General features: G+C 39.1%; 1 protein-coding gene and 1 pseudogene across 2 annotated transcripts; both read left to right on the top strand.

Moving 5' to 3' along the window:
• The first annotated feature begins 10,916 nt into the window (after positions 1-10,916).
• LOC308649306 (RAD9, HUS1, RAD1-interacting nuclear orphan protein 1-like) lies at positions 10,917-12,182 on the top strand (annotated as a pseudogene). Its single transcript has 2 exons — positions 10,917-11,006; positions 11,366-12,182. The product of its transcript is annotated as an RAD9, HUS1, RAD1-interacting nuclear orphan protein 1-like (transcript).
• Positions 12,183-51,486: 39,304 nt separating this feature from the next.
• On the top strand, positions 51,487-68,732 carry TRIM27 (tripartite motif containing 27). The gene is made up of 8 exons (XM_081296104.1): positions 51,487-52,300; positions 53,497-53,592; positions 56,010-56,240; positions 61,769-61,791; positions 63,651-63,766; positions 64,009-64,041; positions 65,517-65,543; positions 67,948-68,732. Exons 1-8 carry the CDS (start codon positions 51,881-51,883, stop codon positions 68,541-68,543), a joined length of 1,542 nt encoding a protein of 513 aa, XP_081152230.1. The 5' UTR covers positions 51,487-51,880; the 3' UTR covers positions 68,544-68,732.
• Positions 68,733-72,089: the final 3,357 nt, after the last annotated feature.

Below are 72,089 nucleotides of genomic sequence, written 5' to 3'. Positions count from 1 at the left end.
CTCTTGTATATAGAATTATACCTGTTGGGACTTTTAACTTTTAGAAACCTTGTTTTTGTGATAACACAAAGTAATTTTAAACTCCTTTTTAATTTACCAATTTATGAACATACAAATAATGTTTAAGTATTTTACCTTATGGAGTTTAAGGAGTTAAGAGTACTTGATATTATATTTAACAGGTAACATTTAAATTTTGTAAACCAATCAGATGTCTCTAACGAACACATCCATGATTAATTTCATACATGTCAGATCTAATTTACTTATTTAAAAAAATAATAATAACAAGATGTCAGACAAGTGCATTGAACAGCATTAGTCATTTTTTTTCTGTTGAAGAAAAATCCTAGAGACAATGGATATTAGACTTTTTGTAGACATTAACAACTGCTTGACCTCCTAGAAACAAAACTGTACATTAGTAACTTTAAAGGCATTTTTACTGTTATTTATTTATCCAATTTTTAAATTGAACTTTTTAAATCAAATGAGCCAAAAGTATTTGGATCCATTTTTTAAAATTTTCATTGATGACCTCATATGTCAATTTTTGGTACCAAATATATGTAGACATAGCAATACATGTAGACGGATAGTACACCAGTGCACCTACACAAAACAAACAGACAAACAAAAGCCTTGTAGGTTATTTTTTTAAAACCTATTAGATTGAGAGTTAACCCTTGTAAATTGGCCTTAGAACAAAGCAGAGTATAATCAGAAAAACATATTAACCTATGTCAGATCAAAATTGTGAATTTAACAATTATCGAATTTTAAAAGCCTTCCTGGCCTTCTTCTTGAGGTGGTCCTGTTCATCAAAGCTAAAAAGAGTTAAGGGAACATAGATAAATGACTGGGCCTTATTCCTCCCTGAAGGAACTTTCCAAAGAGGCGGCTCCATTGGTGTCCTTGGGAGAGTCCCCCCAGGACTCTAAACTGGTTTTTCCGGTTTCTTGGATAGTGTCCACTAAATTGTAGCGTGACATTGAAAAATCTTTGGACCAATGTTAATAGTTAGGAGTTATTCATGCTTGCAAATACTAATAAAAGCCAAATTTCCTAGACGAAATTGTGCTTTTTGTTATACAATTTAGAAATAATAATTTTATAAAATACTTTAGTCCTAATCTGCCTTCTATAGGAACTGACATGGTCTACCCCCTTGGCCATCTGGCCCAGTTCCTAAATAAAGGCAATCTCTAGAATGCTTCTTTTACCTTTAGCTTTTACTTTTGACATTTTTTTTTTTTAGTCCTGTTGGAGCCATTTACATTTTAATGCAAGCTTTAGTGAGCACAGTTAAAACCTTTTTAACCATTTTTTAATATTAGAAACAAACTGACATAGAAATTAACACAAAACACAAAGAGGACAAACAATAACAAACAACAATCAAGACAAGACAAAAACACAAGACAGACAATAAAACACACAACAGGTAAGGCACCAAAGACAAATTCAACTGACATAAAACCAGACTCGGACCAGAGGCCTGAGTAAAAACAAGAATCAGATCAGAGGACTGAGTAAAAACCAGATCAGAGGACTAAGCAATGTCTTGCTAGACATGGATCCGGGGAAATAATGCTGTGTCCAGGTTTCCCTCGAGCCTCTTCAGACGCAGATCTGCACAGATCAGACTTACCTTTTCCGGGGAAACACAGATGACTCTTGGTAGTTTTAGGTGGGTGGGAATTGATAGAGGGATGGCCCAGGACTGAGGAATGTCTCTTAGAGACCTTCTCCAAGGCGATCTCTCCACCACTGCACCTCCCTGGGTGGTCCTGAGCAATCTCTGAGATGAGAGAAAAGTAGATCCCGCTGGGGGCCTCCAAATGTCATAGGCCAGGTCACTCAGAAAACACACCAAGTCCCAGTTTTGTCCAAATTGAAGAGTCTTTATTCAGCTGGCCAGCTGGCTGTCTCTGCAAGGAACAGCCCCAAGCCTGAGCATTTTAGGATACTTAAAGACAAAAACTACATCTGGATTGATGTAGCTGTAAGCAAGCAGATACAGATTGGATTGGATACAGATACAGCTGGATACAGATACAGCTGGATTGGGCAGTTAGTAGGACAATGCAATGGGTACATTGGTATTTCCCATGAGAAACTGATGTGACTCCATTTTTGAGAAACCAGCTTCTACCTCAAAGCCTGTCCTAAGGAAGGGGGCGTGACCATTGTCCTGGGAAAAACCCACAGAGCACTCCTAAGCACATACCCACCCTGCTGAGTTGTTTGTCTACAAATAACAGGAAAGTTGAACAACCAATAAAAAATAAATTTAAAAAAAAACACAAATAACAGGAAAGATCTGTGGCACCAGGTGTCCCTGACTCAGTTAGGCTAGATGAGGACCCATAGCAACCCCGTAGCAACCACCAATCAGCATGAGACAGGGAAAATATCTGGGATGCCAGATGACCCCTCAGTAGTTTATGGTGGTTAATAACATGTTGGGAAACCATGTAGCTTAGCACTACACCCCTCATGGCTTAAACCAATCAGTTCAAAGGAATCCTCCTCTTGTACTAACCAATCACCCCTACCCAACTTGTTCCCGCCAGTGAATGTGCTAATCAATGTTAAAAGTTGTTGCTTGATTTTCCCGTGGTAGGGAATGATTTGCTGTGTGATATTGTGACACATAGAGTATCCTCCCAAAACCTATAAAATCTCACTGAACAAAGGACCGGGACTCACTCCCTGGGAGTGCTGCATCAGAAATGGTTGTGAGTCCAGGCTCGAGCTTGCAATAAAGACTCTTGGGTGATTGCATCGGATTCAGCTCCTGGAAGTCTACTGGGGTCCCACGAATCTGGCATTACACCCACAAGACTTTCCAGATTGGCATAGCAGCAAGCAAGCAGAAGGGAAGTGGGTCAAAATGACCCTAGTTGAGTACAAGTTAGTGAATGGTTACCAACATCTAGACAATTAATCTCTGACAAGGTACATTGCCCAAGAAAAATGGAAAGCAAAGAGAATAATTTTACATTGTATAAGAATTACTATTTTGTGTTGCCAAGTATGTTATGCAGGTAAATATTAATGGGTACAGAGGTGGGGCTCTCCCACGGGAGAAGTGTTTCTTACATGATATGGAGTCTCAGGGTAAAATGGAGTCTGTTTGGTCATTGCCCATATAGCCTGGCCCATAACATAAGTGATACAACTTTTCTTAAACAACAACATCTGTGGGGAGCCATTCTGACACGTGATTGGGTGACTCCCGTTAAGGGCCTGAGGCGCTCTGGCTGTGTCGGAGCTATCCCGACCCTTTCCTGATGAGAGAGCCCATCCGTGTGGGGGTGTGCGTGACCACTGACCCTGGAGACCCAATCACTGACCCTGACCTTGGAGTGCAGCCCCCCCTCAACCTTCATTGGATGGAATTCTCCCCTCAATCTCTTGTCCCCCAAATAAAAGGCTACTCCCCGGCATGTTCACTCTCTCTCTCCTGCTAGCCCAGAGTAATCCTCGCTGCCCTGCTGGGCGGCTAGAGGCGGGAACCAGGGAGGCGAGCCTTCTCGGACCTAGCAATGTAAAATAAGGTACTGTCTGTGTGTTTTATTTTGATCTCTTCTAACTAACTTAATGCCTAGAACCTCATTAATGAAACCACTGCGCAGGCCGCGTGGTAGAATTGGCGCCCACGAGGGGGGCATTCTGAATTAGTTAGATTGAGTGGGAGCGCGCGCTAAAAAGATAAGGGAAAGAATAAAAAGGAAAATAAGGAATAAAGATAAAGGAAGAGGTGACATTTGGGTCACAAAAATACCGGGAGATATTGAAGGAAAGAGACGTTAAATTACTTAAAATGGGAAATTCTACTTCTTCGGATAAGGAAATGTATCTGACTATTTTAGACAGTATAATTAATCAGAAAGGAAAACAGATAAAGAAAACTCAGTTATTACAATTCTTAAAGATTGTAGGTGAATATTGTCCTTGGTTTTGTGACCAAGAGTCTCCAAATTTACTTACTTGGGAGAAATTAGAAAAGAAAAAAGTTTGTCTTTTTAAAAATATGGGCCAGAGTTCACAGCCCCCTGAAGACCTTTTAAAAGCCATTCAAGGAGCTGTTAAGTCTATTCAAATGGAAAATCGGCCTGAGGCTAAGTTAATTTCCTTTCCCTTGAGTCATTTAAGAACAAAAGCACTAGGGACCAAAGTTAGAAATGTGAACTTAGACTCGCAGCCCCATGGGGAGAATTCAGATGGCACGGATCAGCCCGCTTTCTCACTGCCGCCGGCATTTCCTCCTAGCGAGAGCCTGGGAATTCCAGGGGAGGTCGCACAGTGTGACGTCATCATGCCGGCCATGGGGGCCGCCATCTTTAGATTTACCGGAGCAAAACAAACAGTTTCCATGCCGACCATGGGGGCCGCCATCTTTAATTTTACCGGAGCGGAACCACAGTTTCCGTACAAACCCCTAATGATTTTCAAGGCTTTTAAGAGAGATATTTTAGCCAAAATGGGACTGTTATTAGTTATTCCAAATTCTATAAGATCAGTTGAAGAAGTTAATCAGAGGTATTTTCCTGGAGATGATAAGGAGACCTTTCAGGAAGAATATCTGTTTACAAGCCAGTCTCCACAACAAAGATTAGTAAATACTCCAGACCAAAATTTTTACTAGGGGCCCTGAGTACTTCCCCGATCCCTAAGACAGCTGAAAAAATCATGTGGCTCACAGAAGAGCCTATATGGATTTCTCAGTGGCCCATCTCAGGGGAAAAGCTTAAAATAATTCATAGATTAGTTGAGGAACAACTTCAGGCTGGTCATATTGAACCAACACTTAGCCCTTGGAATACACCTATTTTTGTTATTAAGAAAAAGTCAGGAAATTGGAGATTACTACAGGATTTAAGGGCGATAAATCATGCAATTCAGCCTATGGGATCATTACAGCCAGGACTTCCCTCCCCCACAGCCATTCCTTTAGACTATAGCTTGATGGTAATAGATTTAAAAGACTGTTTTTTCTCTATAAGGTTACATCCTGAAGATTGTGAAAGATTTGCTTTCACTGTCCCAGCAATTAATTTTAAGGAACCTGTTAAAAGATACTGCTGGAGGGTGCTTCCCCAGGGAATGCGTAATAGCCCTACACTGTGCCAAAAATATGTTGACCAGGCAATAGATCCCATTAGAAATAGCTTCCCTGATGCCTACATTATTCATTTTATGGATGATATACTATTGGCTCATATTAATCCAGGAGTACTTTCAGAAATTTTTACTCAGTTAGAGACTTCACTTACAGCAATGGGTTTATGTATAGCTCCTCAAAAAATTCAAAAGGTATCTCCTAGGTCAGATAATTCAAGGGAGTACAATCCGTCCTCAAAATCTTCAGATAAGAGTTAAAAAGTTACGTACCCTTAATGATTTTCAAAAACTATTAGGAGATATTAACTGGCTAAGACCATCTTTAAAGCTAACTACTTCTGAGTTAAGTCCTTTATTTCAGATATTACAAGGAAATCCTTCTCCAACCTCTCCACGTCAACTAACTTTGGAGGCCAAGGCAGCCTTAAGGAAAGTGGAAATTGCAATTAAAAATGCACAGCTTACTAGAATAGATCCTAAAGAGATAATGTATTTATTAATATTTCCAACTGAACATACCCCAACAGGAGCCATATGGCAAAGATTAGGAGTTATTGAATGGATTTATTTATCTCACTCCCCTCAAAAAACATTAATTCCTTTTCATGATTCTATAGCTCAATTAGTTATTAAAGGTAGAACTAGGATTTTACAATTAATTGGATCTGAGCCTGATATCATAATTATTCCATTTTCTGTTCAACAGACTAATTGGCTTTTTCAAACTTCTAGTTCATGGCAGATAGCTTTTGCAGATTTCCCTGGCCAAATAGATAGCCATTATCCTCGTGATAAGATTGTACAATTTGCATCATTAACATCACTTATTTTTCCAAAGATTGTACGTTCTCATCCAATAGAGGAAGCCTTATCGGTGTTCACAGATGGTTCCAACTCTGGTAAGGCAGGTTTCTGCAGCCGTGTTCACACAGAGGTAATACAAACTTCTTATACTTCTGCCCAAAGGGCAGAACTTCAAGCTCTGATTTGTGCCTTAGATTATTTTTCAAATGAGCCTATTAATATCTATTCTGACAGCTTATATGCAGTCGGAGTTACCAAAAATATTGAAACCTCAGTTATTGGGTTTACTTCATCACAGGAGTTATTTAAATTATTTCATAATTTACAAAAGACAGTGCTAATGCGAAAGTTCCCATGTTTCATTGGACACATCCGTGCGCATACTAACCTTCCCGGACCCCTAATTGCAGGTAATGACAAAATTGATAAATTAGTAGCTTTTTGTCAACAGATGTCTTCATATGACTGTGCACTAGCTTCCCATTCCTTGCATCATCAAAATGCTTCTAGCTTACGTAAAAAATTTAGTATTACCAGAGAACAAGCTCGTCAGATTGTAAGCCAATGTCCTAAGTGTGTTATTCACACTCCATCTCTGCCATCAGGGGTAAATCCCCGTGGATTAAAACCAAATCAGATATGGCAAATGGATGTAACTCATATTCCTCAATTTGGTAAGCAATGTTATGTGCATGTCATAGTGGACACTTATTCTAGATTTATTTTTGCCACAGCACGTACTAAGGAAAATACTCAACATGTAATTTCTCATTGCTTAGCAGCTTTTTCCGTTTTAGGGTGCCCTATGCAGATTAAAACAGATAATGCTCCAGCTTATGTAAGCTCTTCTTTTCAACAATTTTGCCAAGAGTTTCAAATTAATCATAAAACAGGAATTCCTTATAACCCCCAAGGTCAAGCCATTGTAGAACGAACTCATTTATCTATTAAGCTTCAATTACAAAAATTGAAAAGGGGGAATAAGATAGTGACTCCCCAAAATAGTCTTAATCATGCCTTGTTTGTTTTAAATTTTTTAAACTGTGACACAAAAGGTCACACTGCTGCTGAGAGGCAAATGTCTCCCTCAGTGACAGGCCCCTTAGGCAAAGTTTTGTGGAAAGATTTACAGACTGGTCAATGGAAGGGTCCAAACCTGGTAATAATGCGGGGAAAAGGCATGCCTGTATTTTTCCAGAAGGTGCTTTCCATCCTATTTGGGTGCCTGAACGTGCTATCAGACATGGAGGAAATAGAACCCAGACTCAAGCGACTGAGGATCGACCCGGAGGAGCCACAACCCAGAAGGAGGAGATATCGGAAAAAGATGAAGAAAGACCAGATTGAACCAGCTGAGAAGCTGATTTCGTGGAAAGATGTGAAGAAATTGACAACCCAGGCTTCCCAAATACTTCGACGCCTAGGAAAGAACAGGACCCCAGTCTTGATGGTAGCGACAGTAATTGCCCTACTGGGCTGTCAGGTAAAAGGGAATCAAGTAGACACTTATTGGACATATTTCCCAGATCCACCCCTGGTACACCCAGCTGTGTGGACTGGAGAATCTATTCCAGTATTTACTAATGACTCATTCATGATGGGAGGATTTACAGATACTCATATTACTCCCAATCATGTGACTAGATTTAATTATTCTGGCTACAGTGCCCAATTACCTTTATGTTGGTCACATGATAAACATGCTGGCTGTCTGAAAGTATCATTTGAAGAAAAGACAGCGATTGGTAAACCTAGACTGACAAATAATTCTATTTATGGGGACTTAAAACCTAATAGTAGATCAGTAATTAAGATGGGACTTTCCCATAACAAGCCAGTCATTTCTGCAAAACCTCCACAGATACCCCACTGTCCAAATAGTTCTACAATTGAAATTGGCACCTTTCCTAAATGGATGGATTGTGTAAATACCTTTCCTGTACAACATAAGGTGCCTAAAACTAGTGGGTATATTTTAGACTGGTCTCCAAAAATTGATAAGAGAAAATTACGAAAAAATTCTGCTATGACACCTGCAGGATTTGTTAGTAATATTTTGACTTATAGTAAAGGAGGTGTTCAAAAAGATATTTGGCATTTAATTGCTGCCTCAGAATATTTACATTTTACAGATAAACCTTTACCAAAATTTGTTGGCAAGAACTGTAAAGAGGGATCTTGCTATGGCCTAAGAGCCTGTGTCCAATCTCCTTATGTTTTAATTATTGGAAATGTAAAAGTTAAATGGATAGATGATAGATATTTTGTTACTTGTAATAAGTGCAATCTAACCAATTGTATTTCTAGGTATAATGGAGGAAAGGGAGTGCTGATACTTCATCAGCCCTCTTTTGTTTTATTACCTGCTAATATTTCAGAGCCATGGTATGCTGATGCTGGTTTACAAGTCTTGCAGCAAATTCATGCCCAGCTAACAAGACCTAAATGTGCTATTGGAGTCATAATTGTTGGTGTCTTAACACTGGTCTCATTTATTGCCTCAACTGTCTCTGCATCTCTGACATTGTCTCAGAATATTCAGCATGCAAAATTTCTTAATAATTTAGCTCAAAATACTTCCAAGGCTCTGCGTAATCAAGTAAATATTGATGAAAAGATTGAGACCAAATTAAACGCCTTAGAGGCGACTATCATAAACATTGGTAATGAACTTTCAGCCTTAAAATTTAAGGAAAGGCTTAAATGCCATGCTAATTATAAGTATGTATGTGTTACAGCTGCCAAGTACAATGCTTCTCTCTGGGATTGGGAGAAGGTTAAAAACCATTTATTAGGTATTTGGCAAAATAGTAATAATAGCTTGGATATTCTGGAACTTCATCACCATATCCAAGACATTCAAAATAATAGAGCTGATTTTTCAGATCCTTCTTCTTTGGCTAACCAAATATTGAAGGAGTTAAATGGATTCTACCCTGGAAATATTCTTAAACACTCCGCTTGGTACATTATTGGATTATTCTCTTTGCTGTTAATTCTTTTTTGTATTGTAACTATAGGATGGCGAGTCTTCCAATCAAGAATCCAGGGACTCCAGAGAGTGAACCGCCACCTCATTGTTAAGAAAAGAAAGGGGGAATATGTGGGGAGCCATTCTGACACCTGATTGGGTGACTCCCGTTAAGGGCCTGAGGCGCTCTGGCTGTGTCGGAGCTATCCCGACCCTTTCCTGATGAGAGAGCCCATCCGTGTGGGGGTGTGCGTGACCACTGACCCTGGAGACCCAATCACTGACCCTGACCTTGGAGTGCAGCCCCCCCTCAACCTTCATTGGATGGAATTCTCCCCTCAATCTCTTGTCCCCCAAATAAAAGGCTACTCCCCGGCGTGTTCGCTCTCTCTCTCTCCTGCTAGCCCAGAGTAATCCTCGCTGCCCTACTGGGCGGCTAGAGGCGGGAACCAGGGAGGCGAGCCGTCTCAGACCTAGCAATGTAAAATAAGGTACTGTCTGTGTGTTTTATTTTGATCTCTTCTAACTAACTTAATGCCTAGAACCTCATTAATGAAACCACTGCGCAGGCCGCGTGGTAGAAACAAAACAACAAAAAAAAGCTATCATCACACATCTAATTCCAGAGACTTAGGAAATGGAGGAAGGAGGATCACAAGGTCAAGATCAACCTAGGAAAGAAATATAAAATCTGAATGATCTGATATCAATTATTTAAATAGAATCTATAAAATACATTTCTAGAAAGAAAACTCCAGGCACAGATGGTTTCACCAATTAATTCTGCCAAACATGTAAGAAAAAAATAACTCAACCTTAAACAAACTCATTTATAAAGCCTACCTAAATTGATAACAAACCCCAACAAGGAAATTAAAACAAAATTAAAGTTACAGGCCATAAGTATTAATGAATATAATGAGAAAAATGTTAAAATATTAACAAACAGAATTCAGTAATATATATACATTTTTTAAGATGATGTATTTTGAACAAGTCAGTTATTCTAATAACATTCAAAAATCAAGGTAATTTACCACATTAACAGAAGAAAAGAAGGGAAATCATATAAGTATTAAAGTATTTTATTATCTATTAATAGTGAAAAAACTCTAGTAGTACATATACACAATGGAATATTACTCAGCGAATAAAGAAGAATGCAATTATGGCATTTGCAGGTAAATGGATGGAACTGGAGACTACCATGTTAAGTGAAATAAGCCAATCCCCAAAAACCAAAGGCCAAATGTTCTGTCTGATATACAGATGCTGACTCACAATAGGGTGGTTTCCACCAGATTGGAGGTCAGGAGTGGGGGGAATGGAGGAGGGATGGGTATGGAAAACACAGTAGAATAAATCTGATATAATTTTCCTAAGTACATATATGAATACATGACCAGTGTAACTCCACATCATGTACAACCACAAAAATGGGAAGTTATAGTCCATGTACGTATGTACGTCAAAATACATTTCTACTATCATGTATAAGTAAAAAGAATAAATAAAAGAAGAAAATTGATTAAAACAGATAAATATTTAAAATATCAGGAATAACTTTAATTATTTGGCACAATTGACTTTGAACCACTTTTGTCTTCTGCCTGTGTGTTAAGGTTTAGATGTGAGGTGTCCCATAAAAGCTCACATGTGAGACAATGGGAGAGGGTTTAGAGGGGAAATGATTAGGTCCTAAAAGCTTTAATCCAATCAGTGAATTTATCACCTGGTGAGATTAGTTGAGTGGTAATTGAAAGCAGGTAGTAGAGTGTGGCTGGGGGAAGTGAGGCATTGGGGACATGCCTTTGGCAAGTGAACTCTGTCTCTCTCTCTCTCTCTCTTCCCCCCCACACCCCCTCCCTCCCTCTCTCTCTATCTGCCGAACCCCTCTGCCATGATGTTCTGCCTCACCTCAAGCCCCAGGAATAGGGCCTGCTGTTTATCAATTGAGACCTCTGAAACTGGGAGCCCCCAATAAACCTTTCTTCTTCTACAGTTGTTCTCGATGGGTCCTTTTATCACAGCCCCGCAAAAGCTGACTAAAACACTGTGTCTGGAAAGAATTCAACAATTTATGCTGTTGATCTCTCCTTTGGTCAGTAGACAACTTACAAGTATTTGTAAATTGGATTTACCTTAATTTAACCTATACATTTAGAAGAATATGGATGTATGGGCTGTCCCATTCAGACTGAATGCTAAATTAGAAAGAAACGGCCAATACTTTTGTTAAGTATTAGGCAGAGGTTCTAAAAGACTGAATTCTATTTCAAGACTGATCCCAGTTAAACTGTAATTCCAACTATTATGTAGTTCTCAGGCAATGAGCAAAGCTTTTAAACTAACAAATAAATTATGATAAAAAATTTTTTAAAAAGAAATGAAAAAACTTGAAGGCGCTAAAAGGAGCAATGGCCACAGCCTTGCAGGGCAGCTTTTGTTTCTTTTCTACAGGCATGGTTACAAATTGGAGCCTATTCCACAACCCAAAGGCAACCAGCATCATGTGGTTACCAACTGCCCTTCATTCACCTATTGATACCTCCCCCCCAAAAAAAAAAAATTAAAAAAAAAAAAAAACACAAAGCTCCTCTGTTATTCCACCAACAACCACTGGAGGACCCAAAAGTCACTATGAGCTCCAAAGAGGCCCATCACCCACACTCAACAGGTGCCCAGCAAGCTTACTGTCCACAGCATCATCACTTCTTGAGTAACACCTCAGTTTGACACAATAGTAGAAAGCTGGTTATCAGCCCACCGGAAACATCATCACCAAGACCAGGCAAGACATTCAAGCAGTAAATCTACCTGCAAGTTTCCATGTCTAATCTTTAAGAAATGACAGTTATCTTCCAGTTCAGAGATATTGGGGATCCCCTTAATAATCAATAGGGTGTCACAATTAATCAGAAGAAGACATTTCCAGAAAGCTCTTCATTCCAGTGCTCAGTCCACAAAGTTGTGGGGAACTCTCAGCACATGCACTTCAGAGCTCTCCTCATGTGTTCATTTGGTCTAATATCCAGACCCCAGGGTCATCTTCTGTGAAGGAGGACTTCATTTTCCCAGATCAGAGGGAAAACAGCCTTGCAAGCTGTGTCCTTCACACTGGTATTCTTACCAACCTAGAACCTGGACCTATTCTGGTTAAAGACAACCCTGAGGAGAAGTATGGGATAAAAGTCACATGGAGAAGACAGGGCACCTGTTGGTTTACCTTAGGGAAAGAGGGAAGTTGAGCAGAAGCCAGTTCCCTGTGAAAAGCTGACTGGATTTCTCAGACATCATCCTCTCTCATCAGCAGCCTCAAAAATTGCTAATTTTCATAAAGTTGAAAGAATAAAATAGAAATAATATCAACAGGAAAAACAAATGTTTAACTAGAGCCCTAGAGTCACAAGGGAATTCAGTTCCCAGATTGGCTTTTAAGATTTTATAAATAATTGAATTTAGTGTCATGACTGTTCACTTCATATTTTTCTTGTATTGTTTAAAATTTTTAAATATCTTGAAGTAACTGTTTAAAATGTACGTAAATAAAGAGGTACAGAAAGTTCTTAGAGAATTTTGCTTCTGTTAGTATTGTGGCAATATTGCCCATCCACAAAAAGTCTCATTTCCTTTAATCACTGCTAATTAATCCTTTAATTATCTCATTTAAACTAATTCCACTTTTGTTTTCAGTGCTGGGATTTTTTGTTTGTTTCCTTCATGCTAGGTCAGCACTCTACCACTGAGCAACTATAACCCCAGTTCAGCCCACATTTTTGAGTACTAACTCTGAGGCTCAGTGGCAGCATCCTCTTTGACCTAATGGATGGAAAAAATCAAAGTGAACTTGGACTTTTTATGATTGAGTGTCACCTCTCCAACTTGGACTCATTTGAAAAAGCAAAATAAAATGGAGCAAGCCCTGTTTTAGTGAATACAATGGGATGAGGGAGTCAATGAAAATACATCAATGAAAAATTACAGAATACTGTGGAATAAAACAAAAACCCAAAGTTTTCAGTCAGAAAAAAAAACTAAAAAAATCAAATACAAAGGAAAAGAAAATAGAGTATAGAATCATAGTAATAAAAAATAGCACTTAAGGACTGGAGGTATAGCTTACTGGTAGAGTACTTGCCTACAACCACCAAAAAAAAAAAAAAAGCACTGATGTTAATAGACAATGCCTTTGACATTGTAATAGAAATTATTTTCAACTTAGGTTTGTGAATCTAACTAAATGAATAATAAAGTATGAATAATCAGTAAACATTTTTAATCATGAAAGTTCTCAAAAATTACATCACAATTATATTTTATCATAAAATTCATCCAAATCTAAGCCACCCTAAAACTTAAAGTCTCAAATAATTAATGAATAACAAAACACAAATTCAGAAATAAATTTACAAAAGATGAAGCTCCTGATAGATCTAGTTCACACGGGCTCTAGAACTAGACAAAGAAAGAATGCTTCCTGTGGTTTATATAAACTTTACAGTAGACCTTAAGAAGGAGGCAAAGTAAGCCCCTGATTCTAGATACCCAGGAACCAGTCTAGACTTCAGCATGATGGAGAATTTTGGGGGAAAGTTCTCCAGAGAAAAATCACAATAACTTATATACCTGACCATTTAGAAAGGAGCATTTAGGAATTTCACAGTTCTTTTGGAGAATTAGGGAGTAATATGTAATAGTGAAATAAAACTAATAAGATTAAATACAAGGCAATTAATGAATCAAACGTAATCCAATTTGTTATATATATGAATACATATACATATATATGAATACATATAGTATATGTTTTAGTATGAAAAAAATACATTGTATTGAACGTGTGGAATATGGAAACCAGTTGCTAGTAGTACCAGAAGACAATTCTCAAATTGCAAAATAGGAAAAAAAAGTGTCTAGAAACATAAACAAAGAAATAGCAATAGAAATATTGTCTGGGTCGATGGCAAGCATCTCATTGGGGGGTTCTTTTTCCTGCTCAGGGGAATCTAAGCCACCCTAAAACTTAAAGTCTCAAATAATCAGTGAATAACCAAACACAAATATTCAGAAATAAATTTACAAAAGGTGAAGCCCCTGATAGATCTAGTCCACATGGGCTCTGGAACTAAACAAAGAAAGAATGGCTCCTGTGGTTTATTTAAGGGGATATATCTAAGGCAGGGATAAGGTTTCAAGGGCGGGGTCTTGGTTAATCAAATCTTGCAGTAAGCAGGTTGACTGACATCTTGGCAGGTCATACCTATCTCACGTGCTCTGTGGGCCACAGCAGAGTGGGATAGAGATTCACATTGTCATCTGTATTTGGGGTAAAAATGGGAGTTCATAACCCACTTGAATCTAATGTATGAAATATGATATGTCAAGAGCTTTGTAATGTTTTGAACAACCAATAAAAAGAGAGAGAGAGATTCACATTGTCCCTGAGCAATTGACCAGAGAAAATGTTCGCTGGTCATCCCCAGACACCAGATGTCTTGATCCACTAGGCTTCCATGCATGGTGACCCACATGCAACCTATGGACGGTTCCTAACAAAATATATTATTTTAGCTGAGGCCTTCTGTGTGCTCGAAGCACCCTACATCTATCCTTTCAAAACATTGCAATTCTTAAATTTGAATGGCAATGTACACATGTGATAATAATCTAAATATCAGAGTAAAATGTAAACAGTACTCTTTGTCTCCTCTTCTCTACCTATTGACATGTAACTATCAAGAACTATGGACAATCTGATATTTTACTATACTTATTTCAAAATAGACAACCACTGTTTCATGGTTTCTGGTAAAACACAAAAGATTCCTGAGTCAGAGACCCAGCAATGATAGGATCAAAATGTATCAGCCTTCTAACAGATTCCTTAAGAAGCAGTTCCCACAGAGTTAATCAGATGGGCCCATGTAGGTGTCTGCATGCAGAATAAATAGCAGTTCAAGAGAGAAACTCTGAGGTTAAGGAACTGAGCGAGCATGCCTAATTTTCCCTTCAGATGAGATGCTATCTCTGTTTTCAAAGGTTGTTCTTTAAAAATTTCTTTGAAATATACTTCAAAAAATGGTAGTTAATCAATCTGTGGTATATTGTCTCCAGTTCCTGACCCCAAGCTATCTTCCATCCTCTCAATGCAATGTATTTTTTATACTAAAACATATACTATACTATATGTGTGTGTGTGTGTGTGTGTATATTGGATTATGTTGGATTCATTAATTGCCTTGTATTTCATCTTATTAGCTTTATATCACTATTGCATATTACTCTCTAATTCTCCAAAAGAACTGTGAAATTCCTAAATGCTCCTTTCTAAATTGTCAAGTGTGTAAATTATTGTGATTTTTCTTTGGAGAACTCTCCCCTAGAATTCTCCATCATGCTGAATTTCCTAAGTGATAGGAGCCTCTTTTGTTCTAATGAGATGATGCTCAGTGGACCTCTAGATAACTTCAAGGGCTGATTACCAGAAAGACCAAATCTTGGTTAGAAGTATGGAACTCTCACTCCTAATGCTCACCTCCCCAGGGAGTAAGAGGAACTAAACTTAATAGTCCATCAATGGCTATGGTGATGAAGCCTTCATAATCACTAAATGACAGGGTTCAAAGAGTTTCCAGGTTGATGAAGGAATTGAGGTTCTGGGAAAACGCCTCACTCAGAGAGGGCATGGAATCTCTTGAGTATCTACACACACTTTGGTATCTCTTCCTCTTGGCTTTTCCTGAGTTGAATCCATTATAATAGACTGATAAATAAAATAAAAAGTGGGTTCCTGAGTTCTGAAGTCTGTCCCAGCAAGTTATCAAACCTAAAGAGGGAGTCATGGGTAACCCCAATTTATAACCAGTTAGTCAGAAGTACAAGATAACTGAGACTTAACCACTGGTGTCTGCAGTAGAGGACAGCCTTTAACCTGTAGGGCCTGCACTAACTCCCAGGAGTGTCAGAATTGAATTGTTGAATACCCACTTGGTGTGCATGGAGAATCAGAAAATTGGTTGTTGATGAGTAAAAACAGTAGAGACTCATTCATAGTACATGCAGAAACAGAGAGACCCCTGGAAAATTGACTCTCAACAGTAATCACTGGGAATCATTTGGTGATTAACCTTCCATCTATTATTGATAACTACAATGTCAATAATAGATAGAAGGTTATTATTATTAAAATAGGGTAGGCATTGATAACAGCAAGCACAACATAAAAATCTCAATATTAGTAAACCCCATCCATGAATAATTGTTTGATCTAAGTAAAGTTGAGTAACCAAGAAGTTAGCCAATCCAATAAGTATAAACCTCCATCATCACCTTATCAATGATATCATTAAAGGCATTATTCTCTAACCTCTTCATTCTCTTAAATGTGGAACATCACTCAAAGCCTACACGTAGAAAGCTATCTCTTTTTTAAAGTACAGATTACACCGTATTTGGACAAGAAATTATCTAATTCTTGTGAACCCCATGAAAACCCTGCAAAACTCTAAATCCCATAAAGACAGGGTCCCTCTGTGCTGTTCCCTTCCTCTCTTTATCCTACCTAATTGTAAATCTGGAACTGATAGAGGAAGAGGACAAGATCAGGGAAGGCTTCCAACATGAAACAATTTCCAAGCTAAGCCCTGGAGAATGAGGACTCACGATATGCAGAGAAACTCCTCAGAGCAGACGAAGTCACACGAGCAGAGTTGCCTGGTGTAAAGAATAATAATAAAGAGGAGACAGAGACACAAACAAGGTGTAGAAACAGGGAAGGTGGTAGAGTGCCTCTTTGTCCAACCAGCCATGTTTATTTATACCAATAGGTTATATTAGGTCATTAGTACCATAACCATATTATTGTTTAGAGTATCAGCAATGTTGCTTATACTGCAGTTACATTTTACAGTTACAATATGTAATGTTAGGAGATTTGTGCAGTTCTCAAGAAGGGCCATTGTCCAAAGTTACTGTTAGGCGAGCAGCTCCAGGAGCTCTGGGGCTTTGTTAATCATTGTAGTTATCAAACAAGCAAGTTCTTTTATTCCCAGGAGTTATGTGCCTAAGATTAAGGTCGAAACTGATAAGACTCTAGCATGGAGGGCATTAACATAGCAACTGGGCATCATATGCCTTTACACAGAAATTATAGCCCCTAGCATGCCACAGCAATGAAGTTATCAGGGACCCCAATCCCAAACACAAAGCCCCCTTTTTAAGGCCTTTCAATGAATAACATGTCTTTTGTTCTTAATGCTGGTGGAAGCAAAAAATAGGGTAGGCATTGACAACAGCAAGCACAACATAACAATCTCAGTATTAGTAAACATCTGACCTAAGTTGGGTAACCATGAAGTTAGCCAATCCAATAAGTCTAAACCTCCATCATCTTGTTGGAGCTTATCAATGACATCATTAAAGTAATCTAACTCCTTAAAATAGAATTATTGTTATCACCTAAGTTAAAGCAACACATTATTAAACTCCTGAACATCCTTTATGATGTAATAATAGCAAATAATCAATTGTAGCCCAATGGTCAAGTATGGTTTGACAATGTTGTTTTGGTTCTTCATGAAGCATATTAATTGCCATAGAGGTATGATTAATATTATCTACCATAGCACAGTTCAGTTTTATAATGGTTCTGTAAGCCCCAACAGCTAGTCCAGGTATACCCACTAAGGAAAATGTAAAAGCGTCAAATTTTGCCTTAGAGAGAAGGCTCACTGAATCATCACAGTTTTTAATCAAGAGAATTAGCCCTTTTATGAATACATTATGCAGGGTGGTGGCTTATTAAATCTTGTAGGGATGGTAAGAATACAGTTAGCCTGTTAAGATAACAATGGGTAGCATGAGATATTTTTGTAAGTATATAACAATTTCAGTGAAGCAAACCCCCCAGATATTATAATGGGTTTTAGAAGTTAAGGAGTTTGACTGTACTGAATTTCCATAGCTGGGGTATAACAATAGAACAACACTATTTTTAAGACCAAAGTGTTTACAGTTTTGTGTGAGTTTAACAATCAAAGCAGTTTTCTGGAGTACATTTTAACCCTATTTGAGCCAACAGCTATTGGTGATATTGTGAATGATTTTGTATCTCCCCAAGTCACTGGAAGTCTAGTAGCTTGGAATCCTCTTTCAATGTATCTTCTCTTTCTAGAAGAGTGATCATTGTCCTTTTTGTGTGGGGGGGGGATTCTCCTAATCCACAATCAAATGAAACTTGGGGATCAGGTTGTAAAGTACCTGATGTTCATTCATAATTGATAGGTCTCATGCATAGAGCTAGATATACATCCCATAGTCACTCATTAACTATATCCCACAGCACCTAAATTACATTGGCTTCTCAGAAACGGAAGAAGATGATGGTTCTGTGGACATCATGAGTGGCCCTTGCGTAACCTGGCGGCAAAGACCGTTTTTGTTTACCCATACCTTTAAAGAACAGGAAAGAGAAAAAAACCTCTGGCAGCGGTGGGATTCGAACCCACGCCCCCGAAGAGACTGGAGCCTTAATCCAGCGCCTTAGACCGCTCGGCCACGCTACCGTTGGCGTATTCGTTCCGTTTCTAATTTTCCTATTACAAAATTATGTCTTTTCTCTGTGCCCCCTTCTTAGGTGTTGCTTCCAATATCAACAGAGAAACTGGCTTTCAGCCACCTACCTGCCCGACCACACTTTGCTTCTACACAGCTGAGAGTAGTGCAAGAGGAAACCAGCGGATCCAAGATGCTCGCGCCTTTGTCACTAACATAAGCATCCAAGAAACACTATGGGTTGCTTGTAGCAATGAAAGGTGACGTCGGACTAGAACTTAGACTCTGCAGAGGCTGGTAGTGGGTTTGTCCCAGAGAACGCTAAGAAATAAAGGAGAACACTGAGAGGCAAAGATCTAGCGGCGCGTGGTCTCCACTTAAGTACCCCAAGGCAAAAGGCCAAGGGTGGTTCATTTGGAAATGATAAGAGGTTGCCGCCATAAAGCAATACTTCGACAAAGTCGACCCCGTGTTTCTCTTCTTAATGTAGATGGCATGGGTGACTCTCAATCCAAAAGTTTTGACTCTGTCAAGGAAGTTCTAAAATAAAAAAACATTATGCGAATTATGACAAATAAAATCTCAATAAAGGAAGTTAAGCAACATTGAATTTTCTGTTTGTTTTTCCATTTATCTCCAAGGAAGCCAATATTGGGCAGAAGAAGGGAAAAAACCTTGGCAGATGTGGGATTGGAACCAAGATCCAGAAGCTGTGGAATTTGAACCAAGATCCAAAGAACTTGGATTTTTATCCAAGATCTCAATGAGAACTATACTCAAGAATTGCTCATCTGGAATTTACTGCATGGTGCCTCAGTATTTGTCTCCCAAAGTGACTGTAACAAACTACCACAAACTGTGTGCCTTAGAACAACAGTAAGTTGTTCTCTCACAGTTCTGGAGGCCAGAAATCCAATCCGTACCGCCAACTAAAATCAAGGCATAGGCAGAGTCCAGCTCCCTGAGGAGACTGGAGGAGAAAAATCATCATTCTTGCCTCTTCAGCTTCTGTTGGTAACTGGCATACCTTGGCTTGTGGCCACCTCGGTATAGTCTTTAAGTTCAGCATCTAGAAATATCTCACTGCTTTATGAGATACAGATCTTCTCTTTAAAAACTCAAAAGTTTTCTGATTCAGTAATATCTCACATCTGTAGTTACACAACTTTTAGAAATTATCAGATCTATATCCTAGAGAAACTGAGATAATGACTAAGAAAAAGGATTCCCAAGAAAGCAGAAGCAACATAGTTAACCCCTATTCTTCTTCCTCCCTAAAGTCTCACTTTCCTCTGTCCTTCTATATATTCCAAGCAAGCCAAGAGCCTCTTTTCTCACCTGGTGTGTAAATCTGAGCTCTCTACATGAATTCTTCTATCTCTGTGTTCCTCCCTTACAACAACTGTAGTCTCCTTGCCACTATTATGCTCATCACTATGTACTCTTTTACCACTTTTAGATCTTTAAGGGCAAGATGACCATAACTTAAGGGAGATTGACCACCTTGACAACTTTAACCTTCAGGAACACAGAGCAAGAGTACCCTCCATCTAGGTGTTAATTGATTCAATTCTTCATCATCTTGCTCCATCAAAGGCATCGATCCAGGCCTTCATTTTCTGTCTGAGTGTTTGCATTTTTTGCATGATAAACTAAAAGGAGAAAAACATAAAATAATTTGAGGAAAAAGTATATAAACCAGTGGGCATCAGGAATCCATTGGCTCATTCCGTTTGCCTGGATATTGGGTATTCAGGAAAAACACTGACACCTACAAGATGCCTTTTTTGCTGGTTTTATTTCAGTTAGAGGACCCACAGAACTAACAGGTAATACTGATTATGTAATTTCACGTGTCGTGATTGAGAAAGCTGGGGTCACACACCTCAGAGAGTCAAATTAGTGTAGATCTGGAAAGGTCTGCATGGAGGAATTTATGAATGCATTGAGGAGTGGGGTAGGGAATGAAAACAAGAGTACCTAGAAACCTAATTAAAGAAAAACACTTTGGGGTGCCGCGGGCAGGGCCAGATTGGACCTGCAACCAGAGAACCCTTGGAACCCTTCTTCCCCTCCTCCAGGCTCCTCCTGGAGGGAGGAAAGACTTCATTCCTGGATGAGCTAAGGATGAAAAGACAGGAAAAAAAAAAGAAGGGAAAGGAAGACTTCTCCCACAATTTCCACCGACCCCTCTGCGGTGGGCGGTAGGGGGCGCCTGGGAGCTGCGGCTGACTGAGCGTTTCTGGATCTTTGACACCAAGAGTCGGAGAAACCTGGAGCCCAAGAGCGCACCCCAGGAAAGACTAAAGGCAGGCGGCACACCGAACCTGAACAAGTTAAGTGAGATGTAAGTATCCCTCTTCCTGGTCCCTGGAGAGAATCTTAGTACCACCTCTACCCACTGAGTGTGTGCTCTCCAGGATACAAGGACGGCCTCCCTCTCGTTGGCCCTGTTTCGGTTAAACGTCCGACAGATTCAGCCCAACTTCTTTGGCTTGTTGGTTAGAACATGAGATTTGGAACCACTCACAGAGAACTCTGATGGGTCCTCTCTTTAAAATTTAAAATCAACTCCCCTGGGTCGAACAACCCGGGAAAATGTCTAAGACCCACTTATGTACATGGAGGAGACCTTGTCAACAATTGCCATACACGTAGAGGAATTCCAGCTTTAAACTTGATGCCATCAGTAGTATATATAGCAAGTTCTAAATCAAACCTCAGAGGAATGACTTCCCATTTATTCTCTCTTGTCTTCATACTGTCTTTTCTACATATTACGTTAATCTCAATTTCTCCAGTTAATTCAATTATCTCCGAAATTTCTCAGTAAGCCACTCAGTTGAACTAGTTTAAAAAAAAAAAAAAAAAAAAAAAAAAAAGTATAGTTACCAGAAGTTTTAAAATCATTGATTTTTGACATTTTGAAATGTGACACCTAAATAGTGTTTCCAGGTAGAAAATGCCTAAAAGGATAGCGTATGGTTAACATACAAGGTAATGTTTACTGTCATGAGACATTTTTTACCCTGAGTGAGAAGAAAAACGTCAGGTTTCCCTGACCGGGAATCGAACCCGGGCCGCGGCGGTGAGAGCGCCGAATCCTAACCACTAGACCACCAGGGAAGGTGGTGGAGCTTTCCCAAAATTCTTATGTGAAGAGAGAACCCTACACATGCACAGTTCTGGGGCTTTTTTTCCCCAGGGAACTAGAACAATTTTTCCTTTTCACTAATTTCAAATCCCACAACAACCGATAAAATCTGGACTGCGCAAAAGTGTGGCACCACCGAAGACTTAATTCAGAAGGCATATAGCTCAACAGTTAGGCTTCCTGCACTTTGATGCGTGCATTGAACCGGGAATAAATTGTAGCATTTAACTATCTCTACAGCAGTTCTTATGACAATACTTTGAAATTGTCTCCTCACAAAACAGCCGTTCCAAAACAGAACCCGTTTTTAAATTTATCTTAGGCTCCCTCAGAATGTCTGTCATGGTGCTTCTTAAACATATTTCTGTTAGCGAAGACATAGTGATTAAAGTTATTATATTTTATTTTAAAGCCTTGTGGGCGGAGCCGAAATAGCTCAGTTGGGAGAGCGTTAGACTGAAGATCTAAAGGTCCCTGGTTCGATCCCGGGTTTCGGCAAAGCCGCCCATTACTTTTCTTTAAACATTGTAATCGACCTTTCCACAAATATAGGAATACTCCCTTGAACCAAAGTAAAGGGCAAATTTTTTCTTAAAATGATTTAATAGGAGAAGCTAAGGCGTAGGCTTCTACACCTTACTAGATAGGAAGAAACATGACAAATGTGCTGAAGGAAATTCATTGGTCCATCTTTATGTTTATTGTCTTTTCTTGATTTGAGCTCTGATTCACTTATTCTACATTCTTTTTGCACCAATTCTACGTCTTCTTTATTTCCATAGAGTTATCTCAACATCTATAAGCCAATTTCAGATGCTCCAAAGAACTTGACAAACATTTTCTCCCCTTTTAAGTTTATTCTGACAGCTTCTAACACAAAGGCACCAGTATTCCAAAGAGATATGGAAGAGAGAAGTTTAACATGAGGGATATTAATTACATTTGATCTCTCTTGACCTTATCTGTCTCACTTCAAACTACAGAATGGCTAAATCTTTGTCTTTAAACGAAAACGAAACACAGGCTTTCCGGTCTTGCCTCAAGTATCCTCTCCACACGCTTTCCTTCCATCCACCCTCCAAACTTATTCCAAGAACAGTGTTTGAATCCACTTCTTGCCTTATCAATTGCTTTAGCTGAGGTCTGTCTCTCATTCCCAGGAGATCATTACCACCAACTTCCTACTTTCAAATATATGGGCTTTTTGTTTGTTTGCTCATTTTCCTTACACTTAATTTGCACAGAAGGCAAACATATTGACAACCATTCCTTCATGAAGCAATTTAGACCTTGAGATTAATCTCTTCTCTCTCATTTATCTACATATTTTCTTGGACTCCATTTCAGTTCCCCCATTCCTTTCTAGGACTTTTTAGAAATTATTGCTTCTCAGGGTCCTCACTTTCATTTTTTAAATTAAATTTAAAATTTTTAAGATAACTATAAATTTGCATGCTGTTATGAGAAATAATACAGAGACATAACATGTTCCTTCCACCTAGTTGCTCCCCATGGTAACACCTTGCAAAACTATAGAACAATATCACTATCAGGATATTGATATTGATAAAGGCAAGATACAGAACATTTGCATCTTGATAATGATAAAGTCAAGGTATAGAACATTAGCATCATCACAAAAATCCCTCCTGTTGCTCTTTTACAGCCACATTCATTTCTCTCCTGCCTCATGAGGCCTACATCTTTGACAACCACTAATCTTTTTTTTTTTTTGATAATTTTGCCATTTAAGAATGTTATGTAAATACACTCATATCATATTTGTTAATTTTCCATTGCTATAATGAAACACCAGAGGCTAAGATCCCTTATCATAAAATAAGTTTATTTAGCTCACAGTTCTGCAATCTAAAAATCCTAGATTGGCCATCCCCATCTTGTTCTACCTCTGGTGAGGGTCTCCTTGGCTAGATCACATCATGACAGGTGGCATCATAAAGAGAACATGATGAGGGAAATCTTACTTGAGGAGACAGGAAGTCAGAGACCTGGCAAGATCAGGGGCCAATCTGATTCTTCTATAAAACATCACTGGATAACCCAGGTCCCATGAGAAGTAACAATCTCTTGTCAGGGCAGGCCTCCAATGACCTAATTACTTTGCTTAGGCTCCACTTTTTTTTTTGTTTGTGTGCAATTTTTTAATTAGAGCTTTATAGTTACACATACTAGTTGAGTTCATACCGACAAACTCAAATATGGAAATCAATTTCAGTTCATGTTTAGGCTCCACTCTTAGAGGTTCCACCACCTCCCAACATTATCACACTAGAGACCAATCTTCCAACACATGAACTTTTGAGTGACAAAATACTCCCAAACTAGAGCATATACATATAACCTATTGAGATTGTTGTTGTTGTTGTTGTTGTTGTTTCATTCACCCTTATTCTCCAGAGATTCATGCAGGTTATTGAGTCATTAATGTTTCATTCCTTTTTATTGTTTAGTAGCATTTTACAATATGAATTTACAGTTTCACTGAAGGACATTTGGGTTGTTTTCAGTTTTTTACTATCATGAATAATGCTTCCATAAACATTTGTGTACAGGCTTTGTGTAAACATAAATTTTCATTTCTCCAGAATAAACGCCCACAAATGCAGTTATTGGGTGGTATGGTACTTGCATGTTTAATTTTTTTAAGAAACTGCCCCCGGTTTCCTAGAGTAGATACACCATTTCATATTTCCACCAAAATGTATTCAGCCTCATCAGTATTTAGTATTGAAACTATTTTTATTTTAACCATTCTGATAGATGTAGTACATGCAAAATCTGGAGATGGAGCCTAATTAGAGTAGTATCCACACGTCCTTAATCATGAAGTCACGTGGCCCTGCGTATGCAAACATCACGTTGGGGATTTTTATCTTTATTTTATTTTTTTATCTTTTATTTATTTTATTTTTTGTAAATACACGACGGCAGTGGAATGCATTACAATTCTTATTACATATATAGAGCACAATTTTTCATATCTCTGTATATAAAGTATGTTCATGCCAATTTATGACTTTATACGTGTACTTTTTTTTGCATTACAATTCTTATTACACATATATGCCACAATTTTTCATATCTCTGTTTGTATATAAAGTATGTTGACACCCAATTCAAGTTTTCATATATGTACTTTGTATAATGATGTCCGTCACATTCCACCATCCTTGCTAATCCACCCCCCTTTCCCTCCCACCCCTCTTCCCTATCTAGAATTCATCTAATACGTTAGGGATTTTTAAAAAGAAAAATTGAAACAAGAAATAAAAGAGAAGAAAAGAGACCAGGTCTCGTGGGATGTCCCGGGCGGAATTGCAGGCTTGCTCGCAGGCGCGGTCCCACCGCCGCCCAACACGGGGAGTTTGACCTGCTCCGTGTCCGGCCTGGGCCGGGTCCCCCCTCCTTAGACAACCTGGTACCCCTGGGCTCCCCCGGGAGCACCATGTTGGTGCCGGGTCCGGTGCGGACGCCCGCTCCACAAAGCGCCGCAGCCCCGAACCCCCGGGCACCCACGATCCACCGACCTCAGCCTCCCGGGAAACTGGGATTACAGGCGCGCGCCACTGCGCCCGGCGGGGGAATGAGGCGGCACAAAGGTCCTGGAGACTGCGGCTGCAAGCTGGGCCCGGCTGAAGAGATGCAGAAACCACTGGCACAAATGAGAATGAATTAATGAATATTGTCCTCGGAATCTTTGCGGAAAAAAAAAAAAAAAAGGAGGAGAAAAGGCAGTAAATTTAATAAGGGGGCGTGTTGAGCGTGCTTCTAAAATTCATTGTGTACAGGAAATCACCTGGAGATCTCGTTAAAATTCAGTCTGTAACGCTGTTAGTTCTACAGTGGGACCCCAAAATTCTGATTTTCTTTCCAACTCCCACCCCTTCTCTCTCTCTCTCTTTTTTGGACTCTCAAGATACGTAAGAAAACCCTTAAAATATGTACTAAAAACAAATACAAAGAAGAATGTTAAATACAATAACAATGCAAAAGAACATAAATGCAATAATGCTACTTATGCACATGTTACCTATATTTAGTTAAAAAAAAAAAAAAAAAAACACCTGGGGTTGTGGCTCAGGGGCAGAGCCCTTGCCTCTCACATGTGTGAGACACTGGGTTCAATCCTCAGACCACATAAATATAAATCAACGAAATAAAGATATTGTGTTCATATGTCACTTAAGAAAAAAAAAAAGAAGAAAAAAAAACAGATACATGTTTTAGAGGTACATGATTCAGTAGGATATCTTTACCCTTCCTTCCTGTTTCCTTTTTTCCAATATCATTACTGTGAACTGCTTGCAACAGTTAGACCAGGCCCTTTTTTTTTTTTTTTTTTAATGTAGTGTTAAAGCTGAAAAGGTAAAATTCATTCTGACTTGCAGTTCTGCTCTTATCAAGCCCATAAAACTCAAATTCCTTGTATGATAAAATCAAGCTAAATATCTTCTCAAAAAAATGTTTAATCATTAAATATTCAGGATTTTGTTTACCAGCAAGTTCAGGTTTTTAGACTCCTCCAAAATATACATCCACTTTGTATCTACAAATTCACTTTTGGTAGACCAGCTGTTTAACAACCAGGTTCTCATCATATTACTCTCATATCTAAAATGCCCTATAATATTTAAATACTACAGAGAACATTGAGTATTGAATTTCATCATAAGTTAAACCACTCTTTCTTAGGGACTGTAGTTTTAAAGCACAGATTTGAACTTGTAAAATAAAACCTGGATTCCGAATAAATATGTCTTGTTTAACCTGTCTGCCCTGTTTTTTGTTTGTTTGATTCTTAGTTTTTTTTTTTTTTTGTTTTTGTTATTCTGAAACAGCCTTATTTCAAAAAAGAAAAAAAATCTTTTTTTTTTCTCCAATGTGTGTTTTTGTCACAATCTATATGACATATACTACTAAATAAAATTTATGGGAAGTGAGTATTTGGAAATAAGCTAATTCCTGCCCCAACAGACCAGACCAAATCATACTGGAGTCACTTGGGCTAAGTAATCAAACTCAGCTTTACAAAGGTCCAGTTAAACAAGCAAGCAAACAAATGAACAAAACATTGGAAATTTGTAGCAACAATAGAAAGATGACCAGTCTACCTAAGCTAGAATAATAAGGAATGTTCTCTGCTTTAACATAAAAATTGAAATGACTAATGCACTTTTTATTCCTTGTTTCTACTTTCTTCAGCTTTCTATGCCTATGAAGTCTACCTCCTGATTAATTCTTTGGAGCACCATTCTGTTTCATAGATGGGATGCCACCAATTTGTCAATTCAGGAAGAAAATTCAATTTTTAAACTAAATTTTTGGAAATTTTGTTCTTTGACATCAAACATGAAAGTATAAATTTAAGATTTACTATAGTCCTTTCTATTCTCACCCTCAAAGTGTTTCCATATCAGCGGAGGACATTTCTCTTGCCACACACATTGAAAATATGATTTTACAGTAGGCCAGTAGTTTAACATCTTTGTTATGACTGGAAACAATGATAGCCATGTTGCAGACACAAGTTTATAGAGACTATCTTCTTCCATTTCCATAGGGTCAAACATCTCTTTAAGTTCCTCTGCATATTTTGAAAAAGCTAAAAATAAAAAAAAAAAATTAAAAAAATTAAAAAGTGATTCTACACCTCAATAAATCTGGAAAGTTTCAATATCATAAGTTAGCATATAACAATTATTTTTAGCAATATTGTGTACAGGACATTTAGCATGTCAATCTTTTTATCTTCTTTGGTAAGAAGTTTCTTGTCTAAATGGAATTTGCCAAAATTTGCATTTGCACTGTCTGCCAAATACTCAAATAGATGAGCTTGTATTTGACCAAGATATCCATTGTTTTCTGTTATTTCATTAAATATTCATACAAATCAAGAAGATAATTTTCAAGGCCATGTTCTAAATCAAAGTGAGAACTAGGAGAAACATTTTGTTCTTGTTGTTGGCCTAAATTTACATCAATTGATATGTTGTAGAGAGCAAGGTCATCTGACATAATTAGCTGTGCACTGCAAGGGATCAACAAATGGTTGTTAAAATTTTCTTTTCACATCGGGGGATGTGGCTCAAGTGGTAGCGCGCTTGCCTGGCATGCGTGAGGCCCGGGTTCAATCCTCAGCACCACATACAAAGATGTTGTATCCACCGAGAACTGAAAAATAAATATTAAAATTCTCTCTTTAAAAAAGAAAGTTTCTTTTCACCCATGGCTTGAAACTTCTGAATCACAAAATGAGTATAAAGAAACCATTAAAAAAAAAGAAGAAGAAAAAGTATGTTCTTTCCTTGTATGTTGACCCATGCCATTTTCAATTGAGCATTGATTATTTTGAAAGATGAAGAAACCTTTGGTTAATTCCAAAGTTCTTGCCTGTCTGTCTCATCCTGTGAATTTTACTCTCCCTATGCATTTTCACATCCATACTCTTTTTTGCATATTGTGCAGTATGCTCTGTTTGGGTGATCTATTCCACAAGTCCAGTTGTATGTGTCCTTCCATCTATTATTAAAATAAGACAATCATTTAGACTTTTTCAAAGATGTGTTGGTCGTGCTGGCATTTACATGATAATTGTTCTAATTTTCATTTTATGAAACTCTTACAGAATGTGGATCTGTCGGAAATTAAACCAGCACCATCTTGATAGAAGCTAGCACAATAGTTTATCCACAGACACAGGTATAGATGAACCCTAACTGCTCACGCTTACTAGTACAAACACTGAAGTCTCACATTTAAGTCACATGACAGGGAGTAATGCAACACTGAATGGCCCATTATTGTGACCGGAAAATTATAGTTGTCATTATCAGTGACCAAGGGAAAAACAAAGGCAACAACTAACAGAGGACAGATAAGCTAAACCATACCCATTTTATATTAAAAGTCAGTGTTGCTTTCCCTGGGTCAGGGTAGGGAGAGACCAATTATCACAAGATTTTTTTCTACCTTTATGCTGAAAACTGAAAACGTAGACTTTTCAAATTCCAGGGATAGATACCCTAGAAGGTGGGAACTTGAGTGCTAAACCAGAGCGATCTCTTGGCAAACCCAGGAAGCAAGTAAATCAAGCTTTTCACCTCGCACTTACTCGCTAGCAGATTCCCAAGAATCTGCATCAACAACACTGTATCCTTTAAACTATGAAGTCCCAAATGTGTAAGAACTCTTGTGGACTTCCTGAGAGACACAGGAAGTTTCAGTTAAAAAGTCAATGAAACTTGGGGTGATGTTTTCTTAAAATTAGGACAGACTACTTTACAAATTTGACTTGTGAAGGAATAAATGAGATAGAGCGGTAACTGGTAGTCAAAGGAAATGTTTGTTGTTTAAGATAGCAAACACTTGAATGTTTCCCAGTGGGAAGGATCCAGTATAGTAGAGAGGGATAATGAGGAAGGAAGCGGACAGGTTTCCTCTTCCATAGAGAAAAATATACAGTCTTTTGAGCGGGAAATTTCTCACCTGATGTGAGAATAGGCGGCTATCAGTTTCAAGTGAGGGGGTGAAAAACAGCAGGATCAATAGCGACTTTCTTCATCTGTATAGGTTAAAAGTATATGATGAGGGGCCGTGGGGTTGTGGTTCAGTGGTAGAGCACTTGCTAGCATAAAGGAAAAAGGAAAAAAAAAAAAAGAAAAAAGAAAAAAAGAATGTGATGAGGCTGTGTACTTGTCTGCCTCCTTAGCGCAGTAGGCAGCGCGTCAGTCTCATAATCTGAAGGTCCTGAGTTCGAACCTCAGAGGGGGCAGTTCACTTTTACTCAGCGCAGTCCTGCTTCGTTGTATTCAAGAAATGAAAATAGAAAATTGGATAAACTATGCACAATGTTCAGTAAAGAAGAATGAAATTGTTATTTGCAAAAAACTGGAGAACGTGGTGTTGAGTGGAGTAAGCCAAAGTCTTAAGTTTCCTACTTATTTTCACAAAAATAGAAGCTAGGGGCAAACACGAGTTTTATGGAAATAAAAAAAGTCAAAAGAGTACAGGAAGCCAGGGAGGAGGTACTGGGGACTGAAATTGACCAAATTATGTTGTGAGCATGTACATATATATCACAATGAATCTTACTATTAAGTATAATCATAATGCACCAATAAAAATAATAAGTCTATAAAATAAAAAAGGTTGGGGATGATAGAGTGGCCACGGATTCATTTCCAGTGAAAGAACTCTTTTTGCAGAAAGAGAAAGAAAAAGAAAAAAAAAGGAATGAATGAATGAAAACATTTTGTGGTAGAGACCAGACTTTAAGAAATGTAATGCATTTAAAAGGAATAAAATATCTTTATCTTTCAGTGTGCTGGCAGGATGGCAGAAGAAATTTGACACTTGATTTGAATTTTCCTTTGGTAACTAAGTTCAAAGGAAGATTCCAAATAATTCAAGAGTTTGCATATTCACCATCTTGGGGCAAAAAAAAAAAAAAAAGAAAGAATGAAAGAAAAGACTTGTATCTGGCCAACTCAGTTTTCAATGCAGTATATTTAAAGAGTGGCTCTGTAACCCTGGGGAATATCATCATGGAACAGAAAGCAAGAAAAAAGTAGATGAATTCAGAACTTGTTGGGATAGGAGCTAGGTCTTCAGTATTTCCATCACCCTGTACTTTGTGGAGGATTGCTTGGCCAAGTACAGGTGCTCCTGGATGGAGATCATTTGGTATATGCTGAGGCACCACACTCTGTCCAGTTTCCAATTCCTCACTGCCCATTAACTCTTCAGATTAGAATTTTCTGGCTTTCTTCCCCCATTACTTAACTGAACTACCTTCAACACAATCGATACTGGCCTTCAAATCAATAAGCCCAATATATGCATTTCAGACTTCAACCTGGTTAACCTTTCTACAATACCATTGACTATCCTGTCTTTGCACCCCATCCATCAGTTTTTGTTTCTCTTCACCTTTTCTCCACTGAGTCTTCTTGGTTATCTTAGTGGGTAGTTCTTCCCTACATATCTATGTCTTGATATTCCTCAAAGATCTGCCCCATATTGTTGCACTTCACTATATTGTAATGGTTTGTACACACATATCTATTTCCTTGCAGGCCTGTGCCCTCCCTCATATAAAAGGTTTGTCTTGTACATTTTTATTTTCTAAAGACCTTAAAATGTTGCTTTGTAAGAAAGATATGTCTAAAGACTAGCCAAAGACAAGAAATCATAAAACTGGGGAGAAAGGCATGGAGGCATCTCTGGCTATAATGCTTTCATGAAACCATATTGGAAAGTCACCCAAGGCTGCCTGAGTAGTTATAATGAGCAAATAAAGAACAATTCTGGGGCAGGCAGACAGGGAGAAAGAAATAAAGTTGCTGCTATAGTTGAGTACGCATCTACTTCTATAAATCCAGACCATTGGACTGGATTTATGTGATCAAAGAAATAAAGTCTCAACTTTCTTCTTTTTGTTTGCTTCCCTAGTTCTGGTGGGTATTCTATAGTTATCTTTTTTTTTGGGGAGGGGGTGTTATTAGGGATTGAACTCAGTGGTTCTCAATCACTGAGCCACATCCTCAGCCCTATTTTGTATTTTATTTAGAGACAGGGTTTCACTGAGTTGCTTAGTGCCTTGCTTTTGCTGAGGCTTGCTTTGAATTCGGAATCCTCCTGCCTCAGCCTCCTGCGCTTGGCTCTACAATTATCTTTGATATGTAATGTATTGGTTATCATTCTCCACTCAAAGGACAAGCTGTTTTGTCCCCAAGTTCCTCTGATTTCAGTTCCTTCTTGGGCAGCATTTTACCATACAACTTACTTCACTGGGGAAAAAAAAAAAAAAAAAGTGGACAGATAGATAAAAACTGGATATTCAATTTTCCCAGCAATTCTTATTTTTCATACATACATGCAATTGCCTTGCCATGACCTTCTTATATAATCTAGTCCTAGTTTTTCCATCTACACCTAATTAAATAATGTTCTTCAAAAATGCTGGATGTAGGCTAGGGTTGTAGCTCAGTGGTACAGTGCTTGCCTAGCATGCATGAGGCACTGGGTTTGATTCTCAGCACCACATAAAAATAAATAAATAAAATAAAGGTATTGTGTTCATCTGCAACTGAAATAAAATAAAATAAAAAGAATGCCTGATGTAGTTGAAGAAGAGACAAGAATGACTCTACCAAACTTGTGCTGCTGCATCCCTCCTAAAAAGGTCCCACAAACAAGGGAGAGAAGGTACCCAAAGGGGAAACAGGGAAAGCTGATGCAGGCAAGGATGGAAATAACCTGCTGAAAATGGAGATACCAAAACAGACCAGCTACAGAAGGGTGATGCCAAACGATTGGATTTTATCGTAGCTTTCTGATTTTGATAGCCCATCCAAGAAGAGAATTTAAAAATTGTTGTATACTGTTACCAATTATCTGCCCATATCCTGCCTGAAATTCCATAATTTTGTGAAAAGCATTTTTCATAAAGCTGCATACAGTTTGGCTTGGGGAAATAAAATTCCTGGCTTTCGAGACCTTACTGTGCGGCCTTATTTGGAAGTGATGTATTTACAGATATGATTACATAAGTTAAAATTAGGTCATGGTAGACTAGTACAGCTCCTAAATATTGTCCTTACAAGAAGACCATGTGAAGACAGACACACAGAGGGAAGAAAGTCAGTAACCTGAAGACAAGCGCAGACTGATTTTGTGCTGCCACAAGAAGCATCAAGGATGTTCAGTAACCAATAAAGGATTCTTCCCTAGAACCTGCAGAGGGAGCACAACCCTGCCAATACCTTCATTTTTGACTATCAGCCTCTGTTGTTATAAGCTTTCCAGTTTGTAGTAATTTTTCAGGCAGCCCTAGAAGACTAATACACTATTCCAACCCTCACTCACTGACCTCCCATCACACTACCTCAACCTGTTCTATTTTCTTCATAGAAACTTTATAAAGTTGCCTTGTCTTTTTATTTCTTTAATACCATTTTTTTTCTATTTCTCACACACTCTCCTAGATTGTTAATTCCACTAGAGTCATCTCTGAGTCTGTTTTTCCCAGCCCAAATTTCCAGCACCTAGTATGGTATTTTGTAAACAACAAGAATATCTCGCATCAGTCAATAATTATTTTCAGTCAATAATTAATTAGCATTTTAAATGTTATTGTTTTCTTTTCATATTCCTTGTAACTATCTTACTGCAATCCGTTACATTTGTATTATTTCCAGTAGTCCCCTCAGGAATCACACACAATGAAATTCATCTTGTAGACAACACCTCTCGCCTTGGGCAGCTTCTCCAAATTGTCTGGACCTTGGTGGTATATTTTTCAGGATAGGTCTCTCAATTTATTCTGATGCAGACTTTAGTAGGCATCTAATAGGAAACATCTTAAAAGTGTCATTTGAATCTTCAGCCTTTGGTTCCAGGAATTTGCATATGCTGCAGATAAAGGGAGCAGTTAAGGATTTAGGAAAGGCCTCAACCTTTTCAGGCAGCTCCTCAGAGAATGCTTAATCATTGTTGGAACCATTACCATTCAGAATTTGTTCCTCTCCTTTGCAGAATCAGAAACTATATTTTAATTCACCATGAACATTTCAGACTTCCTAGAATGACTCACAATAACCAAATGTCAAAGATGTTACAAGTCAGAACGTGAACATATACCTATACCAATGGTTGATCAGCCTGTTACTTCCTATGTAAAATAAACTCTGCAAATAATAGAAAGTTGTTCTGTGCAGCTATAATCAGAGTAACAGAAATAAAGTAATATTAATGACTACATCAAGCAATGATAGCCTGGAACATTCACCAGTTAAAAGTGAAGCCAAATCAAAACAACTAAAAGTTGTGTTGTCCCATGTATTTGACCCTGGGTTGAGATGGAAACATACAGTTCAGATTATATAGTGTGTCATTTTCCTAAATAAGGTTATAATACCACTGGTCAGATAAATAGTATTAGTAATACTTAATTTTTATCTTGTTACTTTATTGAACTTGGATGTCCAGAAAAATTCTCTTCATCTACTCATTTTCCATTCAACTCTTGAGTAGCTCACTTCTACTTAACCTCCACAAATGATTAAACACATCCTTTACAATGAGGATGTAGTAACTTTACTCTGGCTTTGTTTTATTTCTTTGTTACAGTAAAAAGGAATTAACAGTCAAAGAAACTCAGTTCTGGTGCAAAGCCATGTACTCCATGGTACTCCTCAAAGTTTAGTTTCCTTCACAAGGTCTTGAGCCTTTTCTAGCAGGGGTTCCATGTAGTTGCCTAGCTTTCTTTAGTCAACACTGTAGATAATTGGTTAATAAGCCCTAAAGTTTTTGTTTTCTGTCATTTTCGCCACCTATGGAACCTTCCATAGAACATTATGGAGGTTTCAAACTGTGTTTCCAAAGATTTTATCAGAATTTGATGTTCAAAAAGGTCAACACAGGAAAGCGCCCGAACAGGGACTTGAACCCTGGACCCTCAGATTAAAAGTCTGATGCTCTACCGACTGAGCTATCCGGGCCCCATAACTGAAGGGCTTTTCTATATTTCCTAGAGTGAAACTGCCTGGAAACGCTTTGGCTTTTTTTATTCTATTTGTCTTTTCTTTATTCTAAACTCTATATTTGCCTCTTTGAATATGTCTCACAACTATTTCTTCCCTAATTTGTGGAATTATGTAATGTAACCCTAACTATTATTTCTAAAAGCATTAGATAAGTAGAGAAGTAATCACAACAGTCTTGTCCATGTTCAAAGGTTATGCCCCATTCTCCCCATGATTTTCAGAATGCTTGCCACAAAAAAGAGAACAGGACAAATAGGTATTGAGAATTTATTTTGAGGAAGGTGTTCTGCTTTCCCCTGAGTTCACAGCAGTGAATAGGGACCGTCTTTAACCCTATGGGGTTCACACGTTTGAAGAGAGAGGTAGCCATCAAAAGGCTTAGTTTTATTTCTCAAGAACTTTTAATTGTAGATAGAACACAACAAGCAATGCTGAAAACCGAACCTAGGGCCTCATACGTGCCAGTCAAGCACTCTACCACTGAGCCACAACCCCAGCCCTGTACTAAGCCATCTCAATAGCCATTGTGATGAATGCTCTCAAGAAATATTTACAAGATGTTGAGAGAAACAGTATAAATTCATGACCTGAGTTTCCAAATTAAATGAGATAATGTAAGCAAACTCTGAGAATAATATCTGGAACATGCTAATAGTACAATAAAATTTAGGTGTTATTACTATTACTTTTATTAGTATAGAATAATAAAATACTGTAAATTAGTACTTAATTGTTTTGGTTGTGCAGCCTTAAACAAAAATTTTAATCTCTCATCTACTTTCTTCCTTTAAATCCTGCAACTGAAATTTCTTCTTATTCAAAGGCCGAGTTTGACACAATAATTACCACATAGTAAGTTTTCAATTAAGTATTTACTTGTGCTACTGTTTAAAAAAAAAAAGGTAAAGATAAAATGGAAAATGTTAATAGATTTATATCAGGATAAAGGGAATAGAGAGGTAGAAAATTAAAGTGAGACTAAATTATGCACTCCACCTCACCCCCAAAAGACTATTTATAAGGGAAGATGACCTCTTTCAAGGGATTAGAGAAAACTTTTCCCAAAAAGTGATGTTTCACCTGAGAACTGTGGGGATAACCCCTCAATTGGACAAAGGTTTGACTCCAGCATTCCTGGAAAATCAAAAAACAGAATTTTCAGAGGACTGAAAGATAACATGAGCAGCTTGAATGCATAGAGCTTGAGAAAGTACTGATGGAGGTGTAAGGAAAAGTGGTCACGAAGGCAGAGGCAGACCAGTAATTGGCTCCAAGATTACGATAGCAGTGCACAGTTCAGACTTCACCCTAGAAGCAATATGAAGCCTATAAGGATTTTAAGCAGGAAGGAACAACATGATTACACTTTAAAATTATTACACATGATTTTAAAAAATAGCACAGTGGTGTCCTGTAAAGAATAGATGTAAGGCAAAAGATTATGCAAAAACATAAATTAGGCCACTGTGCAGTAGAAAATCATGCAGATTTGGCCTAGTGACTACGAGGTAATGGGAAGGAATGGTGAAGAGAGACTGAGGAACATGAAGAAAGAAGAAGACCTGGACCCACACCACCCCTGGGGTCTGGGAGAGCAGGAGGTGTCAATGTGATTCATTCTTCTCAGTAGCTCATTTCCCACATAGGCTTGTTACTGGGAAAGGCAGAAATAAAGGAGACTAGGAAATGGCACTTAAGATCTTTTGAGAGTTCTTTGGGAAGTCTAGAGCATTTGCAGTGTTCTTGATAATCCTTGTGGAACCCCAAGGAAGCTGCTGCTAATTCTGACCAGTAAGCCAGCCCTGAATGATCAAACAAAAACAAGGAGAATGTTGGAAGGAAGTAACATCTTCAATGATAGTCCACAGAAGATACAATTTCTGAGAGGAAGGAACCTGAGTCTGACTAAGCTGTATCCTCTCCTTCAAGGTCCTCACAAGGTGTCTGACAGGTAGGACTAAGGTATCATCTGACGACTCAACTGGGAAAGGATCAACTTTCAAACTCACATGGTTATTGGTAGAATTAAGTCCTTCAAAAGCTATTGACTCGAGGACACTCAGTTCCTGCTAGATATTGGCTGAAAGCCACCCTAAGTTGCTTGCCACATGGGCTTCTACAACATGGCAGCTTGCTTCCTCAGCGTAAAAGTCAAGAAGGCCACAGAGAGTCATCTAGTCAGTCTAAAGTCACAACTTTATAAAACCTAAATAAATTTAGATCTGGTTGACTTCTACAATTTCTTCTGAATTTCTTTATTTAATTGCTTTATGTTAGTTTACTAATTTAATTTCTTTTTTTCATCTCTGAAATAAACTCTCTCATTGTTATTATGACCTAAGACTCTACATGAACTACACTTACACTAATAACCTTTTCTCCTGTCAGGTTCCTCCTTGCTCATTCACTGACCTTAAACCATACCTGTCTTCTTGCTATTCCTTGAACATTCCAACAAGTTTCTTGCCAAGCCCTTTTTACCTGTTATCCCCTGGCCTGCAATTTTATTCCCCCTGATAGCCTCATAGCTCACCTACTCACTTCCTCTGGTTCTCTGCTCAAAAGTCTCCTTATCAGAAAGACCTCCCTAGTCACTCTTTATTATCAAATATTCCCTACCCCTTTATTCTGTATTCTTTTTCCCACTGATTTCATTTTTCTTCCTAACATGTATTACTGACATATATTTGGTTAAGAGTTCATTATCTGTCATTCCCCATTTTTCCGTTAAAACGTAAACCCATGAGAGCAGGAGCTTTTGCACAGTCTTATACCTCCAACAACTTATTAGCAGACTGGGTCCAGTTAAGAAATAACACTAAACTGGGGATATGGTATCAGGTGCCTGTAATCCCAGGGACTCAGGAGGCTAAGGCAGGAGAATAGCAAGTTCAAAGCCAGCCTTAGCAATTTATCAAGGCCCTAAGCAACTTAGCAAGACCCTTTCTCAAAAGAAAAAGGGCTGGGAATGTAGCTCTGTTGTTAAGCACCCCTAGTATCAATACCTGGTACCAAAAAGAAAAGAAATAACACTAGGCATTTCAACTGGATACAGTGTGGTAACTCAGACATAATAACTGCAGGAAGTAACTACTCATTCTCAGGGCTGGGGGAACAAAAAGGAAGAGGTTGGGACTTCTGAAGACAAATTACTGGCCAGCTGCTGTTACCTCTGCTGCTAGTATTTCAATAATGGGATGTTCTGGGAATCCATAAAGAGAATGAAAGTTGGGCGGGAGTCAATTGCCATTGTTAGAACAACTTGACACGAAGAGCAAAAATCAAAAAAGCAGTCCCTTCTTTTTCCTTCAGTCTTCCAGAGTTGAAAAAAGTAATTTGTAGACACCCAGCCCCAACATCACAGAACAGCATATAGGAAGATGGATTTGAAGCTGAGCGAGAAGATATTTTTTTGCAGGGGCGTTTGGGTGAGTTGGTATGGGAGATTGAACCTAAGGGCGAATAACCACTAAGCCACATCCTCAGCCCTATTTACTTTTTTTATTTTGAGACAGAGTATCTCTAGGTTGCTGAGGCTAGTTTTGAATGTGACCTGCCTCAGGCTTCCAAGTCGCTTGCACCACTGTGCCCATTGAAAGAACTGAGCCATAGGAAACACAGGCTTGAACAGTGCATACTAAGTGTGGAATGAAAATCTATTGAATACTTCCTGCTACATAAACTGAGATGTTGAAAGCAGGATACTAAATACTGATATTGTTCATTATTGAATTGGGTGCTTATCTTAAATACCAGTTTATCTACTTCACCTCTTCTTGTTTCTCTTTTACCATTTCTGCATCTTATAATTTGAATAATTTAGAACTCCAGCCACCAGCAATGGGGCAGGAAAAATGGTTCAATGCAAGAAGACTGAGGGAAAAGTTTTGTGTTGTTTTGCTTTGGTAAAGTGTGTGTGTGTGTGTGTGTGTGTGTGTGTGTGTGTGTGAGAGAGAGAGAGAGAGAGAGAGAGAGAGAGAGAGAGAGAGAGAGAGAATGGTCATCAGTGGTGACCTGGTGACAAACAATTCCAGAGGATTGGTTTTAAAAAAATCAATAATTAATGCAACATATTTCATAGTATGCAACACCTTCCACAATTCCAGTACAACAACCTTCCATCCTCTCATCCCTCTCTTCACACTCTTGGCCCCGTGAGTTTCTTGACCTTAATGTTTTTGTAACAAAGAATACCTGAAAGGCATTTTCAACTCTCCTACCTCCATCTCCAACTGCTATGAGAAAAAAGAAAAGAAAAAAAAAAAAAAAAAAGAATGAATGAATTTTGGAATATCCTTAGTGAAAGTCTCCGTTTTTTAACTTAACATCACATTTCTCAGGAAAACAGCACACTACCCCTTCAAACTCATTAAAGCCTATGTCTTGCTTTTAAGAAAAGACGTATAGTACATTTTCCTACGGAAAAAAAGGTAGAGAGGAAAAAAAGGGGGCGGAGGTTATGGAGCTTCCTTCGCTGGTTTCCTTCTTTTTTATGTTAGGCAGAAGAAAAAATAGCTTGCGTTGCCCCCTCTGAGGTTCGAACTCAGGACCTTCAGATTATGAGACTGACGCGCTGCCTACTGCGCTAAGGAGGCAACCCTGCCGTATCCTCACACGGATAATTTACCAATATTACTGGGAAAAAAAACTACTATAAATGTTCCGAATCATAGTTTTCCAAAGTAATGTGAAACTGTGGTTTAATTAGTGTCTAAAACAGTTTGTATGACAAAGGCAGGCAGAAAAGGCAGGGACTGACATCCAAGTTCAATCCCTTTCCCTGCGAATCTTTCTGCGGAGACTCTAAGGACTGTAAGGGCAACTGAGTCCAGATTTCACACATGTCCTGAACCGGGCCCTGGATTATTTGTCTCACTGCTTGGCCAGGGGTTTTCACTCCAAGATCAGGTAGCTGCGACACCTTTTAAATGGAAAACAAGACTTAAATAGCAAGACTGCACTCTTTTGCGTTCTTTGTGTGGTTGCGTGGAGGCGCTTTTTCCCCTGCAGCGAATGAAAGAGGACAGATTTTTTAAAAGGTCTCACGATTCTTTCTTATTTTTCTCTAGCAGCAACCGGTTCAAACCAACGACCCCAGACTTGCTTACGCTCGAAATCCGAGACCTTATTTAACCGGGTCCAACCTCAGTGAGTGTAACACCTTCCTCCGGTTTTGGAGATTGCAGAGAGCCTCCCTCCCGCTTCTCCCGCGGCGTAGGGTCAGGAGTCACCTCGGAATGCTGTTGGGAGAAAGGGAGTTCCCGGGTTGTGATGGGGAGCTAAAGGGAGGGCCTGCCACTAATTAGCAAAAGAGAGTGGGAAAAGGTAGCCGAGAACGTACTGGAAATAGGCAAAATATTTCAGGAACTCGGTAAGGAGGAAGTACTAGCCGAGCTGTCTAAGTCCCTATACGAATGATTCCACCCCATTAAGGACGTGGGTACGAACCCCAAGGACACTGGTCTGTTTTATCTTTTTTCATAGCCAATAGACAGTTCTCACAGCTTCCCTATTCAGGCAGGTTCCTCTCCTTCCATCACCTGTTTTCCCAGGCCAGAGGTCACACATATTTATTGTCTCTAAAGCTGATACGTAATAGGGCTTCAACTAATTATTTCATTTAACAAATACTTACTGAGTACCTATTGTGTAATATCCCTTAATCATTATTGTACTTCATCACCCAAAACTATCCAAGTATAACAGGCTTTTATTTAATTCATTTGTTTATTTTAAAAGTATTATTTTGCACCTACTATGTATCAGTTACTTATCTAGGCCTGCATAAACCTCAGTACTTCCTTATTCTATTATTAAATAAAGAGATGATCCTCAGTCTCCCTGAATCCGCTTTCACCTTGAGACGGGCCCTGCCTACACCACTGAAGGAAAAAAAAAAAATCTGTCAGATCCCGGAGAAGACCCTATTCTTAGCATTGCCACAGCGATGATATATAATCATTTCATAATCTGAACCCGGATTACCCTGATCTGAGTTGAGGCGACTCTGCAAAAGACCCCATTCTTCGCCTCCCGACTGCCCCTTTACATTCCACTAGCTAGGGGCGCTCAAGTCTCCCCGTGCGTCTCTTTCTTTCTGGGGCCACTGCTAGCAATTGCCTCCAACCTCATCGCTTTTCTTCATCCTCTAGGCCTCACCCTAGAAATTGCTTTCTCCTGGAAGCCTAGCTTGAAGTGTCCCTCCCACAAGTTTCAGGATTACATTTAGCAGCTGATGATGATGAGGGGGATAGGAAAGATGATTCCTGCCCTGGAGCCTAATGGAGGAAATAAGCCTTTAATGATGGCCCTAAAATGACACATTGCTGTTAAAAAAAAAAAAACCCACTATGAATGACATCTGAGATATATTGTTACCAGAAAAAAAGAGAGCTACACAATAATACAAAAGAACAATGTATAGAAAGGGCACAGTTCAGATTGTTACCAGTGATGTTATCAGGAGAGAAGAAAAGAGATTATGAATTTTATTTTCAACATTTGTTGCCACAGTCCGGCTGCAGCAAAATAAAGGGGTGGGGGGGGTGGGGTTGACAACAACTTGTGTAGATTGATACAGCAGGAGTGGGAGCCCTTTATTGTAGAACAACAGAGGTATTTATACATTCCACACAGCTTATCTTAATTAACATAAACTAGATCAACCAATAAGAAATCTCCACACTTAATGGCTTGCTGGCATTACTTCACAAACCACTCCCTCTGGCAAAATGCCAGGCGCCATCCAGACTTGTTTACAGACTCTAACAATTTGTTTGAGTTGTTAAAATGAGTTTATATTTATTTCACAAATTCAATAAGTGAATTAATAAATTCATAAAGAAATTTAAAAAAACTCAATCTGATTAGTGCAGCAAAGAAGAAAGACAGCATGCTGGGAACACAAATTAGATCTGGGCTCAATCATCTTTTTTTTTTTTTTGGCAGCTTCTAATCATACTACCTATTCTTAATTGGGTATTCCTCTCGGTATGCTTTGGGTACACTCTGTTATCACTCAATCCATCACTTATTTTAGCACTAACCATACTTCTTGAAAAGTTTTCTGTAATTGTCTGCTTTTTCCCATACATTATAAATTTTGTCAAAAGCGGAATCATTTTTCTCTTTCCCACGTCATGAAAATTAGTACTTATGGTAAGTTTTTGTGAATAAATACACAAAACAATGTCTTTCCAATTTGAGAAATGTGCAAATCATACAGAGATGAGGAGCCTGGATGGAAAACAATGAGATCTTAAGTTTTAGGTGTATTATGTGTTATTAAGTCCCTCCAACAGGACACTCCTGCTGAGTTAGGTTCCAGATCATTGATTATACCAAGAGCAAGTATGCAAGTATGCTTTTCATGGACTGAGCTCTACTACCAGGTAACCGCAAACCATTCTTACTTAGATTACCAGGAAACAACTGTTTCTAGATTGTGGAACTCAGATATCTCTTCCCCTACTCATTCTCCTTGGTGACTTTCATGTGTTTGCATTCATTTTGCAATATCTGTGAGCCAATTATGGGCAATTTCAAGAAAATAGTTAAGCCTTCTTAACCTCAAACTCAAGAATAAATAAATCCACCCATTCCCTCTATTTTCCAGGTCTCTACTCATTGTTCTTTCCAGAAGATAAATGTTCCAAAGGTGAAAGAGAGAATAGTCATCTAGACTTACTCCCTTTTTCCTTCTTTAGAGGGAAATTTAAAACCTACAGCTCAAAAGTAGGCTTTTGAGGTTCTGGTGTCATATTTAAACTAATGAACACCCTCACCCCTTTGGTGCTAGGGATCTGCCTATGTGCATACTAAACAAGCACTCCATCACTGAGCTACATCCCCAGCTAGTTAGCCTCCCCTCCTTTTCTTTCTTTCCTTCTTTCTTAAACAAGGTGGGGTTTGTGAAGTAAAAAGGGTGCCACCAGAGCTAGAGAAGAAAGACCTTAACTAGATCTGAGATAGTACAAACCATCTTTTAAGGCTAGGACATTCCAGCAGATAGTATGGAGAGTTTATGTTTACAAAGGGAGGGAGTATGCACCTGAGAGGACTTTATAATCACCTATCCAGAAGTCTTTGGATTTCACACTACACTATTTCCCAAAACTCTATTCAATTCCATCTCTATTAATTGACTATTTTGTAACAGGCACCTTGCTTGGATGAAGACATAACAAAAGAATGAATGCCAGAAAATGATTCCAGGGTTCCTGGGTATCCACTTGGTGCTGGGACCTGGAAAGCCAAGAACGAAAAGGAAAAAGAAGAGGAAGGGGAGAAGGGGGATTTAACTCCCTTTAGACTTGTCAGAATTAGCCTATGGAATGAAGGCAAAAAGAAATTCTCCATAAAAATCTGAGGCTGGGCTACCCTACTGAGTATTCATTCGTTTGTCCATCCATCCGCCCTTCATTGGTTCATTCATTCACTCATCCTTTCATCTATGCATTCAGGGAACAAACACTGAACTTTAATGTACCAGACCTTGGGCTATATTAAAGAAGAGTGAAGGTTCTGTCCTGTAATTACGGCACTTTGGAGAGGAAAGATAGATTTTAAAAGTTCAGACTCATGATTACAGCTGAGGGGAAGCACTAAGATAGACGGAGTTAGCTCTAGATGTCTTCAGATACCCATAAAATGAGTCAGTGACGCGGAAAAAGGGCGATGTTATATATGTCATTGTTCCCTTTCAAACGGTGGGGCTAAAATCAAGTTTTCCCTTTCAGGGGTCGGAAATGAAAGGAAATTAGTCTCCCGAGGTAACAATATTCTTGAATCAAATCCCGCCCTGCTCCTGAGATGGAGGGAAAGAAACCTGGGAAGAAGCAGCGTGGAAACAGTGTGTGACTCCTCCCCTCCCCCTCCCAACCTACGTTTGGCGTTTCTAACGCCCGGCCGCTGGAAAGTGGGGATATTTTCTATCTGGAAAAAAAATACCCTTGTAAAAATTCTTTTACATTAATTAGGACGCAAATATAGAGCTTTTATTTAAAGTGATATTTCATTTTCAATTTGTTTGATATAGTTCATTTTTTCAAGAGTACAAAGAGACCTCAGATGGACAGTGTGTCGGGAACTTGTCAGGAAGGGTTCCATGGTGTAATGGTTAGCACTCTGGACTCTGAATCCAGCGATCCGAGTTCAAATCTCGGTGGAACCTTTCATATTGTTCGAATTTTGCTTCTCTTTCTCTGGTCTCAAACAGTGTAATTTCGCCTTTTGAATTCCAAGTCTTTAGATTTTGATGAGCTCTGACAATGAGAAAAGGATATGTGATATGCAGTCCCAGTAATCGGTGGATTCTGAATCAGTCTTTAATCACCGAGTATATGTAATGAGCTTTTCTGTTCCCATCACACTGATTTCGTACCTCCTACTCCCCCTTGATGTCCCCAGGTTAGAGCGAATTTAGTAAATGTGACTTTAATGAACTGGCCAGAGAACAGGACAAAACGAGCTTAGTGATTAATAAACAAACAGGAAAAGGAAGTGGACAGATCTCAGTAAAGGTCCGTCATTTTAGTTAATATTAAACAGGAAAAAAAATAGAATAAGGGTGAAGAAATGGCTGAAATTATGGACCTCAAATAAATAAAAGGAGCTGTGTCAGAAGTGGGATTCGAACCCACGCCTCCATTCGGAGACCAGAATCCTCAACAGGAGGAAGCAAAGCTTGAGTCTGGCGCCTTAGACCACTCGGCCATCCTGACACACCCGTAGGCTTTTCTCAAATCATTATATTCTTCAATTGTAATGAATGTCCACACAGTGCAAACTACTACATTTTAAAAAAATAGTTTAACCTAAGAAATAGAAATACGAGTCGTTATAAGTAAACTCAATCCTCTTTCTTAGTAAAATCAGAAATTTTGAGCAACTCGGGAGGTTTTTCTCCTAATCCGGACTAGAATTTAAAGTTTCTCTCCCCTCACTTCCTCCCATGCCCAGTGTACAGAAGCGTGAAGATCCCAACAACATGGCACTGACTTCAGACTAGGCAAGAAAGTCCCCTTCATCCGTGATGTGAAAAGACACAAAGCACCGGCTCGGTTCCGAGATGCTGCATGGCAAATCAAGCGAGTTGTGCAGGGAACTGATCCAGAGATATGGACCATGTGAGAAAGCCGATGTAGACAACAATGGCAGGATGAGTAGGGGTCTGGGGCCTTGAGCAGGAAGACTGGCTGTAAATGTAACAGGAGTTGGTCTGATCGGGAGTTGAAAGAGGGAGAAGAGCTGATGTGAAAAACCATAATGGCAGAAGGAAATATCAACAGAGAGCCAACATCCCCAGATCCCTTCACCAAACTTGCAGAACTAGACAAACAAGTTCATTCTGCTGAGGTGCGTGCTACTGGAAACTAGTACTAGAGATAACAACAGACACAGCCATTTATAAAGGTCCCCCGAAGAAATGGCCAGGTATTAATGTGATATCTAAAGAATCTCCAGTCCAAAATTTTGGCCCAGATCTACAGAACACTCAGCATTAGATTTTTCATTCATAATGTTAAATATGAATGACAATCAAGGACAACCAAATCTTTTTGGAAATATTTCTACAATAAAGACAAGGATGAATACAAACAGGTCGAGAGGATCTAAGAGGAAACTAATACAAATGCAAGAATTTGTATGTCTTTTTAAAAAATTATAATTAAATCCTCAAGGAGAAGAAAGAAGATATTGCGCTAATGAAACAAGAGAAGGCAAGGGAAACTCTTTTTTTTTTTTTTTTTTTTTTCAGAGTAGAAATTAGAAGTTTATTAAAGGACAGCAGAAAAGACTTCTCCCGGAGGAAGAAGGGGACCCAAGAGGTGGAATCCATGGAAGTGCGGTTGTTTCCCCTTTTTATAGTTTTGGTGATGGAATGTAGGTGGGAAGGGTTAGGACACAGGTGGGCCAAATGGGCAGGAAGGACTTTTGGGATGGGCTTATCACTTATCTGGGATGAGCTATCTCCAAATCTGTTGGGGGCTGTTCATTAACATTTCTTTGAGGTGGACTTTAGCCTAGGGCCTCTTCAGGACTTCATTAACATTCCATGAGTTGTCCTGTTTTCCCTGAGTGATTCTCAGCATGGCCTCCATTTTAGACCCGATCTAACTACACTGACTACCTAACTTTAAATCTGGCTTCATTCCCCCCTCTAATTTGGGAACTCCTTACTGCTGTTAGGAAGGGGGGGACGAAGATCTTTCTGGCTTCTTCAGGCTGAAAAGGGACGGTGTGGGGCAAGCAGTTTGGAGTCCCCTTTAAAAAAATCGGGTCTATCGAGTGGTCCATGATAGAAGTCTGATTGAGAAGTAATAGACTGGAAGGCCGTTTGAGTGATGGGTGGTCTATAAGAGAAACAAGAATTTATTAGTACTGGAACCATATTGATGCAGCAATAAATCCCATAGCACAGAAATATGCCAATGAATATGATGGCAAATACAAAGACTAACAATGTTTTCCACCAGGAAGTATCAAGAACCAGGAGCTAAGATATTGTTTCCATGACGAGGTTGCTGAGGACATGGCTTCTATCTGAGCATGTAAATCTTTAAGGATATTTGTCACATTGCCAGAAATGTCAGGGATGTAAACACAATATTTAACTTTTAGGATTACAGATGTCCTTTTCCTTAAGATACAGTTTAATAATTTAATGTCATCTGATCTTGCAAAAATCCTTTTACTAGTATGACCTCTGTGTCTAATAGAGAAATCTTTAATTCTGTTACTTAGGGCTGGATAACCATACTAGCAAACATTAAGCCTACCTGTGTTGGGTAGAAATAAAGGCCTTAAGCTAAAAACTACTCTGGCATTTCCTTTTGATAATTATCAGGCATTCCTGTCTGAGAATCTCTATTGTAGCCTCCAGTTTACTTATTTATGGAAGTTACATTTAACTATTATTATTATTAAAATGTCCAGAAATAGCTGTGTTTTGGCTTTGACTGTCTTTGCTAAGTGTTTAAGATGAAGCAAGTCAAACTGACTTTTGTTTCTATCTATTGTTAACAGTCAGCTGAGTTACCCTGGGAGTCCTCGGGAACTTCACAGCAGCTTCTCAGTTCTGCTAGTGCCATTTGCGCTAGGATGGGTCCAGGCCTTGCTTGACCATGTGGCTTCCCTCAGAAGCATCAGGGTTATCTCCCTTTTTTGATGACCCTCCTCTTCACAGCAAATGCACTGACTGGCTTTCTGTCCTCCACTGGTCTCATTAATCTCCCTGATCAGGAGGTTATGTGGCCTAGAGTTGCAAAGCTCTTTGGAGAAGTCCCCTATTCCCTGATTCAGACTGACTCAGAGGGCAAGAGCCAAATATTGGTTTTCTTGGCCCTTTTAATTTAATTTTAAAACTTAATCTTAAACATCCAGCAAATAAGTTTCAACAGCCTTATATTAAGAGTACTGGGCTTTAATGTCTATCTCTCTATCCTGTAGGTGATAACTCATTATCTTAAATTAACCCAGGTTGTGTGTTTTTAAATCAGTACCTCTGTAAAACAAAACTACAAAATAAAATTAAGAAGAGTAAAAACATATTTAGTTCATGTAATAGCTACCTTGAATTTTGGCAGAGTTATACATTACAATCCCTTGTTTGAGATCCTAGTAATCTTGACAAAAACCAACTTTTGGACACAACTTTAAATGTACTGAAATCTGGCCTACTTCTTTCATAGTCACTTTCACATGAGATGGGACATAGAGCCTTATCTCAAGTAAGGCGGGGCTCCTCATAAATCTTAAATACTGTAGTTCTGAAACTGATCTTTGCCTTTTTAAACATCATTTTACAAAGCCTACATAAATTGTTGCTCAAGTTCACATGAATATTAGCTAACACAACATAATATCACATCTAAAACATGAATTAAAGAAAGGCTGAAAGCTTTTAACCTTTTGTAGAAAAGTAGCAAAGTACTTTTGTGTTTTGCAATAAAGCCTTTACATAGATTAGGCTCTCATTAACTTAAAAATACATTTAAATTGTATCTCAGTGTAAAAAGTAACATGGAACTTTACATAACTTATTGATAATAAGTACAGTTATAGAACACAAATGATATAAATAAATTTTCAACACGTTTTTCTTTTAAGCCTAAAATTACCATACAATTTTGGAACACCAGCTTGATATAATGCTCTTTCTAAAGCTTCTACCTTACAGACTTGAATACCTAGAAGATATGAACACATTAATAGCACCAATTACATTGGTGTTTTTATATTAACCAAGTTTAGCTTTTAAAGAAATAACATACCACAATTCTCTAAAACAACAGTGAGTGCCTCATGCATGCTTGGCCAGCTCTCTACCACTGAGCCATGACCCCAGCCAGCTGGGTTGATTTTTTTTTAAGATATTTTATTGTATTTTTAGTTGTAGTTGGGTACAATACCTTTATTTTATTTATTTATTTTTATGTTGTGCTGAGGATCGAACCCAGGCCCTGCACATGCTAGGCAAGCGCTCTACCACTGAGCCCCAGCCCCAGCCCGCTGGGTTACTTTTTTAAATTGAAACTTTTTTTTTTTAAGTTTTTTGAATTGATCTAAAATATATTTTGGTGTAACAAGTGAGATGTGATTTTTTTTTTGCCTATCAAACAGCTTGTTAATAATTCCAAGATCATTTACTGAATGTATAGCACCAATCTGCAATTTTTTTCTTTCTCTTATACTAAACTCTTATTGACATTGTGGTCTATGTCTCAATTTCTTATTGTGTTCCATCAATCTGTTGGCTATTTTTTACATTATGTGTTGTACCTTGCCACAGTCCGGCTGCAGCAAAATAACCAGGGGGTGACGAACAACTTGTGTACATTGATACAGCAGGAGTGGGAGCCGTTTATTGTAGGACAGGAGGGGTATATCTACATTCCACACAGCTTATCTTAATTAACATAAACTAGATACAGCAGTCAACCAATAAGGAATCTCCACACTTAATGGCTCACTGGCGCCACCTCACAAACCAAAATGCCAGGCGCCATCCTGACTTGTTTACAGACTCTAAGAGTACCTTGTGTTTTTCCTATTTTTTCCAGACTAACTCTGAAAAGTATCTCTTGGCTAAGGGTAGATAAGAGGAGATAAGAGGAAGTAGAAATATTTTCTGTCTCATGGAGTCCTATTCAGTTTGCTGCTTGGAAGACAGATCCAAAAGAGGGTGTCAACAGTGTCAAATGCCTGTGAGGTGTCAAAATGGAGATTGTCAAAGATTCCCTGGATTTAGCCAATACAACAGAAATCACTAGTTCCCTTAGGCAATGTAGATTGAGGAAAGTTAGCAAATAGAAAATTACTTTAAAACATTTTATTAACCCATATATATTATTTATAGGGCCTGTAGATCAAAGAGTTTAGTCAATGTTCTGTAGACAAAAGGGAAATTTTGAAGATTTCTGAATAAGAAGTGAAAGAATGAAAAAAGCACTATAGTTTTTAAGGATGATTATCTCCTTGGAGGTGATACACAAATGGATTGGAGAAAAAGACTACAAAGAGACAAGTACCTGAAAGGGTTGCATTCATCTGGCTACAAATTCCTTTCAAAAACATTTGCAAATTGATACATTGTTTCAATGATATAGGTCAGGGTATAGTAACAAAAATTAAAATGAACAGGCAAGTTGAGCCATAGAGCAAATCATAACTGAATTAAATCTATAGGGTGAAAGGAAGATAGTAATCATTTAAGAAAGGGGACTAATAGTGATTACAGAATATAAATCTTCCCTTTCCTTTATTCCCACACCATCCCACTAATCTATTTTGTTCTTCAATTCTTTACTTCCAGATCATCTGCCTCCAGAAGTTATGGGGGGCTAAGATAATGAAGCCAGAATTAGACAGGCAGTCAGTGTAGATAGGTAAATCGAGTCAGGTTGGATCAAGGAGGCCAATTTTGAAAGGACGTTGGAGACTGTCCCCTGAGGGATTAAAATGTTAATTCCTTCAGAGCCCTTCCTCTACCCTAATCAAGAACCTGCCCCAGCTCCAACCAGTTGCCAAGGTAACCTGTCCCAGGAATTTCCCCTCTACAGGGAGCTATAAGGTTGTTAATGTGTACTTGGCTACTCCATCCTGCCCTGACCCCTTCAGCCCACGGATTTCCCACCTTTTGGCCCTCCTACCTAGCATTCCTGAGCCTAGTCACCTAAGCGGGAAGGAGAAAGATAAGTGGGGAAAGGCAGGAAAACAAAGGAAACCTAGGACATATAAAAAGGGCAGAACACCTCACTTATTAGGATACCAGGATACCAGCTAAGGGGCCCCTTCTTTCTTCTGGACAGAAGTCTATGTTACCCCTTTTTTAATAAACCCTGCTTCATATACTTGCCTCAGTGTGCTTCTTTAATGCTCAAACTTCAACATGTGGGGAAGCAGGACTACACAATCAATCCAAAAAAACAAAGTCAATCTCCAGGCCTGTGTTCCTAAAATAAGGATATGATAGGTAGCCTTATCTACCATCATATCTTTTGTATTTATACACTGTTTTGACATTTTATTACTTCTTTTCAGAGTAAATCAGAGTAGAAATACACTTAATTTCTCCAAATTTCAATTGTGACCCAACTTCAAACCAGGATAAAACTTTGATGTGGCCTGGCATTTTACTGAAATGCTCTAAGGTGATTTACACTTGAGGTTTCAACACTGGGTACTCAAGAGTATGATTCTGTAAGGGTCTGGCGAAGCCTTGGAGAAAGAGACCACCAAGAGACTGACTTATGCAAATGTAGAAGGGGATTTATTTATTGGGGATCCCTTCCATTGCCCTGGGGCTCCCAGCCCACTCAAGAAGGGAGAGCAGCCAAGAGCCCAGAGCAGGGGTTGAGCAATGCTTAAGTACACTTTTTTGGGGAGGGTGGAGGCTTTGCATACATCAGGACAAATCATCATGAGGGGGGGGGGGAATCAAACAACAACTCTTAGACATGATTAGTACATTCATTGGTGGGAACAGGCTGGGCAGGGGTGATTGGTCATTTCTAAGGGGGGGGGGTGGGTACACATTCAAACTGATTGGTTTTGGGGCCTGGATGCCTACAGGCCGGGCTACACAGGGCCCTAAGTTATTAAACAACTAAATGGCCAGTAGGGCATTGTCTTAACTGCCTTAGGAATTTCAGGTTCTGTGTGTAGTTCAGAAACTTTACAATACCTAGTCCTTTACTTTTTAACCCAGGCTTTGCAGTTTAGAAGCAGCTTTACAATGCCTGGTCCTTTACATTTTAACTCAGGCCTTGCAGCTTAGAAACTTTACCCATTCAATTCAGAGGGAAAGGTAGGCTTGGGGTTGGCTAGTCCATTCAATGCCTGGATTTCTTGCCCCATAGGTAAGAGGACCAGAGTGGAATCCCCTTAAGTGATGTTTGGGAAGGAGAAGCTCCTCTTGCTCAGATAAAAGAACAATACTAAGAAAATCCCCAAGGAAAGTAGGAAATACCAACTAAGGGATGAGGGGGGGCAATGTAAGAGTAGGACGTCTACTGGATAAGAGAATGGATTTTCGCAACTATAATCACAGGACATTCAATGTTTCTCTACAGAAAGAAATGAGCATTTTTTAGGTTCTATTCAATACAACAACCCAATGCACTGGATATTTTATTATAATTTCAATGAAAGTAATGGATCAACATCCTCTTAGTTCAAAATAAAACAAAGTCTACCTCCTTGTGAGAATATAGTTATCATTCCCATTCCGGAGGAGAAGAAACCGAGGCTTAGATCGGAAAACCAATCTGACTGGAAAGTAGAAGAAATGCACTGGTCTGTTTCTGACCTATAGAAATATTACTGTGTGACAATTGAACATTTCTTTTTCTAAGAATCCTGAGTGCTTGTAGTTGGGTGTGTTACTAAAGTGTCTCACTTACCAGGTGGGGCTTATCTGCTATTCCCATCCTCTGGGCCTCATGGGAAGCCCGAAGTCTGAGCTTCCCATTACCTACACAAAGCCATCTTTCTTTTACAGGGGCTGAGGCCTGGGCACCAAAAGGAAACCCAACAAAAGTCTAATGGTCCAAGCAGTGCTGCCGCAGAGCTTGGATGTAGGCCCGGACCGGGCTGGCAGGGGATATTCTGTCACCGCTGCGCACAGCAGACACCACCTGCTCCTGTGACCAATCTTGGAGGTTCCAGTTCTGGCGCGTTCCACTCAAGGGCAGGTGGCTGGGCCTCTCAGTCTTCTGCAGAAGGAAACAGCCAAGCCCCGAGGCCACGGAATCTGGCGGGGAGCTGGAGGCGCGGGCTAAGCCCCGCCTGCCGGGCCGCCTCTTCCGCTCGCGCTGGGGTGGGGCAGACGCGGCCGCCAGGATCCGTTCGGACGCGGCCACGTTGTCCTACGCGTCCAGCGCACCTGGCCCTGAGAACCTGGACACCGGCTCCCGCTTCCTGCCCCCCCCTCGCCCCCCAGCTTATAAAGCTTTGTGGGACGGTAGTATTCCTACGCTCACTCTGCGGAGCACAACCGCTCAAGGAAAGGCCTGGCCATCCCGAGACTCCAGCGCGCGGGCACGTCTGGAATCTGGGCTCGAGAGGCGCCGCCCTCGGTCTGTCCAGCTAGCCTCTCCGCGCCGCCTAGGAGCAAAGAACCAGAGAGAGCACAGGAGAGTGGGGCTCCGCGCAGAGCTCGGCGCCCGGGCCCATGCCCGTGCGCCCCCGCGGGCCCCCGCTATGGCCTCCGGGAGCGTGGCCGAGTGCCTACAGCAAGAGACCACTTGCCCGGTGTGTCTGCAATACTTCGTCGAGCCCATGATGCTCGATTGTGGCCACAACATCTGTTGCGCGTGCCTAGCCCGCTGCTGGGGCGCAGCGGAGACTAACGTGTCGTGTCCGCAGTGCCGAGAGACCTTCCCGCAGAGGCACATGCGGCCCAACCGGCATCTAGCCAACGTGACCCAGTTGGTGAAGCAGCTGCGCACCGAGCGACCGTCAGGGCCCGGCGGCGAGATGGGCGTGTGTGAAAAGCATCGCGAGCCCCTGAAGCTGTACTGTGAGGAGGACCAGATGCCCATTTGCGTAGTGTGCGACCGCTCCCGGGAGCATCGCGGCCACAGCGTGCTACCGCTCGAGGAGGCGGTGGAGGGCTTCAAGGTGAGGGTCCGGCGCGAAGAGTGGGGAGGGGTAGGAGCGCGAATCGGACAAAGGGAGGGGAGAGTCAAAGGGGCTTCCCTTTTTTCCGCCCAGAAAATGGCTGAGCCGGACGTGTGGTTCACAACCGTCATTTCCTCTCCGTCCGCTATAGAGCCTCTGCACTCAAGATTTGGGAAGAAAACCTGTAGCTGGCGAGGAAAACAGAAGTCTCCCCACCCCCACACTCCCTTCCCTGTAAGCTTGTCTCACCCACACATTGTGCATAAAGATGGCCTGTGAAGGCCTTCTCTTGACAGTATAAAAGATGTGCGTAAAAACACGTACACATCGACAAGCTTATGAGACACTCGTATTCCCACCGGCTCCACGATAATATCAGACAAAACACATTTGGACGTTGACTGTGTACATGAAGCAGTGCCCATTTCGTGGTTTACGAGTATTTCTCCAGCACTTCACTTTAACCCTTCTGTTCTAGAAGCTCATGGAAAAGAACAGAGTTTTTTACTGCTTGAGTAAATCATTTAGCCACTCAGACTCAGGAGATAACATTTATTGTGAAGATTAAGTGAAATGTGACTTAAAAAGCCCTTTGTGAACTGTTGAACACACATTGGACAGCTAAACTAACATGGAAATAAAGTATAACATGAAATAGTTCTAGGTGACATTTAATGAATACATGATGTTTTGTGTTTTTTGTACTTTGAGGACTGCAGGGATATATACACAATTATGTCCCTGTTTAAATGTGAGTGCATCCATGTATAATTAATCTTGTAACATTTGTGGAACTTCCAGTTATATAATTTCACTCACTCATGGTAATTCCTTGTATGTTGGGAAGGTGTTGTTTACCTATGTCACCCATTAAGAAAATAAGAGAAGTCATTTTCTCTGTGCCTGTGTGGAAAAGCTATAATTGAACTTTAAGCTCCTTCCCAGTCTAGTTACCTTTCCACAAAGCCATGCAGCATCCTTCCAGGGACTGGTGGGTAACTCTGTTTAAGAAACACAAATTGTCAAAAGATAGTTTTGGTGGCCACCTGAGCTTTAGGATTTTCTCTGGTGCCTGGCAGTATAGTCTGAGGACAGGCTTTAAGCAGGGACTTGGCATCAAGACTGTGGGTTCCATTTGTGATAAGAAAAGTAGCCAGGCTTATACTAAGGTCTGCCAACTCTTTTGCTTTCTTTAGGAACAAATCCAAAACCAACTGGACCATCTAAAAAGAGTAAAAGACTTAAAGAAGAGACGCCGGGCACAGGGGGAGCAGGCACGAGCTGAACTCTTGGTAAGGGTTGTTGGAATTCTTAGATATTACTTCTGCCAAGAGATGTTACTCTTTCTTGACAATGCCTCAGTTCTGAATTTTTCACTCTGCTTTCTTGCTCCAGTCTCTGAAGGTCTTGAAAAGTAGCTAATGTGCTAATTCTGAGAGAAGAAAGAGACTTTTATAACATACACTTGTATATCCACTGCCCAACTGTTTAAATTTCTTTTTTTAAACATTTTTTCGTTGTCTATAGATCTTTTTTTTTCTTCTTGTTTTGTTTCTTGGGATTTTTAAAAAACCTTTATATTATTTATTTATATGTGGTGCTGAGACTCGAACCCAGTGCCTCACACATGTTAGGCAAGTGCTCTACCACTGAGGTACAACCTCAGCCATTTAAATTTACTTTTGAACAATAAATGAAATAAGTCTGTACCCTTTAAAGATATCTACATCTAAAAAGCAAACTTCTAGACTAGTAGTGTCTAAGCTAATCTTATGTGAAATTTTTTTAGTCCTGATCTGGATATGGTAAAGAACTTCTGGCTAGGGAACTCATTCCTTTGGTGTCCTTAGATCCCACTACGTGCATTTCCCACAATCCACTGAGACTTCAGCTCCCCTTGGATGAAATATCTCAGTGAAACTGAGTAGACTGAAATGATTATAATGTCTTCTTTGGGAAGATTGTCAAAAGTGAGAGACAATCTTTCTCTGAGAATCAGGGTGCCTGAACATATTTAGTGGCTCTGACACTAACCAATTTTTTTAGATGGATAGAGTGCAACCACCTCTTTTGGCCTTAGTTTCCTCATCAATGAAATGGGTCAGTTGTACCAAACTTGTGATTTTCCAGCAAGGCTAGTACTGTCCTTTCCCTACAATGGTGTGTGTGGGTATTTCTTTGTGACCGAGGATTAGAGTAATTGGAAAGGGTAAGGCAGGGATGGTAAATGTCTTAACAACGCAAGAAACAGTCCCATGCTAGGCAGAATTATTCCTTCTAATGACACCTCCTTTGAGAAATACTGAATTATATGATCTTTAAGGTTTCTTTCAGCTTTGATTTACTGTTTTTAAGATTTATTGTATGGTTTATGTCTTTGAAAGACTTATCCAGCTGAAAAGAGTTATAAGCTTATGAAAAGGATTTATAAACCCAGGTATGTACATATTACTAAGTTGCATAGTGAGTATATGCTTAAGAAAAGTGATTAGAGGAATGGTTGTTGGAGGAATGTTCTTGGGGAACAGGTGAATTTAGATCAGGTATTTGTAGACTTTACATAAAGAACCAAATAGTAAATATTTTTAGTTACTTGGACTATGTCACAATTATCACCTCTGCCATTTTATCTCAAAAGCAGCCATATCAGATACATAAGTGATTGGCTGTGGCTGGATTCTAATAAAACATTACTTGATTCCTTTAAAGCCATTTGCTAACCCCTGACTTAGAACAAAATGATAATAGTGTCCTGACAGTGGGACATGGGAGTAGAGAAGGAAGGATAGATAAGCTGTGACAAAGAAGTTAGCCACAGGAGGGAACCAGGGAAAACCTCAGTACTTCCCCAAGCCCCGTGAGACAGGGAAGTTTGTGAACACCCCTGAAAACCAAATATAGAAGACATGGATTATGAAGGGTCCAAGGAAATTGTGTTTGTTTCAAACTGTACCACACAGGACACATATCTGATTGTGTCATTTCTCTGTGTGACAATCTTTTATGGCTCTCAATTGCAACAAATTCCTTACTCCTTAGCCTGGTATGTTCTCATCTCCTCTTAACTTTTCTGCTTTCATTCCTCAGAACTTATGTATTCCAGACAGACAGAACCATTGGCCTTGTCTCCCTACTTCTTTGCCTGTGCTACTTCTTCTGCCTAGAAAACTTTCCTCTTACTCATTTGGTGAATTCCTGTGTGAACACTGATTCTGTGAAGACTGTGTTACCTCCTTCCACGGCAGCCTGTTACTCTGTTTTTACCCATCCATGACTCTGTGTAGCACATGAGAGCAGGAACTGTGTTTTATTTTATTTTTTTTTGTTTTATTTTTTTTTTTTAAGAGAGTGAGAGAGGAGAGAGAGAGAATTTTAATATTTAGTTTTTAGTTTTTGGCGGACACAACATCTTTGTTTGTATGTGGTGCTGAGGATCGAACCCGGACCACACGCATGCCAGGCGAGCGCGCTACCGCTTGAGCCACATCCCCAGCCCAGGAACTGTGTTTTAATAATCACTAGGATAACTCAGTTCCTTGCCATTATGGTAAAGACCATAAATAATGAGTAAGTGAACACAGTGAAATAATGAATAAGTTTTAGTATCTTTGGATAAACTGACTTGGGGTGAGTCACCAGGGGAGAATTGTGAAAAGAGCTCTAGAAATGAGCCTTTTCTCTTCACTGCCCTTGTCTATCATCTGCACAGAGCCTAACCCAGATGGAAAGGGAGAAGATTGTTTGGGAGTTTGAGCAGCTGTATCACTCCTTGAAGGAGCATGAGTATCGCCTTCTGGCCCGCCTTGAGGAACTAGACTTGGCCATCTATAACAGTATCAATGGTGCCATCACCCAGTTCTCTTGCAACATCTCCCACCTCAGCAGCCTGATTGCCCAGCTAGAAGAGAAGCAGCAGCAGCCCACCAGGGAGCTCCTGCAGGTAAGGCATGAAGAATCCTGCTACGACACCTCCAATAAAAATAGCCTCTTTTTTCCTTTGCCAAGTAGTATCCAGGACCTCCTGTTTCCTGGTTAACTGTGCAGGAGTTGCACAGGTGCCAAACTCTGTACTGAGTATGTTGGAAAAGAAACATACACCAGAAGCTGTGGTTGACACTACTTGGATTATCAGTTACATTGTCTCAGAAAAGGCAAAGGGAAGACCTGGTGCCCTGGCCTGCCCTCATAAATGTTCTGATCATGGGCAAAGTTCTTCATATCTTTGGGTCTTAGTGACTTCAATAAGAGGGGCTTGGATCACATGCCATTTGGAGAGCGCCTCATTCCATTATCCTATAATTTTAACGTATACATGTATATTACCATAGCTACAAAATAGTAAGCCCTTGAGCAGGAGTTGGGTAGTCCTGTGATTTTACTGTGTTAATGTAGTGAGAGAGCTGCAGTAGATCTAGCCAGGTAAGACTGCAGGCAATGAGCTATTGCCCATGCGTTCACTCATTCAGTGCATACTAATTGTCTGCTGTGGATCAGGCATTGCTCTAAGCACTGGGATTAAGTGGTGAGTAAGCTTCCCTGAGTTATATTCCCGTGTGGAAGCTAGATAATAAGTGAATAATTATTACAGTTGTTGACAAAGGCCATAAAAAGGGATGATGAGATAGACCAAGTATCAGCAAATACTTAAGATAATTGGAAAAAGAATATACTTTGCAATAGGTAAAATTATATGAAATCCAGATTCAGTGACCATACATTTTTAATTGGCACACAGCCATGCTTATTCAGGTATGTATCCTCTATCATTGCTTTTTCATTATAACAGCAGTGTTGAGTAGTGGTGACAGACTGAATGGCTCACAGAGACTGAAAGACTTACAAAGCCTAAAATATTTACTATGGGCCTTTAAGAAAAAATTTATTGACTCTCACTTTAAAATAATAAGAAAAAAAGAAAAGCTTAATTCTTAACATACATTGCTATTTAATTGTCAGGCAGAGCTTGCAAAGAGGACAGTTGACCAGAGAGGCACAATGTAATCAGGAAGAAAGACTGTTTTGGGAAGGAGGGAGTGGACAACAGGGTCCAATGCATTTGATGTCAAATAATATCAGAGCTGATATCCATTTGGTTTAAAATATGACTGCCATTGATGACCTTATGTAGAAATGCCACAGTGGAATAATTTTGGGCCAGAGTTAAATGGTGAATGGAGACTATGAGAGAGTAGGTGACTATTTAAAAAATGACAATGAAAGAGAAACTTAGAGATGAAGTAGATTTGTGGGGCTTTATCTGGAGGAGATGCTTAAAGAAACCAGTTAAACTTATTTGCAAAGTCTGTGTGGGGAGGAAGTCTGTTGTAAGGATCCACATGTGAGGGAAGATGCCGAAGCTATGATGGGTTTCAGGATAGCGTGCTGTCCCTGAGAAAGCAGGGGGAATGGGAATTAAAGCATATGTTCAGAAGTTAGTTTCAGAAGGTCCTCTCTTGCATGGGAAGAAATTATTATTTCAAAATATGGGAAAGCCAGTTGGTTCATGAGACATAGGATAATTTATAATAGAATGATTTAAATGATATGATTTAAACCAGTCATTTATAGTAGAACCATTCTGCCCTGTTGTGATTTTCTTTTGTGCTTTTGTGTCAGATCTGGTGCAAACACTGAGAAAGAAGTTAGGCCTAAGATAATTGGAGTTTTTTGTTTGTTTTTTTCTTTTAAGAAATGTTTGTAAAATATACAGAATATAAATTTCACTGTTTGTGTAACTCTGTGGCACAAAATAGCATTCAGTAAATTTACAATGTTGTGCAATTGTCAATAACTATCTAGATCCAGAACATTTCCATCACTCCAAAAAGAAACCACATATAATTAAGCAGTCATTCCTTTTCCCTTCTGCCTCCAACCCCTTGCTCCATGCATTTATCTATTCTGGATATTTTATATAAGTAAAATCACAAAATAGCTTTAGCTTCTTTCACTTGGCATAATTTTTTCAAGTTTATATCTATATTGTAGTACATATTCAATATTTTGTTTCTTTCTATAGCTGAATGATATTCCATTGCATGAATATATACTATATTTTGTTTACTCATCATTTAATGAACATTTGGATTGTATCCACATTGTAGACTAGTGAATATTGTGAATAATGGTTCTGGGAACAGTAAATGTATATAAAGTAATTCATAAATTGTGTCATCCTTGTGCAGGGACCATGCTAATCTTTGCTATGTTATTTCAGTTTTTCTAATCTGCTGTTGAAGCAGACACCATACTCAAAATTTTAAAACTTTTTTTTTTTTTAAGCAGAAGGTTTTTATGAGAATATTTTTGAATATACAGATAATGAAACCAAAGCTGGATGATAAGGAAAGTGGAAAAAGAAAGAGGGATCATCATGGACCTAATGATTGATGATGACAATCAAGTGTGTTTATGATGGAATTCTGTAGAAAACAAGCTGAAGTTATAAGAATAGGAAAAGAAGTTAACATACAGAAATCAGCAGCCTCCATATGCGTATATAACAACCACTAGAAAATATATTATGTATTGGAAGAGGACACCATTTCCCATAGCAAGAAGAGAAAGAAAATAGTTAAAGTACTTGGAAATACACTGAGAAAATCTATATAAAAACCTATGTGGAAGGGAACACCTCTCAAAAACACAAAATAGAAGTGAAGAAATAAAAAGATATTCTTCATAAGACATCTCAGCATCAAGTTGTCAGTTCTAAAGTTTTTTATAAGTTTAATGCAATTTCAATAAAAACACCAACAAGCTTTTTCTCTGAATTTAGAAAGATTCTGGGATACACTGAGCAGACCAGCGGGTACTAGCCCTATTAGATATTAAAGTATAATACAAAGGTCTGTAAAATTAAAGTAGTTGGTATTAGCATAAGAGAAAAAAAGTCACAGGCAGTGTAACCAGTCAGAAGTCAGTGTCAGATTCAAAGAAAATGTCTGCAACGAATAGTACCAAAGCTCCAATATATAAAGAACTTACTAAAATTGAGGTGGGGGTGGGAATCAAAATTTTCTAGGAAAATGGACAGAAGTTGGCCCATGAACATATGGGAAAAAATACTCAACTGCATTTGTAATAAGAAAATGCACATTGGGGCTGGGGCTATAGCTCAATTGGTAGAGTACTTGTCTTGCAAGCACAAGGCCCTGGGTTCAATCCCCAGCACACACACACACAAAAAAAAAAGAAAGAAAAGAAAATGCACATTAAAATGCTAAGATACCCCTTACCAGTTAGTATAGAGATTTTTTTTGGAGACAGGGTCTCCCTAAATTGCTTAGAGCCTTGGTAAGTTGCTGAGACTGGCCTTGGCCTTGAACTTGCAATCTTCCTACCTCAGCCTCCCAAGCTGCTGGAATTACAAGATGTGCGCCACCACACCTGGCAACAATATAGTTTTAGCATAATATGTCATTGGCAAATATGTGGGAGAGACATATTATTGGTGGAAATGCAAAATCATGAAACCATTTCAGAGGAAAATTTGTCAGTATTTAACAAACCACACACACACACACACACACACACACAAGCAGTTGAACTTTATGTAAAAATCTGTGCTAGAAATTTACCTTGAAGATATACCTAAGTTTGAAAATACACGGCAAGAATACTTGCTGCAGCAATGTGTGTAAATGCAAAATATTGGATATAGTCTGTCTTCTAAACTTAGAGGATTTTTTAGTCAATTATGAATATATACACAGCAAAATGCTATGCAACTGTAAAAAAGCATAAGAATGATACTTATGAACTAAAAAGTCAGGACACATTGGTAAGTAAAAAAAAAAATGTAAAACATAGAATATGTTGCTTTTTGTGTAAGAAAGGAAGAGGGATTGGAAAGTACATGTGTATGCTATTTTTGCAGAGGAATCTGAAAGGATAACTAGACACTAATAGAGATGGAGAGATGAGATGGGAGGGGACAGAGAAGGGAGTAAAAAGGACTTTCTTGCCAAGTCTCAGAGACTTTTTGAGCACCAAAATAAATAAGAACAGTAATATATTATAGCACATTGAATAAAATAATCTGTGAGTCCACACTAATAATAAATAGGAAGGGCAATTTTTTTCTAATAGAATGTCAACTAAACATAGAAGGAATTTTGAAGTTAAAAAATGACCTTTTGGGGGCTGGGGATGTGGCTCAAGCGGTAGCACGCTCGCCTCGCATGCTTGCGGCCCGGGTTCGATCCTCAGCACCACATACCAACAAAGATGTTGTGTCCGCCGAGAACTAAAAAAAAAAATAAATATTAAAAATTCTCTCTCTCTAAAAAAAAAAAAAAATGACCTTTTGGCATCCATCATAGTAAAAATTAATAAGACTTGTCAGTGAATGCTAACTCTAAGGGGAAAAGTTTGATGACAATGAAAAGTATTTTATAGATACTTATTAATTGCAAGAGGAAAAAACAGTAACTGTACAATGATCAAAATCAGTTTTGCCACTGGGCATGCTGGTGCTTGCCTGTAGTCCCAGTGACTTAGGAGGCTGAAACAGGAGAATCACAATTTCAAGGCCAGCCTCAGCAACTTAGTGAGACACTATCTCAAAATAAAAAGTGTCCCTGGGTTCAATTGCTAGTACTGGGAGAAAAAATAAAATCAGTATTGCCAGTGAGAGACAAGCAAATATCTACTCTCGAAGGATATAACATACCCTAGTTAAAGATGGTATAACTGGAATTAATCATGAGGGAAATGTCTTAAACTGAAATGGAGGGACATTCTATAAAATAACTAGTTTACATCAAATAATGGCAATGTGAAAGGTAAGTCAATTGTGAGAATCTTTTCCAGTTAAATACACATCAGTTGTAATTAAGTGCAATGAATGATCCTGGATTACATGGAATGTGGGTAGGGGTGTTGGAACTATAAAGAACATTATTGCAATAATTGATTAAATTAGCTTATGACTGTGGATAAAATAAATGTGTCAACGTTCAATTTCCTGAATTTTATAACAGTGCTATAGTTATTTAAAAAAGTAGTTGTTCTTAGGAACTACACATGAAAGAATAAAGGGATAGAATGTAAACAGATACCTCAAGTGGTTCTGAAGATGTATATGTCACAAATATATTATATGTGAAAAGAGAAAGGTTAAATAACTATGTGAATAGTTAAAGGTTGGCAAACCTGGTAAAAGACTGTAGAAGAGTTCTTTGCACTGCCAACTATTCTGTGTATTTGAAACTAATTCACAATAAAAAGAAAGCAAGGCAGATGGGTATAAGTTATTGACATCCAAGAGTAGAATGACAGAGTTAATAAATCTCAGTTTCTTCTGCCTGATATTTAGATCCTTGAAACTGAGTTATGTTCCAATGATTCTTTTCTCTGGCTTTTCCCAGGAAGACCAGCCCATAGTTGGGTTTTTAATGAACATTCGTGAAAGAAAACTCAAATTATAAATAGCTTCTCATAGTATCCTTTTCCTTTCTCTTATAGGACATCGGGGACACATTAAGCAGGTATAGTTTTCTCTCCCCCCTAGTGTTAAACCAAGCACAAGAAGACTGTCTCACTCACATTTGTAAATCCTGAAAGGAGCCCAGAGCCCGAGATGGACATCTTCCTGAATTGCTACCTATCTCTGAAGAGTCACCGGTGTGCTAAGAACTAGATTAACCACAACTGTTCTCTGTAAAACTTGGGAATTATTGGCAAATTGTGGAGGTGGGGTAAGATAGGGGTTCACATTTGAGAGTGTTGGTGTTTGTGGGTGTGAGGACACTTCCATGGAGAGGTTGGGAACTTACAGGATTTGGACATTACAAGGACACATTATGGCTGTTACTTAATATGAATTTTAGAATTTATTTATCATTCTCTTTCTCTCTTGCTATAATGGGGGAAATTGGGCCTAAAGAAAGTATAATGAGCCTAGAGGTATAAAATTACTGATGAACCACTTTAATTCTGACTTTTCTCATTATTTCTCTATAATACTACCAAATGGAAGATGAGGAGGCCTGGGGATGTAGCTCAGTGGTATAATACCTGGTTGGCATGCACAAATCCCCAGCACCAAGAGGAATATGAGGAAGAGCTTCCTGGGGACATGACCAAAAAGGAAGGGAGAACTTGAAGAGGGCAAGAAACCAGGGCAGAGGTTTATTTGTAGGATTGATGGTAAGAGCAAATCTAATAGGCCTCAGGAAGATAACATTTACAAAACTTTGAAGTTGATTTAAAAATCCTAAATTTTTGGTGAAAATCTTCCAGTGGAAACTATATGGAAAGCTACTATTGAGGAGATTGAGAAGGGTTCCATATAAGGGGTAGGTTGGCTAGGAAGACTATGGTTATAGAAACATGTTGATAGGAATAAGGTTGTTGAGGGCCCTCAGGATGGTGATAAGTTGGAACTTATACCAGTCCCAGATAGATGTTCCAAGAAAATATTGCCTCTATCTGGTACGTTTTGATAATAACCAGTTCTGACCCATCATAAGGGCCTAGATCGCACAGACCTAGTAGTATGTGATATTAAGGACTGGGATTAGCTGTATGAAATAGGATATCCAAAATTCCATTGGCTTAAGGCTTCAACATAATTTTTAAAATATGTTGCCGTATAAGAAATGTGCAGGTAGGTAGCCTGAGGGCTGGTAGAGTGGCTCCAGTGATCCTCATAAATTCTGATTTCTTCCCATTTGCTGTTATATCATCTCTGAAGTATGGTCTTCATATCGACCAAGTAGCTGCCAGAATGCCAGCCAAGAGAAAGAAAATTACATTTCTTTTTAAGCAAATTTATTTTCAAAATATGAGATACTTCTTATCTCTCATTGGCCACCTCAGTTACAAAGTCATATCCATCTATGAGGGAGACTGGCCACCCATGAGCCATTAAATTTAGAAAAAAGGAGAAGAGGCACTGGGTGGGCAACTAACAGTCTTTGCCATAGACTTCCTTTTAGATGTGAGAAAATTGGGTGTTGTCCTCCATATAATGTCTGTCTGTCTAAAGATGTTACTCCTCCTGAATTTGGGAACCTGCAGATTATGGATGGTTGCCCACTGTAAATATCAAGGACTTCATCATGGAATCTACACCTTTGATAATCAGTTTTGTAATGCATTTAGTTCAGTAAACCTTTTTGAAGACTTGCTAATTGTGAGCTAGGTTCTTAGAAAATGAAAATGGGTAAGATTATCTCCCTTGTTTTGGTTTAGAGGATTATAGTTGTAAGAGAAGACATAAAAAGCTACAGTAGCTGTTTCTAAAGACTGTCTGCCTATGTTGAAAAGTTTGATTCAGGATCTGTTCTGGCCCATGATAGGCTATATAATTGGGGAGGGATTCACATGTGTTTTTTAAATTTAGGGCTGAAAGAATCAGGATCCCTGAACCTTGGATCACACCTCCAGATCTGCAAGAGAAAATCCACATTTTTGCCCAAAAATGTCTATTCTTAACGGAGAGTCTGAAGCAATTCACAGGTAATGTGAGGAGAAGGGTCATGAGAGGAATTAATTTATACTATTATAATCTGTGTATTGCCTAAAAGGTTATATTTTTCTCAGAAAACCAAATAGTGGAGGCTGGGTATATAGCTCAGTTGGTAGAGAGCTTGTCTCACATGAACAAGACCCTGGGTTCATCTCTACCACCACAAAAAAAGAAAGAAAGAAAACCAAATAATGGGATGCAAACTGAATATCTTCTCCTTTTCTCTCCTCAGAAAAAATGCAGTCAGATATGGAGAAAATCCAAGGTAAATTCACCTATTACATACTGGACTTTTGATGATGGAATTTCACAAGAGGAAGAGCATCTGAACTTATAATGTGGGAAAATAAGATGGTTGATCTCTAATATTTTACATCTTCCTTTTAGTCTTAAATTTTTCATTTAATAGCCTCTTGTTCTCATTTGAAGTCAGTTAACTATATCTAATCAGTTCTCAGTCTATATGGAAGAGAAAAATAGGCAACTTAAAATGTAATCCAGAATTAAATTGATTATTTTAAAAAAATTTTTAATTAGGAAAAAGAATGAACATACACTATCCATTTCATATGAGCCAGTATTTATAATTGTAATTGACTGATTTCTTATAGCTGTAGACACAGAGACCCACTAGGCCAGGAGGAATGAGCAGCACTGACTGAGATAACACCAAGGAAGTGATTTTTGAGCCAGCATTCAGGAATCAGACTACTAAGGTTGTGGGCCCACCTATGTCACTTAATGTTTACAATGTTGCTGAGCATGGTAGTACTTGTCTATAATCTCAGGGACTTGGGAGACTAAAGCTAGAGGATCTCAAGTTCTAGGCTAGTCTCTGCAACTATGTGAGACCCTGTCTCAAATAAAAAAGACTGGGGATGTACTTCAATAATAGAGCACCTGAGTTCAACCCCTAGTATTCTAAATCTAAAATTTTCTGCTCATGAACCATTTTCACTTAGGAGTTGGCCAAATGCTGAATATTAAAATTTTTAGGCAGTCTGGTAGAGTCGGAAATTCTTACAAGTAGGTAGTCTCTTATTTATTAAAAAGTACTAACCCCCATAATCTTTGATAATCTCATATCATGTATGCTGAATCCTTATTGCATCTTAGTTATATATTTATTTGGGGCCTCTAGCAATATAGATTTAGGACATGTCTTTCACAAGCAAGACAGCTAGGGAGAAACTCCATAATACAGTGGATGGTTTAGACATAGCTTTTCTTGATGTGGTTCTTATTAATGTCTCTGGTTCTTTTTCTACTTAAAAGGCTCAATAAGAACATATGTGAAAATGACTAGTCAACTTTAAAATGCCATATAAGGGAATGGTCTTGTTTGCCCCACAGTAGTAGTCACTTGAGCCACTTAGCCCCTAGAGCACAGACGGCTTATGAGAGTAAGGAGTTGTGTATGACTTGGGATTTGAACTGTGTTTTGCTCTACAGAGCTAGCCAGCTCACTTCAGGGTGGAATTCTTGCTTGGTTCAATTTGATTTCATATTCTACCAGTCTTAGGCATGTTGTTTTCCTTCTACCAAAGATTCTCAATCCCCCTTCTCTTAACGTCTTTAGCTAGATGATGAAGTCGTGCATTGTATGAGGAAATCTACATGGCTGACAACAGGATTTCTGAGATTTTTAGTGGAGTGCACTAACCAAAGATCTTTTGAGTTATGTATTCCTTGGAAATACTCAAATAGCTTTCATAACAACTTCTCTGTTTGTTTTTTCAGAATTGCGAGAGGCTCAGTTATATTCAGGTAGGTGATACATACAGGAGAAAGGAATAAAAATTCTGTGAACCTAACTACTATTGTGAATGATTTGTTGGAGAATTAACGTAATTTGGATTCTTTAGGTTAAACATGTAAACATGGCATATAACAACAATCCACTATATTTCTGTGTGATTACAGTTATCTTTGCAACCTGAGGTGCTTCAGAGCTAAAACCATTGGTGGTGGTGGTGGGGTGGGGTGGGGTCAATTTCAGGTGATAAGAAGGATCATAGAGTGTCAACTGCAGTTCCCCAAACTAGAACACTTCTGTGCATCTACTATAGTGCACTGCTCTGCCTCCCCAGCCTCAGGGGCAATATGCTGTTTGCAATAAGCAGGAGTGATTGAGCTCAACTGTTAACTCTAGTGCTAGAGACAGTCTAGGAATCTTGGTCATTCCATCACTACTTATTTTTTTTATTTATTTTTTTTTTAATATTTATTTTTTAGTTGGACACAGTATCTTTATTTATTTATTTTTATGTGGTGCTAAGGATCGAACCTGGGGCCTCACATGTGCTAGGCGAGCGCTCTACCACTGAGCCACAACCCCAGCCCTCCATCACTACTTATGGGAAAAGATTGAAACTTCCCTTCCCCTTGACAGTCACCTTTATCCTATAGTTCAGAGAAGCTGAATGGAATCTTCTTCATGAAGAAAAGGGTTCTACATATAAAAAGATCTTCTTTGGTGCTGCACTGATTGTGAGCCATATTTGGTTCTTTAAATAAGTATTAACTGAATCCTTTGCTTTTATACCATACAGTTTAACATTGTGTACTTTAAAGGAAACAAAAGAGTATAAGACACTAACTGCCCTGTCCTTGTAGTTTACATTGTCTGGTTGAAGATATGAGGTATACTCATGACATAAGAAAGAGGTAGGCCGAAGACTGGGTATATAGCTCAGTGGTAGAGCAGGTAGCTGGGTGAGGCCTTGGGTTAAATACTTAGCACCAAAAAGGGAAGGATGGGTGGATATTGTATATTGTGAACAGATTGAAGAACCAAGGGTTCTGGTCACTCTACTGGTGTCCTGTCATGAACCTTTGTTGGAGTCACTTAGTCTGACTGTGTTTTGATTTCTGAGAGGTAATGTTTGGGAATCCTTCTCATAAACAAGATGTGAAGAGCAAATGAGAGACTACATCAGTGCTTTTGAAGCAAGAAGGTACCATATGGTGCAAGAGGCAGTAGTGCTAAATAACAGAAGAGATGACATGAATTATACAGTTTTAAATTTAAAAGCAAGAAGAGTACTGGTGTGGGCTGGTTAAGAAAAACTGGGGAGCTAGGAACAATAGCACATGCTTGTAATCCCAGCCTCTCAGATGAGGCTAAGGCAGGAGGATCAAAAATTCCAGGCCAGGCTGGACAACTTAAGAACCTGTCTTAAAAAAATTAAAAATGCTGGGAATGTAGCTCAGTGATCGAGACCCTGGTTCAATTCCCAGTACCATAAATAAATAAGTAAATAAGAAAAAATGAGGAAGATAAGGGCCTTAGAAGAAAATAGAATGAATGATTCAGATGTACAGGGTTAAGCCCTAATGGAATGAATAAGAGTGAATGGGAAGGTAGGCAAATTGGTCCAGATTCCTCAGTTCCTTACCAACAGTTCCAAATTCTTTGAAAACCAAAGTTTTGTTACCCCCCTCCCCTACATTGTTTTGCAGCCAATTAATTAAGGTACCAAAACCTGAATTTATGTGAGACTCTTTAGAGCTTTTATCCTATATCATGTGAATATTTGTATGTTTCATAGCAGATATGTTAATATTTGATTATAGGGTGCGTGCAAGACCTTAACTGTTGTAATCTGAATTCTTTGGAACTTTTGACCCCTATAGCTTTCAAATTAAGTGATTGTGAAAATATAAAAAAACCTCAAATTTGGTAAATAATGGATGTTGTGGCTTAGGATGTAAAAGAAAGGGAAGGGGGCAGAGTGCAGTGGCACATGCCTGTAATCCCAGCGGTTTAGGAGGCTGAGGCAGGAGGATTGCTAGTTCAAAGCCAACCTCAGTATAAAAGCAAGGTGCTAAGCAACTCAGTGAGACTCTGTCTCTAAATAAAATACAAAGTAGGGCTGGGGATGTGGCTCAGTAGTTGAGTACCCCCGAGTTCATTTCCCAGTACCAAAAAAAAAAAAAGTGGGAATGGGGGTAAAATTTTAGTATTTCACTATATCATCATTATAGAAGGCAACCACCTAATCCAACAGTAGTTTTTGAAATGTGAATTTTAAGATGTATTTCATAAGATGAATGTATCCTCTTAGAACGGAGCTCTTATTCTATACCCAGGGAGATAGAAGAAAGGCTAGATGTTCTTGAGTGGGCTCTCCTGGACTTCTGGCTGACTCTCCCCTTTGTGTTTCTGCAGTGGACGTGACTCTGGATCCAGATACAGCTTACCCCAGCCTGATCCTTTCTGATAATCTGCGGCAAGTGCGATATAGTTACCTCCAACAGGATTTGCCTGACAACCCTGAGCGGTTCAATCTTTTTCCCTGTGTCTTGGGCTCTCCATGTTTCATCGCTGGGAGACATTATTGGGAGGTAGAGGTGGGAGATAAAGCCAAGTGGACCATAGGTGTCTGTGAAGACTCTGTATGCAGAAAAGGTGGAGTAACCTCAGCCCCCCAGAATGGATTCTGGGCAGTGTCATTATGGTATGGGAAAGAATACTGGGCACTTACGTCCCCAATGACTGCCCTTCCCCTGCGGACCCCTCTCCAGCGGGTAGGGATTTTCTTGGACTATGATGCTGGTGAGGTCTCCTTCTACAATGTGACAGAGAGGTGTCACACCTTTACTTTCTCTCATGCTACCTTCTGTGGGCCTGTCCGGCCCTACTTCAGTCTGAGTTACTCGGGAGGGAAGAGCGCAGCTCCTCTGATCATCTGCCCCATGAGTGGGATCGATGGGTTTTCTGGCCATGTTGGGAGTCATGGTCATTCCATGGAGACATCCCCTTGAAGTGGTGAACTTAGACTAAAAGGGCTGTTGGCTATAATTGTACCCCAGGCATAAGGCATCTTGTTGCCTTGCCGATTCCTGTCTGTCACAGCTGGGTACCATTTTCCATGCCCTTGCAGAGGCAGACAGAATGTCCATGTTCTCTACTATCCTTTTTCTTCCCTTGCAAATTGTGAGATGTAACAAGAAGTATCAATATTTCCCCAAAATAAAAACCAGATGTCCTCCTTCAGTGTTTCACATTTTTTGGTTTTACATAGAAACCAGATAAACAGCAAATAATAATCTTTGGATTTGGAGAGCCACTCAAGTTACTTACACCATCTTGGCTTAGCCTGGCTTCCTCTGGCTCAGCCCACATAATAATCATGGGAATTTACTGCCATTTCTTGACTAGGGTTCCTTTCTGAGAACCTAGAATGGAACTGCAAGGCCCTGTTAGCATGGCTTCCTTTATTCCAATTTTTTCTTGGAAAAGTACGTCTACCCTTGATTTTCAGTCTGCCAGTTTTTTACTAACAAGGGTCTATATGTGTTTGGGTTAGTTACAGTATTTTACAATAATGGTGAAAAATGGTCCCACCTCTACTGTGAGAGGATATTATAATCAGTGTTTCTGCCTCTAAATCTTTTCTGGGGCTTTATTTGTTCCCTTCATACTAATGACAAGTGTCTCCTAGTGCTGGGTGCACATCATTTTAGGTCACCATCTACTATTTCTAGATCTCTCCCAGGCACATCTATGGACTGGTGGTCAGTTAAACACTATCTCTGGAAGAATTCTAGTATTCCAGAAATTTGTTGCCTTTTTACCTCCTTCTTCTATCTCCTCTGGGGGATGGGGAAATTCACCTTCATAATGTGTGTATCATCAAGGGGCAACTCCATCCCAAATGGCCACTGGATCTTGAGACATTCTGGAATCAGAAGGCTAAGGCGGGTTACTTTGAGCAAGCCCCATGGTGGTTCTTGGTCTTACTTCTCTTTGGGAATATGCTCCTCTGTTTAAAAAATAAAGTAAATATGGATGTTTACATTGCTGTTGTGTTGTGGGTCTTGGTCAGATTGGGTTCACACATGGAGCAAGTAGGGTATCAACTTCCACTATGGTTTCAGAATCCTGTTCTGGCCAATGTTTTTCTTACATCTGGGTAATAAAACTAGTTTCTTAGTGCCCTGACACTGACTCTAATAGTGCTGAGAAACTAATGTTAGGGCCAGGCACTGTGGTGCATGGCCATAATCCCAGCAGCTTGGGAAGCTGAGAAGTTCAAAGCCAGCCTCAGCAATTTAGTAAAGCCCTGAACAACTCACTGAGACCCTGTCTCAAAATAAAATATAATAAAAGGGCTGGGGATGTGGTTTAGTGGTTGAGCCCCTCTATGTTCAATCCCCTGTACCAAAAAAAAAAAAGTAATGTTGGATATTCCTGGCTTGGAATATGTCAGAAGGCCCAAATTTTGCTTCCTAACAGAACCACCATCCCAATCCCTTGGGGTACCTAGTCACCATGTACTGAGGAGGAAATATGAGGCAGAGAGGCTCTATTTCCAGGAATTTGATCTTTTCTACTTCTGAACATGGCTTCTGAAGACAAGATTCTGTTAGCTACATATCCTTTCATTGATGTTTGATTGCTATCATGAATTGTGTCATTTATTTATTCATCAGGCTTTATGAGAAATAATTCAGAGATTACAGAAAAGGGATTCCATGAGGCTAGATCAGCTTTTACCATTTCATTCTGAGATATAAATGCATAGAATAACAGATACATGCATATAAATTATGACTCACAGAGCAATGCTTGGAACATAGTGTGAAGAGTAACAGACTTAACACAACAACCTCATGAAGTGTGTATTATTGCCCTTATTTTACAGATAAAGAAACCGAAACAGGGTAAATGACTTACCCTAGGTGTATAGCTAGGAAGCATCAGAGCCAGGATTCAAACTGAGATGGAACACATGACCACATACCTCAGATTCTTACAAATAGTATATATACATAGATTATGCTTTTTACATGGGAAAGGCAGAGCAGAGACTGGACACCTTGACGTGCCAGTTCATCAACCTGAGATGCCTGCCTATGACTATTTACTGTAGACTTCAGGTTCTGTAACTGGAAAATGGAGTCAAGACTTTCATTCAAAAAATCACATTCCACTTTCACTTAGTCCCTTGGAGCAGGAAGGAAGAATAAAGATAACTTGTACGCTTTCAAGGAAATATGCCCTTGAAATGGACTCCTGGATTTTACTGTCCCAGTGATGAGGCTATGGACATATCTATAAGGGTAAATCTTAACACTGGGTGAAAAAAGTCTTCAAAGACTATATACTTATGATACCCTTCTTAAATGAACAAAAAAATCATGGTTATTTTTATGAAGTGTGGGGAAGGAAGGAAAAGAAGAGGATATTGGTTGATAATGTGGTATTAGCTTCTAATTTGGGTGTGTGTGATTTAATTTTTGTTTTTAAATGCTAGTTTGGGGATAAATAAACTTGTAAATGATTCTAATTTTACTCATCTGCAGAAAAATAAGAAACCTTTGAATTAATTGAGTGAGGATATGGGCCACTAAAGACAAACATGGGACTCAGTAGGATTCTTCTGGCTCCTCTTTATTTCTTTCTTTGGAACATCTAAATTTTTTAATTGGGGTTACAACAACAACTTTTTACTAATGGAGGAGAATTTTGTATGTGTGTGTTTATATGCATGTGCACACACACTTGGGTCTTGAGCTGCTCTTATTTTTCCTGGTACAGCCCAGAATGCAGAGAGGAGCACCTTTCCCACGAGCGGATGAGGCCTAGAAGAGATGTTCAGAAACTAAGGAACCTGAGTATGCTTCCTATTCTCTACCATGTACATTTAAGAAAAGATGAGAGATTATGTCAAAATTGCCTACCACTTAAAGGCACACTATGAAATTAAGAGCAAATTTCTGTCAGATGGTAAATGAAATTCATTTGTTACTGTTATCTATTAACATTTATTATGGTCATTGATTGTCTCTAACAAAGGGTATGTGAAGGAGAAAATCACATCTCCCAGAAAAATAAAACAAAGCTCAAAAGGTTCAACAAATGGAAGACAATGATCCTTTGATTCAAATACACAATTAACCAGTGTTGGGTATCCTAGTTGAACCTGACTATGGGGGAGAATACAAGATAACATGGCTTCTGTCCTCGGAAAAATAAAAGTCAATAAGGAAAAATAATAAAAAGAAGTAAACAAAAGATTATCTCAGGACTCTGTGTACCACAGTAATCTTAAGAGGAAGCTGAAATGCTAGGTCTACGTTTCTTAGTACCTTAGTCCCACCCCAAATTCCAAATCCTGCACTATGTTAGGGATTGAACTCGGGTCCTTGAATCTTCAAAGCAAGCAGTCTACCACTACGGGTTCCTTAGTACTCTTTTTTCTTGAGGCTGAGGGCCTGATGCCCACTAGCTTGGTCCAGCAATAAATATTAACTATGCAATTAATTTACTGAATTAATATCCTGAACCTTGTTTATCCCAGAAAT

Source organism: Spermophilus citellus (assembly GCF_964194105.1).
Source record: "Spermophilus citellus genome assembly, chromosome: 5".
NCBI lineage: Eukaryota > Metazoa > Chordata > Mammalia > Rodentia > Sciuridae > Spermophilus > Spermophilus citellus.
Note: the sequence above shows the minus strand (reverse complement) of the source record. Positions and strands in the feature narration are given on the sequence as shown.

What these genes read in the sequence shown, in the direction of transcription:
- TRIM27 (XM_081296104.1), top strand. Translation starts at nt 51,881, where the DNA reads ATGGCCTCCGGGAGCGTGGCCGAGTGCCTACAGCAAGAGACCACTTGC. An exon ending in CCACCAGGGAGCTCCTGCAG is followed by an intron (nt 56,241 to 61,768) that starts GTAAGGCATGAA and finishes TTTCTCTTATAG; the next exon opens with GACATCGGGGACACATTAAG. An exon ending in AGATATGGAGAAAATCCAAG is followed by an intron (nt 64,042 to 65,516) that starts GTAAATTCACCT and finishes TTGTTTTTTCAG; the next exon opens with AATTGCGAGAGGCTCAGTTA.